Genomic DNA, 72,089 nt, shown 5'->3' on the forward strand with positions numbered 1-72,089 from the left:
GTGTATATGTCTGTACGCTGTGTATATACTGTGTGTGTGTATATGTCTGTCTGTACGCTGTGTATATACTGTGTATATATATGTCTGTACGCTGTGTATATGCTGTGTGTGTATATATATGTCTGTACGTTGTGTATATACTGTGTGTATATATGTCTGTACGCTGTGTATATACTGTGTGTGTATATATGTATGTACGCTGTGTATATACTGTGTGTGTATATATGTCTGTACGCTGTGTATATACTGTGTGTGTATATATGTCTGTACGCTGTGTATATACTGTGTGTGTGTATATGTCTGTACGCTGTGTATATACTGTGTGTGTGTATATGTCTGTCTGTACGCTGTGTATATACTGTGTATATATATGTCTGTACGCTGTGTATATACTGTGTGTGTATATATGTCTGTACGCTGTGTATATACTGTGTGTGTATATATGTATGTACGCTGTGTATATACTGTGTGTGTATATATGTCTGTACGCTGTGTATATACTGTGTGTGTATATATGTCTGTACGCTGTGTATATACTGTGTGTGTATATATGTCTGTACGCTGTGTATATACTGTGTGTGTGTATATATGTCTGTACGCTGTGTATATACTGTGTGTGTATATATGTCTGTACGCTGTGTATATACTGTGTGTGTATATGTCTGTACGCTGTGTATATACTGTGTGTGTATATATGTCTGTACGCTGTGTATATACTGTGTGTATATATGTCTGTACGCTGTGTATATACTGTGTGTGTGTATATATGTCTGTACGCTGTGTATATACTGTGTGTGTATATATGTCTGTACGCTGTGTATATACTGTGTGTGTATATATGTCTGTACGCTGTGTATATACTGTGTGTGTATATATGTCTGTACGCTGTGTATATACTGTGTGTGTATATATGTCTGTACGCTGTGTATATACTGTGTGTGTATATATGTCTGTACGCTGTGTATATACTGTGTGTGTATATATGTCTGTACGCTGTGTATATACTGTGTGTGTGTATATGTCTGTACGCTGTGTATATACTGTGTGTGTGTATATGTCTGTACGCTGTGTATATACTGTGTGTGTATATATGTCTGTACGCTGTGTATATACTGTGTGTGTATATATATATGTCTGTACGCTGTGTATATACTGTGTGTGTATATGTCTGTACGTTGTGTATATACTGTGTGTATATATGTCTGTACGCTGTGTATATACTGTGTGTGTGTATATGTCTGTACGCTGTGTATATACTGTGTGTGTATATATGTCTGTACGCTGTGTATATACTGTGTGTGTATATGTCTGTACGCTGTGTATATACTGTGTGTGTATATATGTCTGTACGCTGTGTATATACTGTGTGTGTATATATGTCTGTACGCTGTGTATATACTGTGTGTGTATATATGTCTGTACGCTGTGTATATACTGTGTGTGTATATATGTCTGTACGCTGTGTATATACTGTGTGTGTATATATGTCTGTACGCTGTGTATATACTGTGTGTGTATATATGTCTGTACGCTGTGTATATACTGTGTGTGTATATATGTCTGTACGCTGTGTATATACTCTGTGTGTATATATGTCTGTACGCTGTGTATATACTGTGTGTGTGTATATGTCTGTACGCTGTGTATATACTGTGTGTGTGTATATGTCTGTACGCTGTGTATATACTGTGTGTGTATATATGTATGTACGCTGTGTATATACTGTGTGTATATATGTCTGTACGCTGTGTATATACTGTGTGTGTATATATGTCTGTACGCTGTGTATATACTGTGTGTGTATATATGTCTGTACGCTGTGTATATACTGTGTGTGTATATATGTCTGTATGCTGTGTATATACTGTGTGTGTATATATGTCTGTACGCTGTGTATATACTGTGTGTGTATATATGTCTGTACGCTGTGTATATACTGTGTGTGTGTATATGTCTGTACGCTGTGTATATACTGTGTGTGTGTATATGTCTGTACGCTGTGTATATACTGTGTGTGTGTATATGTCTGTACGCTGTGTATATACTGTGTGTGTGTATATGTCTGTACGCTGTGTATATACTGTGTGTGTATATATGTCTGTACGCTGTGTATATACTGTGTGTGTATATATGTCTGTACGCTGTGTATATACTGTGTGTATATATATATATGTCTGTACGCTGTGTATATACTGTGTGTGTATATATGTCTGTACGCTGTGTATATACTGTGTGTATATATGTCTGTACGCTGTGTATATACTGTGTGTGTGTATATATGTCTGTACGCTGTGTATATACTGTGTGTGTGTATATATGTCTGTACGCTGTGTATATACTGTGTGTGTATATATGTCTGTACGCTGTGTATATACTGTGTGTGTATATATGTCTGTACGCTGTGTATATACTGTGTGTGTATATATGTCTGTACGCTGTGTATATACTGTGTGTGTATATATGTCTGTACGCTGTGTATATACTGTGTGTGTATATGTCTGTACGCTGTGTATATACTGTGTGTATATATGTCTGTACGCTGTGTATATACTGTGTATATATATGTCTGTACGCTGTGTATATACTGTGTGTGTATATTGTAGATCTCTCAGAATTTTGCAATATTTTTGTTGCTTCTAATTATTATTATAGACTGAGTATAAGTTACTTCTGGTTTTCTGATACTTTGGGTTTCTATATAGACACAATAATAATAATAATAATATATGTGACTCTAGGAGTAATAACGTAACATTTTGTTTCTTTTCTCTCTTGTGTTTGCACTCGGAGATTTCTTCTCATATTCTTTATTTATTTAGATTTGGTTTTACATAATAATAATAATAATAATAATAATAATAATAATAATAATAATAATAATAATGTATTTTATATCTTAACTTTATTTTTTTCATGTATCTGAACTATGAAGCAGTAATATAATAACCTGGTCATATACATCAGATAATACATCCCCCTGTACCCTGTCTAAGAGTAAGAACGTCCTTAGTTGAAAGCTGAGCTGTAATTGGTTGCCAGGGGCAACTAAGCACATTCTTACTCTTAGACAGTTTGATAAATCTGCCCCAGTGTCCACACCTGTAAAGCCTGTAGATGCTGGGAGCCCCTCTGGGCATTGCCTCCAGAACATCTGCTGTGCTAGAGGCGGTCTCACTGGCTGATGCTCAATCACTCCGGGGCTTGTGATTATCTCAATAAGGGGGCACTTAGTAATTCTCATATCTTTATACAGAGGGGAATGTGGCACAGGCCAGCAACAATAACAATCAAGCACCTTATAACGTAGTGTGTACACTGGTCAAGTTCGCGGGCTCTCAACACCGCGATAAGGCAATCGATATAAACAATATTCGAACCAACTGTGCAATCCAACTTAATTCTTTATGTAACTCTTGGATGACAAATGGACACAAAGGCATATGTATACATCACCAATTAGTGGCTCAATATGCTGAAGTTTGTATTTAAAAGTCCACGCTATGAAGATCTGGCTCCACAGAGACGCTGAACGCCCGGTGTGTCCTGTGACGTTTCGGAGGTAGCCCCTCCTTCCTCAGACATGCGCAGTGCCGGTTAGGTAAGGATTTAAATACATACGGAGCAAAAGTATCAAGAAATGCTGCATTTACAAAACCCTAAAAAACCCTAAAAAACAACAATAATACAGCAATAATACGTTTTTAGCAATTACATCTATCATAGAAAACCAGGAAAATGCACGAAAAGACTATTACAAAAATGCACTGAAACAGCATTGTGCATTCATCCCGCGGGGGGGCAATGGATTTAATTTGCTGATCCAAAATGCCTCCCGTTGTAGGAGCTTTTTACTTAACACCCATTCGTTATCTTGTGTGACCTCCTCTAATACTAACCACCGCAACTCACTAACTTGATGTTTATTTTCTCGAAAGTGCCTAGCAACGCCCGTTTCCTGCTTGACCCTTTCGCTGCCAGCTCTTAATTCCTCTTCTGTTTTATTGAGGAATTGCCTGATGAGAGATTTATGTTCACTCAATCTTACGCCAACGGCTCTACTAGTTTGAGCCACATACGCACGGCCACACGGGCATCTAACATGTATATGAGCGCTTTAGTGTTCCACGTAGAGAAGCCTTTCAATGGGATTTTGTGCCCTTTCCTAGGGGGACACACAACATCACCTTTAATGATACTAGAACAAGTGGCACATGCGAGGCGCGGAAATGTGCCATTCTTTTTAGCTGCTAGAAACGTTTGGCGTGGCTTCTTCTTAACAATAATGTCAGATCTTACTAATTCATTGGCCACTGACCGGCCCTTTTTGTAAATACATTTAGGGTAATCTTTAAACAATGATCCATATTTAGGGTCATGAGTGAGAATATTCCAATTTTTTAGGATAGTTTTTTTAATTCAATTCGCATGTCTGTCATATTGGGAGAGGTAAGTAATTTGATCGCTCACTTTCTTAGGTTTAGCTGTCCTAGCAATTGCTCTAGGTAGCTCAGACACATCGCGTCCTACTTTTTCAACTTCTTTTTTGGGGTACCCACGGTCCACAAATTTCTCTATCAGTTTATCTCTCTGAAAGCCATATTCTTGATCATTGCTGCAGATCCTTCTAGCACGTACAAACTGACTTTTGGGGATCCCTTTAAATGTTTGGGGCGCATGATAACTATCGTATTTTAATGCGTTATTGATCCTACAGCCTCTTTCTATTTATCTGGATTCCTTCCTACAGAAGATCGTCACCAAACTAGCGAACTGTCTCAAAGACACTGATATGTTCTTGACAAGATTGGATGTAGTGGATTGGTCTGAAGTTACGTGGCTTTGTACATTGGATATAAAGAGCCTTTACACCAATATTCCTTATGAGGAGGGTACGACTGCCGTACTCAAAGCGCTCAAACAAGATGCGTCTTTAAACAACCGAGATATTAAGTTTATCATGATATTGTTAGAAGTTATCCTTAAGAAAAACTACTTCAGATTTGGCGATGAATACTACTTGCAGTTACAGGGATCCTCTATGGGGGCCCCTGTGGCTCCAAGTTACGCCAATATTTTTATGGCGTTTTTTGAAAACGAATTTGTACATACTAGCCATTGGTCAGATTCCATTGTATTATGGAGCAGATATGTGGATGATGTCTGCTTATTGTGGAAGGGTTCTGAACAAGACGAATTTATTAGTTATCTGAATCAATGTCACACGCTCATTAAGTTTTCTGCAGAGAAAAACACTCAAGTTTTACACTATTTAGATGTTGAAATAAGGAAAACTCAAGACCATGTAGTGACCACTCTGTACACCAAGGAAACCGATCGCAATAACGCATTAAAATACGATAGTTATCATGCACCCCAAACATTTAAAGGGATCCCCAAAAGTCAGTTTGTACGTGCTAGAAGGATCTGCAGCAATGATCAAGAATATGGCTTTCAGAGAGATAAACTGATAGAGAAATTTGTAGACCGTGGGTATCCCAAAAAAGAAGTTGAAAAAGTAGGACGCGATGTGTCTGAGCTACCTAGAGCAATTGCTAGGACATCTGAACCTAAGAAAGTGAGCGATCAAATTACTTACCTCTCCCAATATGACAGACATGCGAATTGAATTAAAAAAACTATCCTAAAAAATTGGAATATTCTCACTCATGACCCTAAATATGGATCATTGTTTAAAGATTACCCTAAATGTATTTACAAAAAGGGCCGGTCAGTGGCCAATGAATTAGTAAGATCTGACATTATTGTTAAGAAGAAGCCACGCCAAACGTTTCTAGCAGCTAAAAAGAATGGCACATTTCCGCGCCTCGCATGTGCCACTTGTTCTAGTATCATTAAAGGTGATGTTGTGTGTCCCCCTAGGAAAGGGCACAAAATCCCATTGAAAGGCTTCTCTACGTGGAACACTAAAGCGCTCATATACATGTTAGATGCCCGTGTGGCCGTGCGTATGTGGCTCAAACTAGTAGAGCCGTTGGCGTAAGATTGAGTGAACATAAATCTCTCATCAGGCAATTCCTCAATAAAACAGAAGAGGAATTAAGAGCTGGCAGCGAAAGGGTCAAGCAGGAAACGGGCGTTGCTAGGCACTTTCGAGAAAATAAACATCAAGTTAGTGAGTTGCGGTGGTTAGTATTAGAGGAGGTCACACAAGATAACGAATGGGTGTTAAGTAAAAAGCTCCTACAACGGGAGGCATTTTGGATCAGCAAATTAAATCCATTGCCCCCCCGCGGGATGAATGCACAATGCTGTTTCAGTGCATTTTTGTAATAGTCTTTTCGTGCATTTTCCTGGTTTTCTATGATAGATGTAATTGCTAAAAACGTATTATTGCTGTATTATTGTTGTTTTTTAGGGTTTTTTAGGGTTTTGTAAATGCAGCATTTCTTGATACTTTTGCTCCGTATGTATTTAAATCCTTACCTAACCGGCACTGCGCATGTCTGAGGAAGGAGGGGCTACCTCCGAAACGTCACAGGACACACCGGGCGTTCAGCGTCTCTGTGGAGCCAGATCTTCATAGCGTGGACTTTTAAATACAAACTTCAGCATATTGAGCCACTAATTGGTGATGTATACATATGCCTTTGTGTCCATTTGTCATCCAAGAGTTACATAAAGAATTAAGTTGGATTGCACAGTTGGTTCGAATATTGTTTATATAGAATGTGGCACAGGATCATTACAGCTCCTCACCCAGCTTTCCCTGTTCTCCTCCCTGACAAATTACCAATAATTGTCTACAAAACTTACTGTATGTCCAAAGTCTAATGAGAGATACAAAAACTCCCGGAAAACCCAATCCCATTATCAGCAAATGGAATAAAAAACCCCGGAAAAATCCATCCAAATACAGATAGGAAAGTACCAGAAACCTGCAACACATCATAATATCATATAATGTAACAGCCAGGACCCCCACCGACATTACACACCCCGAGACCAACTGCTGCACATTATATCCCTGTACATAGGGGCAGTATTATAGTAGTTATATTCCTGTACATAGGGGGCAGTATTATAGTAGTTATATTCCTGTACATAGGGGGCAGTATTATAGTAGTTATATTCTTGTACATAGGGGGCAGTATTATAGTAGTTATATTCTTGTACATAGGGGGCAGTATTATAGTAGTTATATCCCTGTACATAGGGGGCAGTATTATAGTAGTTATATTCCTGTACATAGGGGGCAGTATTATAGTAGTTATATTCTTGTACATAGGGGCAGTATTATAGTAGTTATATTCTTGTACATAGGGGGCAGTATTATAGTAGTTATATTCTTGTACATAGGGGGCAGTATTATAGTAGTTATATTCCTGTACATAGGGGGCAGTATTATAGTAGTTATATCCCTGTACATAGGGGGCAGTATTATAGTAGTTATATTCTTGTACATAGGGGGCAGTATTATAGTAGTTATATTCTTGTACATAGGGGGCAGTATTATAGTAGTTATATTCTTGTACATAGGGGCAGTATTATAGTAGTTATATTCTTGTACATAGGGGGCAGTATTATAGTAGTTATATCCCTGTACATAGGGGGCAGTATTATAGTAGTTATATTCTTGTACATAGGGGGCAGTATTATAGTAGTTATATTCCTGTACATAGGGGGCAGTATTATAGTAGTTATATTCCTGTACATAGGGGGCAGTATTATAGTAGTTATATTCCTGTACATAGGGAGCAGTATTATAGTAGTTATATTCTTGTACATAGGGGGCAGTATTATAGTAGTTATATTCCTGTACATAGGGGGCAGTATTATAGCAGTTATATTCCTGTACATAGGGGGCAGTATTATAGCAGTTATATTCCTGTACATAGGGGGCAGTATTATAGTAGTTATATTCCTGTACATAGGGGGCAGTATTATAGTAGTTATATCCCTGTACATAGGGGGCAGTATTATAGTAGTTATATTCTTGTACATAGGGGGCAGTATTATAGTAGTTATATTCCTGTACATAGGGGGCAGTATTATAGCAGTTATATTCCTGTACATAGGGGGCAGTATTATAGTAGTTATATTCCTGTACATAGGGGGCAGTATTATAGCAGTTATATTCCTGTACATAGGGGGCAGTATTATAGCAGTTATATTCCTGTACATAGGGGGCAGTATTATAGTAGTTATATTCCTGTACATAGGGGGCAGTATTATAGTAGTTATATTCTTGTACATAGGGGGCAGTATTATAGTAGTTATATTCTTGTACATAGGGGGCAGTATTATAGTAGTTATATTCCTGTACATAGGGAGCAGTATTATAGTAGTTATATTCCTGTACATAGGGGGCAGTATTAAAGTAGTTATATTCTTGTACATAGGGGGCAGTATTATAGTAGTTATATTCTTGTACATAGGGGGCAGTATTATAGTAGTTATATTCCTGTACATAGAGGACAGTATTATAGTAGTTATATTCCTGTACATAGGGGGCAGTATTATAGTAGTTATATTCCTGTACATAGGGGGCAGTATTATAGTAGTTATATTCTTGTACATAGGGGGCAGTATTATAGTAGTTATATTCTTGTACATAGGGGGCAGTATTATAGTAGTTATATTCCTGTACATAGGGGGCAGTATTATAGTAGTTATATTCCTGTACATAGGGAGCAGTATTATAGTAGTTATATTCTTGTACATAGGGGGCAGTATTATAGTAGTTATATTCCTGTACATAGGGGGCAGTATTATAGCAGTTATATTCCTGTACATAGGGGGCAGTATTATAGCAGTTATATTCCTGTACATAGGGGGCAGTATTATAGTAGTTATATTCCTGTACATAGGGGGCAGTATTATAGTAGTTATATCCCTGTACATAGGGGGCAGTATTATAGTAGTTATATTCTTGTACATAGGGGGCAGTATTATAGTAGTTATATTCCTGTACATAGGGGGCAGTATTATAGCAGTTATATTCCTGTACATAGGGGGCAGTATTATAGTAGTTATATTCCTGTACATAGGGGGCAGTATTATAGCAGTTATATTCCTGTACATAGGGGGCAGTATTATAGCAGTTATATTCCTGTACATAGGGGGCAGTATTATAGTAGTTATATTCCTGTACATAGGGGGCAGTATTATAGTAGTTATATTCTTGTACATAGAGGGCAGTATTATAGTAGTTATATTCTTGTACATAGGGAGCAGTATTATAGTAGTTATATTCCTGTACATAGGGGGCAGTATTATAGTAGTTATATTCTTGTACATAGGGGGCAGTATTATAGTAGTTATATTCTTGTACATAGGGGGCAGTATTATAGTAGTTATATTCCTGTACATAGAGGACAGTATTATAGCAGTTATATTCCTGTACATAGGGGGCAGTATTATAGTAGTTATATTCCTGTACATAGGGGGCAGTATTATAGTAGTTATATTCTTGTACATAGGGGGCAGTATTATAGTAGTTATATTCTTGTACATAGGGGGCAGTATTATAGTAGTTATATTCCTGTACATAGGGGGCAGTATTATAGTAGTTATATTCCTGTACATAGGGAGCAGTATTATAGTAGTTATATTCTTGTACATAGGGGGCAGTATTATAGTAGTTATATTCCTGTACATAGGGGGCAGTATTATAGTAGTTATATTCTTGTACATAGGGGGCAGTATTATAGTAGTTATATTCTTGTACATAGGGGCAGTATTATAGTAGTTATATTCCTGTACATAGGGGGCAGTATTATAGTAGTATATTCTTGTACATAGGGGGCAGTATTATAGTAGTTATATTCTTGTACATAGGGGGCAGTATTATAGTAGTTATATTCCTGTACATAGGGGGCAGTATTATAGTAGTTATATTCTTGTACATAGGGGGCAGTATTATAGTAGTTATATTCTTGTACATAGGGGGCAGTATTATAGTAGTTATATTCCTGTACATAGGGGGCAGTATTATAGTAGTTATATTCTTGTACATAGGGGGCAGTATTATAGTAGTTATATTCTTGTACATAGGGGGCAGTATTATAGTAGTTATATTCCTGTACATAGGGGGCAGTATTATAGTAGTTATATTCCTGTACATAGGGGGCAGTATTATAGTAGTTATATTCCTGTACATAGGGGGCAGTATTATAGTAGTTATATCCTTGTACATAGGGGCAGTATTATAGTAGTTATATTCCTGTACATAGGGGGCAGTATTATAGCAGTTATATTCCTGTACATAGGGGGCAGTATTATAGTAGTTATATTCCTGTACATAGGGGGCAGTATTATAGTAGTTATATCCCTGTACACAGGGGGCAGTATTATAGTAGTTATATTCCTGTACATAGGGGGCAGTATTATAGTAGTTATATTCCTGTACATAGGGGGCAGTATTATAGTAGTTATATTCTTGTACATAGGGGGCAGTATTATAGTAGTTATATTCCTGTACATAGGGGGCAGTATTATAGTAGTTATATTCCTGTACATAGGGGGCAGTATTATAGTAGTTATATTCCTGTACATAGGGGGCAGTATTATAGTAGTTATATTCCTGTACATAGGGGCAGTATTATAGTAGTTATATTCTTGTACATAGGGGGCGGTATTATAGTAGTTATATTCTTGTACATAGGGGGCAGTATTATAGTAGTTATATTCTTGTACATAGGGGGCAGTATTATAGTAGTTATATTCCTGTACATAGGGGGCAGTATTATAGTAGTAATATTCCTGTACATAGAGGTCAGTATTATAGTAGTTATATTCCTGTACATAGGGGGCAGTATTATAGTAGTTATATTCTTGTACATAGGAGGCAGTATTATAGTAGTTATATTCCTGTACATAGGAGGCAGTATTATAGTAGTTATATCCCTGTACATAGGGGCAGTATTATAGTAGTTATATTCCTGTATATAGGGGGCAGTATTATAGTAGTTATATTCCTGTACATAGGAGGCAGTATTATAGTAGTGATATTCCTGTACATAGAGGGCAGTATTATAGTAGTTATATTCCTGTATATCGGGGGCAGTATTATAGTAGTTATATTCCTGTACATAGGAGGCAGTATTATAGTAGTGATATTCCTGTACATAGGAGGCAGTATTATAGTAGTTATATTCTTGTACATAGGGGGCAGTATTATAGTAGTTATATTCCTGTACATAGGGGGCAGTATTATAGTAGTTATATTCCTGTACATAGGGGACAGTATTATAGTAGTTATATTCTTGTACATAGGGGCAGTATTCTAGTAGTTATATTCTTGTACATAGGGGGCAGTATTATAGTAGTTATATTCTTGTACATAGGGATAGTATTATAGTAGTTATATTCCTGTACATAGGGGGCAGTATTATAGTAGTTATATTCCTGTACATAGGGGGCAGTATTATAGTAGTTATATTCCTGTACATAGGGGGCAGTATTATAGTAGTTATATTCCTGTACATAGGGGGCAGTATTATAGTAGTTATATCCTGTACATAGGGGGCAGTATTATAGTAGTTATATTCCTGTACATAGGGGCAGTATTATAGTAGTTATATTCCTGTACATAGGGGGCAGTATTATAGTAGTTATATTCCTGTACATAGGGGGCAGTATTATAGTAGTTATATTCCTGTACATAGGGGGCAGTATTATAGTAGTTATATTCCTGTACATAGGGGGCAGTATTATAGTAGTTATATTCCTGTACATAGGGGGCAGTATTATAGTAGTTATATTCTTGTACATAGGGGGCAGTATTATAGTAGTTATATTCTTGTACATAGGAGGCAGTATTATAGTAGTTATATTCCAGTACATAGGGGGCAGTATTATAGTAGTTATATTCCTGTACATAGGGGCAGTATTATAGTAGTTATATTCCTGTACATAGGGGGCAGTATTATAGTAGTTATATTCCTGTACATAGGGGGCAGTATTATAGTAGTTATATTCCTGTACATAGGGGGCAGTATTATAGTAGTTATATTCCTGTACATAGGGGGCAGTATTATAGTAGTTATATTCCTGTACATAGGGGGCAGTATTATAGTAGTTATATTCCTGTACATAGGGGGCAGTATTATAGTAGTTATATTCTTGTACATAGGGGGCAGTATTATAGTAGTTATATTCTTGTACATAGGAGGCAGTATTATAGTAGTTATATTCCAGTACATAGGGGGCAGTATTATAGTAGTTATATTCTTGTACGTAGGGGGCAGTATTATAGTAGTTATATTCCTGTACGTAGGGGGCAGTATTATAGTAGTTATATTCCTGTACATAGGGGGCAGTATTATAGTAGTTATATTCTTGTACATAGGGGGCAGTATTATAGTAGTTATATTCCTGTACATAGGGGGCAGTATTATAGTAGTTATATTCCTGTACATAGGGGGCAGTATTATAGTAGTTATATTCCTGTACATAGGGGGCAGTATTATAGTAGTTATATCCCTGTACATAGGGGGCAGTATTATAGTAGTTATATTCCTGTACATAGGGGGCAGTATTATAGTAGTTATATTCCTGTACATAGGGGATAGTATTATAGTAGTTATATTCCTGTACATAGGGGGCAGTATTATAGTAGTTATATTCCTGTACATAGGGGCAGTATTATAGTAGTTATATTCCTGTACATAAGGGGCAGTATTATAGTAGTTATATTCCTGTACATAGGGGGCAGTATTATAGTAGTTATATTCCTGTACATAGGGGGCAGTATTATAGTAGTTATATTCCTGTACATAGGGGGCAGTATTATAGTAGTTATATTCCTGTACATAGGGGGCAGTATTATAGTAGTTATATTCCTGTACATAAGGGGCAGTATTATAGTAGTTATATTCCTGTACATAGGGGGCAGTATTATAGTAGTTATATTCCTGTACATAGGGGGCAGTATTATAGTAGTTATATTCCTGTACATAGGGGGCAGTATTATAGTAGTTATATTCCTGTACATAGGGGGCAGTATTATAGTAGTTATATTCCTGTACATAAGGGGCAGTATTATAGTAGTTATATTCCTGTACATAGGGGGCAGTATTATAGTAGTTATATTCCTGTACATAGGGGGCAGTATTATAGTAGTTATATTCCTGTACATAGGGGGCAGTATTATAGTAGTTATATTCTTGTACATAGGGGGCAGTATTATAGTAGTTATATTCCTGTACATAGGGGGCAGTATTATAGTAGTTATATTCTTGTACATAAGGGGCAGTATTATAGTAGTTATATTCCTGTACATAGGGGGCAGTATTATAGAAGTTATATTCCTGTACATAGGGGCAGTATTATAGTAGTTATATTCTTGTACATAGGGGGCAGTATTATAGCAGTTATATTCCTGTACATAGGGGGCAGTATTATAGTAGTTATATTCCTGTACATAGGGGGCAGTATTATAGTAGTTATATTCCTGTACATAGGGGGCAGTATTATAGTAGTTATATTCTTGTACATAGGGGGCAGTATTATAGCAGTTATATTCCTGTACATAGGGGGCAGTATTATAGTAGTTATATTCCTGTACATAGGGGGCAGTATTATAGCAGTTATATTCCTGTACATAGGGGGCAGTATTATAGTAGTTATATTCCTGTACATAGGGGGCAGTATTATAGTAGTTATATTCTTGTACATAGGGGGCAGTATTATAGTAGGTATATTCTTGTACATAGGGGGCAGTATTATAGTAGTTATATTCCTGTACATAGGGGGCAGTATTATAGTAGTTATATTCTTGTACATAGGGGGCAGTATTATAGCAGTTATATTCCTGTACATAGGGGGCAGTGTTACTTCTCGGCTCTGTGTTGCAGGCTGCTGTTACAATGACTGTGGGGCAGGATGTATGAGGATGGATATGTAGACCTCCAGCAGTTGGATGGAGAGGACGAGCAGTCTGATTCGGCTGATTCCCCTATTCGGTGTCTGTCTTACTCCTCTGGAAGGTATAGGAATGGTAAGTTGTTATGATGTGATGTACATTCCATATATGAAGCTTCTATAGTTCGGTGTCTCCTTTCTATTCTATCACGTTATCTCCCACAATGCATTGCTGCATAACTCTCATCATTGTCAGTGTAAGTTATGTGACAGGTAATGACGTTGTTCTTCTGTCACTCAGGAGCGGTCGGTCTCTGTAATATTGGGGGGATGTGCTGCCTGAACCCCCTGCTGCAGACCCTTTACATGTACAAAGAGTTTACTGATACCTTGTGCCGGTAAGTTTTATACCTTGTTTTATACCTTCAGAGCCGAAATCTCCCAGCATTCCCTGCTTGTTCCTTGTCTGTCCCGTCCCCCCACCCCCCAACCCCATAATATGTGAGGAGGATGTTTTGTGACGGTCATGTGCCCAAATGTATGTACATCCTAATGGATGACACATGGGGGGACAGGACAGGGACACGCTGACACTTGGGGGGACAGGACAGGGACACGCTGACACTTGGGGGGACAGGACAGGGACACGCTGATACTTGGGGGGGACAGGGACACGCTGACACTTGGGGGGACAGGACAGGGACACGCTGACACTTGGGGGGACAGGACAGGGACACGCTGACACTTGGGGGGACAGGACAGGGACACGCTGATACTTGGGGGGGACAGGGACACGCTGACACTTGGGGGGACAGGACAGGGACACGCTGACACTTGGGGGGGACAGGACAGGGACAAGTTGACACTTGGGGGGACAGGACAGGGACACGCTGACACTTGGGGGCAGGACAGGGACGCGCTGACACTTGGGGGGACAGGACAGGGACACGCTGACACTTGGGGGACAGGACAGGGACACGCTGACACTTGGGGACAGGACAGGGACACGCTGACACTTGGGGGGACAGGACAGGGACACGCTGACACTTGGGGGGACAGGACAGGGACACGCTGATACTTGGGGGGGACAGGGACACGCTGACACTTGGGGGGACAGGACAGGGACACGCTGACACTTGGGGGGGACAGGACAGGGACAAGTTGACACTTGGGGGGACAGGACAGGGACACGCTGACACTTGGGGGCAGGACAGGGACGCGCTGACACTTGGGGGGACAGGACAGGGACACGCTGACACTTGGGGGACAGGACAGGGACACGCTGACACTTGGGGGACAGGACACGCTGACACTTGAGGGACAGGACAGGGACACGCTGACACTTGGGGGACAGGACAGGGACACGCTGACACTTGGGGGACAGGACAGGGACACGCTGACACTTGGGGGCAGGACAGGGACACGCTGACACTTGGGGGGACAGGACAGGGACACGCTGACACTTGGGTGGGACAGGACAGGGACACGCTGACACTTGGGTGGGACAGGACAGGGACACGCTGACACTTGGGGGACAGGACAGGGACACGCTGACACTTGGGGACAGGACAGGGACACGCTGACACTTGGGGGACAGGACAGGGACACGCTGACACTTGGGGGGGGACAGGACAGGGACACGCTGACACTTGGGGGACAGGACAGGGACACGCTGACACTTGGGGGACAGGGACACGCTGACACTTGGGGGGACAGGACAGGGACACGCTGACACTTGGGGGGACAGGACAGGGACACGCTGACACTTGGGGGACAGGACAGGGACACGCTGACACTTGGGGGACAGGACAGGGACACGCTGACACTTGGGGGACAGGACAGGGACACGCTGACACTTGGGGGGACAGGACAGGGACACGCTGACACTTGGGGGACAGGACAGGGACACGCTGACACTTGGGGGGACAGGACGGGGACACGCTGACACTTGGGGGGACAGGACAGGGACACGCTGATACTTGGGGGGGACAGGGACACGCTGACACTTGGGGGGACAGGACAGGGACACGCTGACACTTGGGGGGGACAGGACAGGGACAAGTTGACACTTGGGGGGACAGGACAGGGACACGCTGACACTTGGGGGCAGGACAGGGACGCGCTGACACTTGGGGGGACAGGACAGGGACACGCTGACACTTGGGGGACAGGACAGGGACACGCTGACACTTGGGGGACAGGACACGCTGACACTTGAGGGACAGGACAGGGACACGCTGACACTTGGGGGACAGGACAGGGACACGCTGACACTTGGGGGACAGGACAGGGACACGCTGACACTTGGGGGCAGGACAGGGACACGCTGACACTTGGGGGGACAGGACAGGGACACGCTGACACTTGGGTGGGACAGGACAGGGACACGCTGACACTTGGGTGGGACAGGACAGGGACACGCTGACACTTGGGGGACAGGACAGGGACACGCTGACACTTGGGGACAGGACAGGGACACGCTGACACTTGGGGGACAGGACAGGGACACGCTGACACTTGGGGGGGACAGGACAGGGACACGCTGACACTTGGGGGACAGGACAGGGACACGCTGACACTTGGGGGACAGGGACACGCTGACACTTGGGGGGACAGGACAGGGACACGCTGACACTTGGGGGGACAGGACAGGGACACGCTGACACTTGGGGGACAGGACAGGGACACGCTGACACTTGGGGGACAGGACAGGGACACGCTGACACTTGGGGGACAGGACAGGGACATGCTGACACTTGGGGGACAGGACAGGGACACGCTGACACTTGAGGGGACAGGACAGGGACACGCTGACACTTGGGGGGACAGGACAGGGACACGCTGACACCTGGGGGACAGGACAGGGACACGCTGACACTTGGGGGACAGGACAGGGACACGCTGACACTTGGGGGACAGGACAGGGACACGCTGACACTTGGGGGACAGGACAGGGACACGCCGACACTTGGGGGGACAGGACAGGGACACGCCGACACTTGGGGGACAGGACAGGGACACGCCGACACTTGGGGGAAAGGACAGGGACACGCTGACACTTGGGGGGACAGGACAGGGACACGCTGACACTTGGGGGACAGGACAGGGACACGCTGACACTTGGGGGACAGGACAGGGACACGCTGACACTTGGGGGGACAGGATAGGGACACGCTGACACTTGGGGGACAGGACAGGGACACGCTGACACTTGGGTGGGACAGGACAGGGACACGCTGACACTTGGGGGGACAGGACAGGGACACGCTGACACTTGGGGGACAGGACAGGGACACGCTGACACTTGGGGACAGGACAGGGACACGCTGACACATGGGGGGACAGGACAGGGACACGCTGACACTTGGGGGACAGGACAGGGACATGCTGACACTTGGGGGGACAGGACAGGGACACGCTGACACTTGGGGGACAGGAGTGGGACGAGCTGACACTTGGGGGGACAGGACAGGGACGAGCTGACACTTGGGGGGACAGGACAGGGACACGCTGACACTTGGGGGGACAGGACAGGGACGAGCTGACACTTGGGGGGACAGGACAGGGACACGCTGACACTTGGGGGGACAGGACAGGGACACGCTGACACTTGGGGGGACAGGACAGGGACACGCTGACACTTGGAGGGACAGGACAGGGACACGCTGACACTTGGGGGGACAGGACAGGGACACGCTGACACTTGGGGGGACAGGACAGGGACACGCTGACACTTGGGGGGGACAGGACAGGGACACGCTGACACTTGGGGGACAGGACAGGGACGAGCTGACACTTGGGGGGACAGGACAGGGACACGCTGACACTTGGGGGGACAGGACAGGGACACGCTGACACTTGGGGGGACAGGACAGGGACACGCTGACACTTGGGGGGACAGGACAGGGACACGCTGACACTTGGGGGGACAGGACAGGGACACGCTGAAACTTGGGGGACAGGACAGGGACACGCTGACACTTGGGGGACAGGACAGGGACACGCTGACACTTGGGGGACAGGACAGGGACACGCTGAAACTTGGGGGGACAGGACAGGGACACGCTGACACTTGGGGGACAGGACAGGGACACGCTGACACTTGGCGGGACAGGACAGGGACACGCTGACACTTGGGGGGACAGGACAGGGACACGCTGACACTTGGGGGACAGGACAGGGACACGCTGACACTTGAGGGACAGGACAGGGACACGCTGACACTTGGGGGACAGGACAGGGACACGCTGACACTTGGGGGGACAGGACAGGGACACGCTGACACTTGGGGGGGACAGGACAGGGACAAGTTGACACTTGGGGGGACAGGACAGGGACACGCTGACACTTGGGGGCAGGACAGGGACGCGCTGACACTTGGGGGGACAGGACAGGGACACGCTGACACTTGGGGGACAGGACAGGGACACGCTGACACTTGGGGACAGGACAGGGACACGCTGACACTTGGGGGGACAGGACAGGGACACGCTGACACTTGGGGGGACAGGACAGGGACACGCTGATACTTGGGGGGGACAGGGACACGCTGACACTTGGGGGGACAGGACAGGGACACGCTGACACTTGGGGGGGACAGGACAGGGACAAGTTGACACTTGGGGGGACAGGACAGGGACACGCTGACACTTGGGGGCAGGACAGGGACGCGCTGACACTTGGGGGGACAGGACAGGGACACGCTGACACTTGGGGGACAGGACAGGGACACGCTGACACTTGGGGGACAGGACACGCTGACACTTGAGGGACAGGACAGGGACACGCTGACACTTGGGGGACAGGACAGGGACACGCTGACACTTGGGGGACAGGACAGGGACACGCTGACACTTGGGGGCAGGACAGGGACACGCTGACACTTGGGGGGACAGGACAGGGACACGCTGACACTTGGGTGGGACAGGACAGGGACACGCTGACACTTGGGTGGGACAGGACAGGGACACGCTGACACTTGGGGGACAGGACAGGGACACGCTGACACTTGGGGACAGGACAGGGACACGCTGACACTTGGGGGACAGGACAGGGACACGCTGACACTTGGGGGGGACAGGACAGGGACACGCTGACACTTGGGGGACAGGACAGGGACACGCTGACACTTGGGGGACAGGGACACGCTGACACTTGGGGGGACAGGACAGGGACACGCTGACACTTGGGGGGACAGGACAGGGACACGCTGACACTTGGGGGACAGGACAGGGACACGCTGACACTTGGGGGACAGGACAGGGACACGCTGACACTTGGGGGACAGGACAGGGACACGCTGACACTTGGGGGGACAGGACAGGGACACGCTGACACTTGGGGGACAGGACAGGGACACGCTGACACTTGGGGGGACAGGACAGGGACACGCTGACACTTGGGGGGACAGGACAGGGACACGCTGATACTTGGGGGGGACAGGGACACGCTGACACTTGGGGGGACAGGACAGGGACACGCTGACACTTGGGGGGGACAGGACAGGGACAAGTTGACACTTGGGGGGACAGGACAGGGACACGCTGACACTTGGGGGCAGGACAGGGACGCGCTGACACTTGGGGGGACAGGACAGGGACACGCTGACACTTGGGGGACAGGACAGGGACACGCTGACACTTGGGGGACAGGACACGCTGACACTTGAGGGACAGGACAGGGACACGCTGACACTTGGGGGACAGGACAGGGACACGCTGACACTTGGGGGACAGGACAGGGACACGCTGACACTTGGGGGCAGGACAGGGACACGCTGACACTTGGGGGACAGGACAGGGACACGCTGACACTTGGGGGGACAGGACAGGGACACGCTGACACTTGGGTGGGACAGGACAGGGACACGCTGACACTTGGGTGGGACAGGACAGGGACACGCTGACACTTGGGGGACAGGACAGGGACACGCTGACACTTGGGGACAGGACAGGGACACGCTGACACTTGGGGGACAGGACAGGGACACGCTGACACTTGGGGGGGACAGGACAGGGACACGCTGACACTTGGGGGACAGGACAGGGACACGCTGACACTTGGGGGACAGGGACACGCTGACACTTGGGGGGACAGGACAGGGACACGCTGACACTTGGGGGGACAGGACAGGGACACGCTGACACTTGGGGGACAGGACAGGGACACGCTGACACTTGGGGGACAGGACAGGGACACGCTGACACTTGGGGGACAGGACAGGGACATGCTGACACTTGGGGGACAGGACAGGGACACGCTGACACTTGAGGGGACAGGACAGGGACACGCTGACACTTGGGGGGACAGGACAGGGACACGCTGACACTTGGGGGACAGGACAGGGACACGCTGACACTTGGGGGACAGGACAGGGACACGCTGACACTTGGGGGACAGGACAGGGACACGCTGACACTTGGGGGACAGGACAGGGACACGCCGACACTTGGGGGGACAGGACAGGGACACGCCGACACTTGGGGGACAGGACAGGGACACGCCGACACTTGGGGGAAAGGACAGGGACACGCTGACACTTGGGGGGACAGGACAGGGACACGCTGACACTTGGGGGACAGGACAGGGACACGCTGACACTTGGGGGACAGGACAGGGACACGCTGACACTTGGGGGGACAGGATAGGGACACGCTGACACTTGGGGGACAGGACAGGGACACGCTGACACTTGGGTGGGACAGGACAGGGACACGCTGACACTTGGGGGGACAGGACAGGGACACGCTGACACTTGGGGACAGGACAGGGACACGCTGACACATGGGGGGACAGGACAGGGACACGCTGACACTTGGGGGACAGGACAGGGACACGCTGACACTTGGGTGGGACAGGACAGGGACACGCTGACACTTGGGGGACAGGACAGGGACACGCTGACACTTGGGGACAGGACAGGGACACGCTGACACATGGGGGGACAGGACAGGGACACGCTGACACTTGGGGGACAGGACAGGGACATGCTGACACTTGGGGGGACAGGACAGGGACACGCTGACACTTGGGGGACAGGACTGGGACGAGCTGACACTTGGGGGGACAGGACAGGGACGAGCTGACAGTTGGGGGGACAGGACAGGGACACGCTGACACTTGGGGGGACAGGACAGGGACGAGCTGACACTTGGGGGGACAGGACAGGGACACGCTGACACTTGGGGGGACAGGACAGGGACACGCTGACACTTGGGGGGACAGGACAGGGACACGCTGACACTTGGAGGGACAGGACAGGGACACGCTGACACTTGGGGGGACAGGACAGGGACACGCTGACACTTGGGGGGACAGGACAGGGACACGCTGACACTTGGGGGGGACAGGACAGGGACACGCTGACACTTGGGGGACAGGACAGGGACGAGCTGACACTTGGGGGGACAGGACAGGGACACGCTGACACTTGGGGGGACAGGACAGGGACACGCTGACACTTGGGGGGACAGGACAGGGACACGCTGACACTTGGGGGGACAGGACAGGGACACGCTGACACTTGGGGGGACAGGACAGGGACACGCTGAAACTTGGGGGACAGGACAGGGACACGCTGACACTTGGGGGACAGGACAGGGACACGCTGACACTTGGGGGACAGGACAGGGACACGCTGAAACTTGGGGGGACAGGACAGGGACACGCTGACACTTGGGGGACAGGACAGGGACACGCTGACACTTGGCGGGACAGGACAGGGACACGCTGACACTTGGGGGGACAGGACAGGGACACGCTGACACTTGGGGGACAGGACAGGGACACGCTGACACTTGGGGGGACAGGACAGGGACACGCTGACACTTGGGGGACAGGACAGGGACACGCTAACACTTGGGGTACAGGACAGGGACACGCTGACACTTGGGGGACAGGACAGGGACACGCTGACACTTGGGGGACAGGACAGGGACACGCTGACACTTGGGGGGACAGGACAGGGACACGCTGACACTTGGGGGGACAGGGACACGCTGACACTTGGGGGGGACAAGACAGGGACACGCTGACACTTGGGGGGACAGGACAGGGACACGCTAACACTTGGGGTACAGGACAGGGACACGCTGACACTTGGGGGGACAGGACAGGGACACGCTGACACTTGGGGGGACAGGACAGGGACACGCTAACACTTGGGGTACAGGACAGGGACACGCTGACACTTGGGGGACAGGACAGGGACACGCTGACACTTGGGGACAGGACAGGGACACGCTGACACTTGGGGGGACAGGACAGGGACACGCTGACACTTGGGGGACAGGGACACGCTGACACTTGGGGGGACAGGACAGGGACACGCTGACACTTGGGGGGACAGGACAGGGACACGCTGACACTTGGGGGGACAGGACAGGGACACGCTGACACTTGGGGGGACAGGACAGGGACACGCTGACACTTGGGGGACAGGACAAGGACACGCTGACACTTGGGGGGACAGGACAGGGACATGCTGACACTTGGAGGACAGGACAAGGACACGCTGACACTTGGGGGACAGGACAGGGACACGCTGACACTTGGGGGACAGGACAGGGACATGCTGACACTTGGGGGACAGGACAGGGACACGCTGACACTTGGGGGACAGGACAGGGACACGCTGACACTTGGGGGACAGGACAGGGACACGCTGACACTTGGGGGGGACAGGACAGGGACACGCTGACACTTGGGGGGACAGGACAGGGACACGCTGACACTTGGGGGGACAGGGACACGCTGACACTTGGGGGGACAGGACAGGGACACGCTGACACTTGAGGGACAGGACAGGGACACGCTGACACTTGGGGGGACAGGACAGGGACACGCTGACACTTGGGGGACAGGACAGGGACACGCTGACACTTGAGGGACAGGACAGGGACACGCTGACACTTGGGGGACAGGACAGGGACACGCTGACACTTGGGGGACAGGACAGGGACACGCTGACACTTGGGGGCAGGACAGGGACACGCTGACACTTGGGGGGACAGGACAGGGACACGCTGACACTTGGGTGGGACAGGACAGGGACACGCTGACACTTGGGTGGGACAGGACAGGGACACGCTGACACTTGGGGGACAGGACAGGGACACGCTGACACTTGGGGACAGGACAGGGACACGCTGACACTTGGGGGACAGGACAGGGACACGCTGACACTTCGGGGGGACAGGACAGGGACACGCTGACACTTGGGGGACAGGACAGGGACACGCTGACACTTGGGGGACAGGGACACGCTGACACTTGGGGGGACAGGACAGGGACACGCTGACACTTGAGGGGACAGGACAGGGACACGCTGACACTTGGGGGGACAGGACAGGGACACGCTGACACTTGGGGGACAGGACAGGGACACGCTGACACTTGGGGGACAGGACAGGGACACGCTGACACTTGGGGGACAGGACAGGGACACGCCGACACTTGGGGGGACAGGACAGGGACACGCCGACACTTGGGGGACAGGACAGGGACACGCCGACACTTGGGGGACAGGACAGGGACACGCTGACACTTGGGGGGACAGGACAGGGACACGCTGACACTTGGGGGGACAGGACAGGGACACGCTGACACTTGGGGGGACAGGACAGGGACACGCTGACACTTGGGTGGGACAGGACAGGGACACGCTGACACTTGGGGGACAGGACAGGGACACGCTGACACTTGGGGGACAGGACAGGGACACGCTGACACTTGGGGGACAGGACAGGGACACGTTGACACTTGGGGGACAGGACAGGGACACGCTGACACTTGGGGGGACAGGACAGGGACACGCTGACACTTGGGGGACAGGACAGGGACACGCTGACACTTGGGGGGACAGGACAGGGACACGCTGACACTTGGGGACAGGACAGGGACACGCTGACACTTGGGGACAGGACAGGGACACGCTGACACTTGGGGGACAGGACAGGGACACGCTGACACTTGGGGGACAGGACAGGGACACGCTGACACATGGGGGGACAGGACAGGGACACGCTGACACTTGGGGGACAGGACAGGGACATGCTGACACTTGGGGGGACAGGACAGGGACACGCTGACACTTGGGGGACAGGACTGGGACGAGCTGACACTTGGGGGGACAGGACAGGGACACGCTGACACTTGGGGGGACAGGACAGGGACACGCTGACACTTGGGGGGACAGGACAGGGACACGCTGACACTTGGGGGGACAGGACAGGGACACGCTGACACTTGGGGGGACAGGACAGGGACACGCTGACACTTGGGGGGACAGGACAGGGACACGCTGAAACTTGGGGGACAGGACAGGGACACGCTGACACTTGGGGGGAAAGGACAGGGACACGCTGACACTTGGGGGACAGGACAGGGACACGCTGACACTTGGGGGGACAGGACAGGGACACGCTGACACTTGGGGGACAGGACAGGGACACGCTGACACTTGGGGGGACAGGACAGGGACACGCTGACACTTGGGGACAGGACAGGGACACGCTGACACTTGGGGACAGGACAGGGACACGCTGACACTTGGGGGACAGGACAGGGACACGCTGACACTTGGGGGACAGGACAGGGACACGCTGACACATGGGGGGACAGGACAGGGACACGCTGACACTTGGGGGACAGGACAGGGACATGCTGACACTTGGGGGGACAGGACAGGGACACGCTGACACTTGGGGGACAGGACTGGGACGAGCTGACACTTGGGGGGACAGGACAGGGACACGCTGACACTTGGGGGGACAGGACAGGGACACGCTGACACTTGGGGGGACAGGACAGGGACACGCTGACACTTGGGGGGACAGGACAGGGACACGCTGACACTTGGGGGGACAGGACAGGGACACGCTGACACTTGGGGGGACAGGACAGGGACACGCTGACACTTGGGGGGACAGGACAGGGACACGCTGAAACTTGGGGGACAGGACAGGGACACGCTGACACTTGGGGGGAAAGGACAGGGACACGCTGACACTTGGGGGACAGGACAGGGACGAGCTGACACTTGGGGGGACAGGACAGGGACACGCTGACACTTGGGGGGACAGGACAGGGACCCGCTGACACTTGGGGGACAGGACAGGGACACGCTGACACTTGGGGGGACAGGACAGGGACACGCTGACACTTGGGGGGACAGGACAGGGACACGCTGAAACTTGGGGGACAGGACAGGGACACGCTGACACTTGGCGGGACAGGACAGGGACACGCTGACACTTGGGGGGACAGGACAGGGACACGCTGACACTTGGGGGACAGGACAGGGACACGCTGACACTTGGGGGGACAGGACAGGGACACGCTGACACTTGAGGGACAGGACAGGGACACGCTGACACTTGGGGGGACAGGACAGGGACACGCTGACACTTGGGGGACAGGACAGGGACACGCTGACACTTGGGGGCAGGACAGGGACACGCTGACACTTGGGGGCAGGACAGGGACACGCTGACACTTGGGGGGACAGGACAGGGACACGCTGACACTTGGGGGGGACAGGACAGGGACACGCTGACACCTGGGGGACAGGACAGGGACACGCTGACACTTGGGGACAGGACAGGGACACGCTGACACTTGGGGGACAGGACAGGGACACGCTGACACTTGGGGGGGACAGGACAGGGACACGCTGACACTTGGGGGACAGGACAGGGACACGCTGACACTTGGGGGACAGGGACACGCTGACACTTGGGGGGACAGGACAGGGACACGCTGACACTTGAGGGGACAGGACAGGGACACGCTGACACTTGGGGGGACAGGACAGGGACACGCTGACACTTGGGGGACAGGACAGGGACACGCTGACACTTGGGGGACAGGACAGGGACACGCTGACACTTGGGGGACAGGACAGGGACACGCTGACACTTGGGGGACAGGACAGGGACACGCCGACACTTGGGGGACAGGACAGGGACACGCCGACACTTGGGGGACAGGACAGGGACACGCTGACACTTGGGGGGACAGGACAGGGACACGCTGACACTTGGGGGGACAGGACAGGGACACGCTGACACTTGGGGGGACAGGACAGGGACACGCTGACACTTGGGTGGGACAGGACAGGGACACGCTGACACTTGGGGGACAGGACAGGGACACGCTGACACTTGGGGGACAGGACAGGGACACGCTGACACTTGGGGGACAGGACAGGGACATGTTGACACTTGGGGGACAGGACAGGGACACGCTGACACTTGGGGGACAGGACAGGGACACGCTGACACTTGGGGGGACAGGACAGGGACACGCTGACACTTGGGGGACAGGACAGGGACACGCTGACACTTGGGGACAGGACAGGGACACGCTGACACATGGGGGGACAGGACAGGGACACGCTGACACTTGGGGGACAGGACAGGGACATGCTGACACTTGGGGGGACAGGACAGGGACACGCTGACACTTGGGGGACAGGACTGGGACGAGCTGACACTTGGGGGGACAGGACAGGGACACGCTGACACTTGGGGGGACAGGACAGGGACACGCTGACACTTGGGGGGACAGGACAGGGACACGCTGACACTTGGGGGGACAGGACAGGGACACGCTGAAACTTGGGGGACAGGACAGGGACACGCTGACACTTGGGGGACAGGACAGGGACGAGCTGACACTTGGGGGGACAGGACAGGGACACGCTGACACTTGGGGGGACAGGACAGGGACCCGCTGACACTTGGGGGGACAGGACAGGGACACGCTGACACTTGGGGGGACAGGACAGGGACACGCTGACACTTGGGGGGACAGGACAGGGACACGCTGAAACTTGGGGGACAGGACAGGGACACGCTGACACTTGGGGGACAGGACAGGGACACGCTGACACTTGGGGGACAGGACAGGGACACGCTGAAACTTGGGGGGACAGGACAGGGACACGCTGACACTTGGGGGACAGGACAGGGACACGCTGACACTTGGGGAGACAGGACAGGGACACGCTGACACTTGGGGGACAGGACAGGACAGGGACACGCTGACACTTGGGGGACAGGACAGGGACACGCTGACACTTGGGGGACAGGATAGGGACACGCTGACACTTGGGGGACAGGACATGGACACGCTGACACTTGGCGGGACAGGACAGGGACACGCTGACACTTGGGGGACAGGACAGGGACACGCTGACACTTGGGGGACAGGACAGGGACACGCTGACACTTGGGGGACAGGACAGGGACACGCTGACACTTGGGGGGACAGGACAGGGACACGCTGACACTTGGGGGGACAGGACAGTGACACGCTGACACTTGGGGGGACAGGACAGGGACACGCTGACACTTGGGGGGACAGGACAGGGACACGCTGACACTTGGGGGGACAGGACAGGGACACGCTGACACTTGGGGGGACAGGACAGGGACACGCTGACACTTGGGGGAACAGGACAGGGACACGCTGAAACTTGGGGGACAGGACAGGGACACGCTGACACTTGGGGGACAGGACAGGGACGAGCTGACACTTGGGGGGACAGGACAGGGACACGCTGACACTTGGGGGGACAGGACAGGGACACGCTGACACTTGGGGGACAGGACAGGGACACTCTGACACTTGGGGGGACAGGACAGGGACACGCTGACACTTGGGGGGACAGGACAGGGACACGCTGACACTTGGGGGGACAGGACAGGGACACGCTGACACTTGGGGGGACAGGACAGGGACACGCTGAAACTTGGGGGACAGGACAGGGACACGCTGACACTTGGGGGACAGGACAGGGACACGCTGACACTTGGGGGACAGGACAGGGACACGCTGAAACTTGGGGGGACAGGACAGGGACACGCTGACACTTGGGGGACAGGACAGGGACACGCTGACACCTGGCGGGACAGGACAGGGACACGCTGACACTTGGGGGGACAGGACAGGGACACGCTGACACTTGGGGGGACAGGACAGGGACACGCTGACACTTGGGGGGACAGGACAGGGACACGCTGACACTTGGGGGACAGGACAGGGACACGCTGACACTTGGGGGACAGGATAGGGACTCGCGGACACTTGGGGGGACAGGACAGGGACACGCTGACACTTGGGGGACAGGACAGGGACACGCTGACACTTGGGGGACAGTACAGGGACACGCTGACACTTGGGGGGACAGGACAGTGACACGCTGACACTTGGGGGGACAGGACAGGGACACGCTGACACTTGGGGGGACGGGACAGGGACACGCTGACACTTGGGGGGACAGGACAGGGACACGCTGACACTTGGGGGGACAGGACAGGGACACGCTGACACTTGGGGGGACAGGACAGGGACACGCTGACACTTGGGGGGACAGGACAGGGACACGCTGACACTTGGGGGGACAGGACAGGGACACGCTGACACTTGGGGGGACAGGACAGGGACACGCCGACACTTGGGGGACAGGACAGTGACACGCTGACACTTGGGGGGACAGGACAGGGACACGCTGACACTTGGGGGGGACAGGACAGGGACACGCTGACACTTGAGGGGACAGGACAGGGACACGCTGACACTTGGGGGGACAGGACAGGGACACGCTGACACTTGGGGGGACAGGACAGGGACACGCTGACACTTGGGGGGACAGGGACACGCTGACACTTGGGGGGACAGGACAGGGACACGCTGACACTTGGGGGGACAGGGACATGCTAACACTTGGGGGGACAGGACAGGGACACGCTGACACTTGGGGGGACAGGACAGGGACACGCTGACACTTGGGGGGGACAGGACAGGGACACGCTGACACTTGGGGGGGACAGGACAGGGACACGCTGACACTTGGGGGACAGGACAGGGACACGCTGACACTTGGGGGACAGGACAGGGACACGCTGACACTTGGGGGGACAGGACAGGGACACGCTGACACTTGGGGGGGACAGGACAGGGACAAGTTGACACTTGGGGGGACAGGACAGGGACACGCTGACACTTGGGGGGACAGGACAGGGACACGCTGACACTTGGGGGGGACAGGACAGGGACAAGTTGACACTTGGGGGGACAGGACAGGGACACGCTGACACTTGGGGGACAGGACGGGGACACGCTGACACTTGGGGGGACAGGACAGGGACACGCTGACACTTGGGGGACAGGACAGGGACACGCTGACACTTGGGGGACAGGACAGGGACACGCTGACACTTGGGGGGGACAGGACAGGGACACGCTGACACTTGGGGGGGACAGGACAGGGACACGCTGACACTTGGGGGACAGGACAGGGACACACTGACACTTGGGGGGGACAGGACAGGGACACGCTGACACTTGGGGGACAGGATAGGGACACGCTGACACTTGGGGGACAGGGACACGCTGACACTTGGGGGGATAGGACAGGGACACGCTGACACTTGGGGGGACAGGACAGGGACACGCTGACACTTGGGGGGACAGGACAGGGACACGCTGACACTTGGGGGACAGGACAGGGACACGCTGACACTTGGGGGAAAGGACAGGGACACGCTGACACTTGAGGGGACAGGACAGGGACACGCTGACACTTGGGGGGACAGGACAGGGACACGCTGACACTTGGGGGACAGGACAGGGACACGCTGACACTTGGGGGACAGGACAGGGACACGCTGACACTTGGGGGACAGGACAGGGACACGCCGACACTTGGGGGGACAGGACAGGGACACGCCGACACTTGGGGGACAGGACAGGGACACGCCGACACTTGGGGGACAGGACAGGGACACGCTGACACTTGGGGGACAGGACAGGGACAGGCTGACACTTGGGGGGACAGGACAGGGACACGCTGACACTTGGGGGGACAGGACAGGGACACGCTGACACTTGGGTGGGACAGGACAGGGACACGCTGACACTTGGGGGACAGGACAGGGACACGCTGACACTTGGGGGACAGGACAGGGACACGCTGACACTTGGGGGACAGGACAGGGACACGTTGACACTTGGGGGACAGGACAGGGACACGCTGACACTTGGGGGGACAGGACAGGGACACGCTGACACTTGGGTGGGACAGGACAGGGACACGCTGACACTTGGGGGGACAGGACAGGGACACGCTGACACTTGGGGGACAGGGACACGCTGACACTTGGGGGACAGGACAGGGACGAGCTGACACTTGGGGGGACAGGACAGGGACACGCTGACACTTGGGGGGACAGGACAGGGACACGCTGACACTTGGGGGGACAGGACAGGGACACGCTGACACTTGGGGGGACAGGACAGGGACACGCTGACACTTGGGGGGACAGGACAGGGACACGCTGAAACTTGGGGGACAGGACAGGGACACGCTGACACTTGGGGGACAGGACAGGGACACGCTGACACTTGGGGGACAGGACAGGGACACGCTGAAACTTGGGACAGGACAGGGACACGCTGACACTTGGGGGGTAGGACAGGGACACGCTGACACTTGGGGGGGACAGGGCAGGGACACGCTGACACTTGGGGGACAGGACAGGGACACGCTGACACTTGGCGGGACAGGACAGGGACACGCTGACACTTGGGGGGACAGGACAGGGACACGCTGACACTTGGGGGGACAGGACAGGGACACGCTGACACTTGGGGGGACAGGACAGGGACACGCTGACACTTGGGGGACAGGACAGGGACACGCTGACACTTGGGGGACAGGACAGGGACACGCTGACACTTGGGGGGACAGGACAGGAACACGCTGACACTTGGGGGACAGGACAGGGACACGCTGACACTTGGGGGGACAGGACAGGGACACGCTGACACTTGGGGGGACAGGACAGGGACACGCTGACACTTGGGGGGACAGGACAGGGACACGCTGACACTTGGGGGACAGGACAGGGACACGCTGACACTTGGGGGACAGGATAGGGACTCGCGGACACTTGGGGGGACAGGACAGGGACACGCTGACACTTGGGGGACAGGACAGGGACACGCTGACACTTGGGGGACAGGACAGGGACACGCTGACACTTGGGGGGACAGGACAGTGACACGCTGACACTTGGGGGGACAGGACGGGGACACGCTGACACTTGGGGGGACAGGACAGGGACACGCTGACACTTGGGGGGGACAGGACAGGGACACGCTGACACTTGGGGGGACAGGACAGGGACACGCTGACACTTGGGGGGACAGGACAGGGACACGCTGACACTTGGGGGGACAGGACAGTGACACGCTGACACTTGGGGGGACAGGACGGGGACACGCTGACACTTGGGGGGACAGGACAGGGACACGCTGACACTTGGGGGGAAAGGATAGGGACACGCTGATACTTGGGGGGAAAGGACAGGGACACGCTGACACTTGGGGGGGACAGGACAGGGACACGCTGACACTTGGGGGGAAAGGATAGGGACACGCTGATACTTGGGGGGACAGGACAGGGACACGCTGACACTTGGGGGGGACAGGACAGGGACACGCTGACACTTGGGGGGGACAGGACAGGGACACGCTGACACTTGGGGGGGACAGGACAGGGACACGCTGACACTTGGGGGGGACAGGACAGGGACACGCTGACACTTGGGGGGGACAGGACAGGGACACGCTGACACTTGGGGGGGACAGGACAGGGACACGCTGACACTTGGGGGACAGGACAGGGACACGCTGACACTTGGGGTACAGGACAGGGACACGCTGACACTTGGGGGGTCAGGACAGGGACACGCTGACACTTGGGGGGACAGGACAGGGACACGCTGACACTTGGGGGGACAGGACAGGGACACGCTGACACTTGGGGGATAGGACAGGGACACGCTGACACTTGGGGGGGACAGGACAGGGACACGCTGACACTTGGGGGACAGGACGGGGACACGCTGACACTTGGGGGGGACAGGACAGGGACACGCTGACACTTGGGGGACAGGACAGGGACACGCTGACACTTGGGGGACAGGACAGGGACACGCTGACACTTGGGGGACAGGACAGGAACACGCTGACACTTGGGGGGACAGGACAGGGACACGCTGATACTTGGGGGGGACAGGGACACGCTGACACTTGGGGGGACAGGACAGGGACACGCTGACACTTGGGGGGGACAGGACAGGGACAAGTTGACACTTGGGGGGACAGGACAGGGACACGCTGACACTTGGGGGCAGGACAGGGACGCGCTGACACTTGGGGGGACAGGACAGGGACACGCTGACACTTGGGGGACAGGACAGGGACACGCTGACACTTGGGGGGACAGGACAGGGACACGCTGACACTTGGGGGGACAGGACAGGGACACGCTGATACTTGGGGGGGACAGGGACACGCTGACACTTGGGGGGACAGGACAGGGACACGCTGACACTTGGGGGGGACAGGACAGGGACAAGTTGACACTTGGGGGGACAGGACAGGGACACGCTGACACTTGGGGGCAGGACAGGGACGCGCTGACACTTGGGGGGACAGGACAGGGACACGCTGACACTTGGGGGACAGGACAGGGACACGCTGACACTTGGGGGACAGGACAGGGACACGCTGACACTTGGGGGACAGGACAGGGACACGCTGACACTTGGGGGCAGGACAGGGACACGCTGACACTTGGGGGGACAGGACAGGGACACGCTGACACTTGGGTGGGACAGGACAGGGACACGCTGACACTTGGGTGGGACAGGACAGGGACATGCTGACACTTGGGGGACAGGACAGGGACACGCTGACACTTGGGGACAGGACAGGGACACGCTGACACTTGGGGGACAGGACAGGGACACGCTGACACTTGGGGGGGACAGGACAGGGACACGCTGACACTTGGGGGACAGGACAGGGACACGCTGACACTTGGGGGACAGGGACACGCTGACACTTGGGGGGACAGGACAGGGACACGCTGACACTTGGGGGGACAGGACAGGGACACGCTGACACTTGGGGGACAGGACAGGGACACGCTGACACTTGGGGGACAGGACAGGGACACGCTGACACTTGGGGGACAGGACAGGGACATGCTGACACTTGGGGGACAGGACAGGGACACGCTGACACTTGAGGGGACAGGACAGGGACACGCTGACACTTGGGGGGACAGGACAGGGACACGCTGACACTTGGGGGACAGGACAGGGACACGCTGACACTTGGGGGACAGGACAGGGACACGCTGACACTTGGGGGACAGGACAGGGACACGCTGACACTTGGGGGACAGGACAGGGACACGCCGACACTTGGGGGGACAGGACAGGGACACGCCGACACTTGGGGGACAGGACAGGGACACGCCGACACTTGGGGGAAAGGACAGGGACACGCTGACACTTGGGGGGACAGGACAGGGACACGCTGACACTTGGGTGGGACAGGACAGGGACACGCTGACACTTGGGTGGGACAGGACAGGGACACGCTGACACTTGGGGGACAGGACAGGGACACGCTGACACTTGGGGGGACAGGACAGGGACACGCTGACACTTGGGGACAGGACAGGGACACGCTGACACATGGGGGGACAGGACAGTGACACGCTGACACTTGGGGGACAGGACTGGGACGAGCTGACACTTGGGGGGACAGGACAGGGACGAGCTGACACTTGGGGGGACAGGACAGGGACGAGCTGACACTTGGGGGGACAGGACAGGGACACGCTGACACTTGGGGGGACAGGACAGGGACACGCTGACACTTGGGGGGACAGGACAGGGACACGCTGACACTTGGAGGGACAGGACAGGGACACGCTGACACTTGGGGGGACAGGACAGGGACACGCTGACACTTGGGGGGACAGGACAGGGACACGCTGACACTTGGGGGGGACAGGACAGGGACACGCTGACACTTGGGGGACAGGACAGGGACGAGCTGACACTTGGGGGGACAGGACAGGGACACGCTGACACTTGGGGGGACAGGACAGGGACACGCTGACACTTGGGGGGACAGGACAGGGACACGCTGACACTTGGGGGGACAGGACAGGGACACGCTGACACTTGGGGGGACAGGACAGGGACACGCTGAAACTTGGGGGACAGGACAGGGACACGCTGACACTTGGGGGACAGGACAGGGACACGCTGACACTTGGGGGACAGGACAGGGACACGCTGAAACTTGGGGGGACAGGACAGGGACACGCTGACACTTGGGGGACAGGACAGGGACACGCTGACACTTGGCGGGACAGGACAGGGACACGCTGACACTTGGGGTACAGGACAGGGACACGCTGACACTTGGGGGGACAGGACAGGGACACGCTGACACTTGGGGGACAGGACAGGGACACGCTGACACTTGGGGGACAGGACAGGGACACGCTGACACTTGAGGGACAGGACAGGGACACGCTGACACTTGGGGGACAGGACAGGGACACGCTGACACTTGGGGGACAGGACAGGGACACGCTGACACTTGGGGGCAGGACAGGGACACGCTGACACTTGGGGGGACAGGACAGGGACACGCTGACACTTGGGTGGGACAGGACAGGGACACGCTGACACTTGGGTGGGACAGGACAGGGACACGCTGACACTTGGGGGACAGGACAGGGACACGCTGACACTTGGGGACAGGACAGGGACACGCTGACACTTGGGGGACAGGACAGGGACACGCTGACACTTGGGGGGGACAGGACAGGGACACGCTGACACTTGGGGGGGACAGGACAGGGACACGCTGACACTTGGGGGACAGGACAGGGACACGCTGACACTTGGGGGACAGGGACACGCTGACACTTGGGGGGACAGGACAGGGACACGCTGACACTTGAGGGGACAGGACAGGGACACGCTGACACTTGGGGGGACAGGACAGGGACACGCTGACACTTGGGGGACAGGACAGGGACACGCTGACACTTGGGGGACAGGACAGGGACACGCTGACACTTGGGGGACAGGACAGGGACACGCTGACACTCGGGGGACAGGACAGGGACACGCCGACACTTGGGGGGACAGGACAGGGACACGCCGACACTTGGGGGACAGGACAGGGACACGCCGACACTTGGGGGACAGGACAGGGACACGCTGACACTTGGGGGGACAGGACAGGGACACGCTGACACTTGGGGGGACAGGACAGGGACACGCTGACACTTGGGGGGACAGGACAGGGACACGCTGACACTTGGGTGGGACAGGACAGGGACACGCTGACACTTGGGGGACAGGACAGGGACACGCTGACACTTGGGGGACAGGACAGGGACACGTTGACACTTGGGGGACAGGACAGGGACACGCTGACACTTGGGGGGACAGGACAGGGACACGCTGACACTTGGGGGACAGGACAGGGACACGCTGACACTTGGGGGGACAGGACAGGGACACGCTGACACTTGGGGACAGGACAGGGACACGCTGACACTTGGGGACAGGACAGGGACACGCTGACACTTGGGGGACAGGACAGGGACACGCTGACACTTGGGGGACAGGACAGGGACACGCTGACACATGGGGGGACAGGACAGGGACACGCTGACACTTGGGGGACAGGACAGGGACACGCTGACACTTGGGGGGACAGGACAGGGACACGCTGACACTTGGGGGACAGGACTGGGACGAGCTGACACTTGGGGGGACAGGACAGGGACACGCTGACACTTGGGGGGACAGGACAGGGACACGCTGACACTTGGGGGGACAGGACAGGGACACGGTGACACTTGGGGGACAGGACAGGGACACGCTGATACTTGGGGGACAGGGACACGCTGACACTTGGGGGGGACAGGACAGGGACATGCTGACACTTGGGGGGACAGGACAGGGACACGCTGACACTTGGGGGGACAGGACAGGGACACGCTGACACTTGGGGGGACAGGACAGGGACACGCTGACACTTGGGGGGACAGGACAGGGACACGCTGAAACTTGGGGGACAGGACAGGGACACGCTGACACTTGGGGGACAGGACAGGGACGAGCTGACACTTGGGGGGACAGGACAGGGACACGCTGACACTTGGGGGGACAGGACAGGGACCCGCTGACACTTGGGGGACAGGACAGGGACACGCTGACACTTGGGGGGACAGGACAGGGACACGCTGACACTTGGGGGGACAGGACAGGGACACGCTGAAACTTGGGGGACAGGACAGGGACACGCTGACACTTGGCGGGACAGGACAGGGACACGCTGACACTTGGGGGGACAGGACAGGGACACGCTGACACTTGGGGGACAGGACAGGGACACGCTGACACTTGGGGGGACAGGGACATGCTAACACTTGGGGGGACAGGACAGGGACACGCTGACACTTGGGGGGACAGGACAGGGACACGCTGACACTTGGGGGGGACAGGACAGGGACACGCTGACACTTGGGGGGACAGGACAGGGACACGCTGACACTTGGGGGGACAGGACAGGGACACGCTGACACTTGGGGGGGACAGGACAGGGACACGCTGACACTTGGGGGGGACAGGACAGGGACACGCTGACACTTGGGGGACAGGACAGGGACACGCTGACACTTGGGGGACAGGGACACGCTGACACTTGGGGGACAGGGACACGCTGACACTTGGGGGGACAGGACAGGGACACGCTGACACTTGGGGGACAGGACAGGGACACGCTGACACTTGGGGGACAGGACAGGGACACGCTGACACTTGGGGGACAGGACAGGGACACGCTGACACTTGAGGGACAGGACAGGGACACGCTGACACTTGGGGGACAGGACAGGGACACGCTGACACTTGGGGGGACAGGACAGGGACACGCTGACACTTGGGGGGACAGGACAGGGACACGCTGACACTTGGGGGGACAGGACAGGGACACGCTGACACTTGGGGGACAGGACAGGGACACGCTGACACTTGGGGGACAGGATAGGGACTCGCGGACACTTGGGGGGACAGGACAGGGACACGCTGACACTTGGGGGACAGGACAGGGACACGCTGACACTTGGGGGGGACAGGACAGGGACACGCTGACACTTGGGGGGGACAGGACAGGGACACGCTGACACTTGGGGGACAGGACAGGGACACGCTGACACTTGGGGGGGACAGGACAGGAACACGCTGACACTTGGGGGACAGGACAGGGACACGCTGACACTTGGGGGGACAGGACAGTGACACGCTGACACTTGGGGGGACAGGACAGGGACACGCTGACACTTGGGGGGACAGGACAGGGACACGCTGACACTTGGGGGACAGGACAGGGACACGCCGACACTTGGGGGGGACAGGACAGGGACACACTGACACTTGGGGGGACAGGACAGGGACACGCTGACACTTGGGGGGACAGGACAGGGACACGCTGACACTTGGGGGGACAGGACGGGGACACGCTGACACTTGGGGGGACAGGACAGGGACACGCTGACACTTGGGGGGGACAGGACAGGGACACGCTGACACTTGGGGGGGACAGGACAGGGACACGCTGACACTTGGGGGGACAGGACAGGGACACGCTGACACTTGGGGGGACAGGACAGGGACACGCTGACACTTGGGGGGACAGGACAGTGACACGCTGACACTTGGGGGGACAGGACAGGGACACGCCGACACTTGGGGGGGACAGGACAGGGACACGCTGACACTTGGGGGGAAAGGATAGGGACACGTTGACACTTGGGGGGGACAGGACAGGGACACGCTGACACTTGGGGGGACAGGACAGGGACACGCTGACACTTGGGGGGGACAGGACAGGGACACGCTGACACTTGGGGGGACAGGACAGGGACACGCTGATACTTGGGGGGACAGGACAGGGACACGCTGACACTTGGGGGGGACAGGACAGGGACACGCTGACACTTGGGGGGGACAGGACAGGGACACGCTGACACTTGGGGGGGACAGGACAGGGACACGCTGACACTTGGGGGGGACAGGACAGGGACACGCTGACACTTGGGGGGGACAGGACAGGGACACGCTGACACTTGGGGGGGACAGGACAGGGACACGCTGACACTTGGGGGGGACAGGACAGGGACACGCTGACACTTGGGGGGGACAGGACAGGGACACGCTGACACTTGGGGGGACAGGACAGGGACACGCTGACACTTGGGGTACAGGACAGGGACACGCTGACACTTGGGGGGACAGGACAGGGACACGCTGATACTTGGGGGGGACAGGGACACGCTGACACTTGGGGGGACAGGACAGGGACACGCTGACACTTGGGGGGGACAGGACAGGGACACGCTGACACTTGGGGGGACAGGACAGGGACACGCTGACACTTGGGGGCAGGACAGGGACGCGCTGACACTTGGGGGGACAGGACAGGGACACGCTGACACTTGGGGGACAGGACAGGGACACGCTGACACTTGGGGGACAGGACAGGGACACGCTGACACTTGGGGGACAGGACAGGGACACGCTGACACTTGGGGGACAGGACAGGGACACGCTGACACTTGAGGGACAGGACAGGGACACGCTGACACTTGGGGGACAGGACAGGGACACGCTGACACTTGAGGGACAGGACAGGGACACGCTGACACTTGGGGGACAGGACAGGGACACGCTGACACTTGGGGGACAGGACAGGGACACGCTGACACTTGGGGGCAGGACAGGGACACGCTGACACTTGGGGGGACAGGACAGGGACACGCTGACACTTGGGTGGGACAGGACAGGGACACGCTGACACTTGGGTGGGACAGGACAGGGACACGCTGACACTTGGGGGACAGGACAGGGACACGCTGACACTTGGGGACAGGACAGGGACACGCTGACACTTGGGGGACAGGACAGGGACACGCTGACACTTGGGGGGGACAGGACAGGGACACGCTGACACTTGGGGGACAGGACAGGGACACGCTGACACTTGGGGGACAGGGACACGCTGACACTTGGGGGGACAGGACAGGGACACGCTGACACTTGGGGGGACAGGACAGGGACACGCTGACACTTGGGGGACAGGACAGGGACACGCTGACACTTGGGGGACAGGACAGGGACACGCTGACACTTGGGGGACAGGACAGGGACACGCTGACACTTGGGGGACAGGACAGGGACACGCTGACACTTGGGGGACAGGACAGGGACACGCTGACACTTGGGGGACAGGACAGGGACACGCTGACACTTGGGGGACAGGACAGGGACACGCTGACACTTGGGGGACAGGACAGGGACACGCCGACACTTGGGGGGACAGGACAGGGACACGCCGACACTTGGGGGACAGGACAGGGACACGCCGACACTTGGGGGACAGGACAGGGACACGCTGACACTTGGGGGGACAGGACAGGGACACGCTGACACTTGGGGGGACAGGACAGGGACACGCTGACACTTGGGTGGGACAGGACAGGGACACGCTGACACTTGGGGGGACAGAACAGGGACACGCTGACACTTGGGGGACAGGACAGGGACACGCTGACACTTGGGGACAGGACAGGGACACGCTGACACATGGGGGGACAGGACAGGGACACGCTGACACTTGGGGGACAGGACAGGGACATGCTGACACTTGGGGGGACAGGACAGGGACACGCTGACACTTGGGGGACAGGACTGGGACGAGCTGACACTTGGGGGGACAGGACAGGGACACGCTGACACTTGGGGGGACAGGACAGGGACACGCTGACACTTGGGGGGACAGGACAGGGACACGCTGACACTTGGGGGGACAGGACAGGGACACGCTGACACTTGGGGGGACAGGACAGGGACACGCTGACACTTGGGGGACAGGACAGGGACGAGCTGACACTTGGGGGGACAGGACAGGGACACGCTGACACTTGGGGGGACAGGACAGGGACACGCTGACACTTGGGGGGACAGGACAGGGACACGCTGACACTTGGGGGGACAGGACAGGGACACGCTGACACTTGGGGGGACAGGACAGGGACACGCTGAAACTTGGGGGACAGGACAGGGACACGCTGACACTTGGGGGACAGGACAGGGACACGCTGACACTTGGGGGACAGGACAGGGACACGCTGAAACTTGGGGGGACAGGACAGGGACACGCTGACACTTGGGGGACAGGACAGGGACACGCTGACACTTGGCGGGACAGGACAGGGACACGCTGACACTTGGGGGGACAGGACAGGGACACGCTGACACTTGGGGGACAGGACAGGGACACGCTGACACTTGGGGGACAGGACAGGGACACGCTGACACTTGGGGGACAGGACAGGGACACGCTGACACTTGGGGGACAGGACAGGGACACGCTGACACTTGGGGGCAGGACAGGGACACGCTGACACTTGGGGGGACAGGACAGGGACACGCTGACACTTGGGGGACAGGACAGGGACACGCTGACACTTGGGTGGGACAGGACAGGGACACGCTGACACTTGGGGGACAGGACAGGGACACGCTGACACTTGGGTGGGACAGGACAGGGACACGCTGACACTTGGGGGACAGGACAGGGACACGCTGACACTTGGGGGACAGGACAGGGACACGCTGACACTTGGGGGACAGGACAGGGACACGCTGACACTTGGGGACAGGACAGGGACATGCTGACACTTGGGGGACAGGACAGGGACACGCTGACACTTGGGGGGGACAGGACAGGGACACGCTGACACTTGGGGGACAGGACAGGGACACGCTGACACTTGGGGGACAGGACAGGGACACGCTGACACTTGAGGGGACAGGACAGGGACACGCTGACACTTGAGGGGACAGGACAGGGACACGCTGACACTTGGGGGGACAGGACAGGGACACGCTGACACTTGGGGGACAGGACAGGGACACGCTGACACTTGGGGGGACAGGACAGGGACACGCTGACACTTGGGGGGACAGGACAGGGACACGCTGACACTTGAGGGGACAGGACAGGGACACGCTGACACTTGGGGGGACAGGACAGGGACACGCTGACACTTGGGGGACAGGACAGGGACACGCTGACACTTGGGGGGACAGGACAGGGACACGCTGACACTTGGGGGGACAGGGACATGCTAACACTTGGGGGGACAGGACAGGGACACGCTGACACTTGGGGGGACAGGGACACGCTGACACTTGGGGGGACAGGACAGGGACACGCTGACACTTGGGGGGACAGGGACATGCTAACACTTGGGGGGACAGGACAGGGACACGCTGACACTTGGGGGGACAGGGACACGCTGACACTTGGGGGGACAGGACAGGGACACGCTGACACTTGGGGGGACAGGGACACGCTGACACTTGGGGGGACAGGACGGGGACACGCTAACACTTGGGGGGACAGGACAGGGACACGCTGACACTTGGGGGGACAGGGACACGCTGACACTTGGGGGGGACAGGACAGGGACACGCTGACACTTGGGGGGGACAGGACAGGGACACGCTGACACTTGGGGGACAGGACAGGGACACGCTGACACTTGGGGGGACAGGACAGTGACACGCTGACACTTGGGGGGACAGGACAGGGACACGCTGACACTTGGGGGGACAGGACAGGGACACGCTGACACTTGGGGGGACAGGACAGGGACACGCTGACACTTGGGGGGACAGGACAGGTACACGCTGACACTTGGGGGACAGGACAGGGACACGCTGACACTTGGGGGACAGGACGGGGACACGCTGACACTTGGGGGGACAGGACAGGGACACGCTGACACTATGGGGGACAGGACAGGGACACGCTGACACTTGGGGGGGACAGGACAGGGACACGCTGACACTGGGGGGGACAGGACAGGGACACGCTGACACTTGGGGGGACAGGACAGGGACACGCTGACACTTGGGGGGACAGGACAGGGACACGCTGACACTTGGGGGACTGGACAGGGACACGCTGACACTTGGGGGGACAGGACAGGGACACGCTGACACTTGGGGGGACAGGACAGGGACACGCTGACACTTGGGGGGACAGGACAGGGACACGCTGACACTTGGGGGGGACAGGACAGGGACACGCTGACACTTGGGGGACAGGACAGGGACACGCTGACACTTGGGGGACAGGACAGGGACACACTGACACTTGGGGGGACAGGACAGGGACACACTGACACTTGGGGGGACAGGACAGGGACACGCTGACACTTGGGGGGACAGGACAGGGACACGCTGACACTTGGGGGGACAGGACAGGGACACGCTGACACTTGGGGGGACAGGACAGGGACACGCTGACACTTGGGGGGACAGGACAGGGACACGCTGACACTTGGGGGGACAGGACAGGGACACGCTGACACTTGGGGGACAGGACAGGGACACGCTGACACTTGGGGGGACAGGACAGGACACGCTGACACTTGGGGTACAGGACAGGGACACGCTGACACTTGGGGGGACAGGACAGGGACACGCTGACACTTGGGGGGACAGGATAGGGACACGCTGACACTTGGGGGACAGGACAGGGACACGCTGACACTTGGGGGGACAGGACAGGGACACGCTGACACTTGGGGCACAGGACAGGGACATGCTGACACTTGGGGGACAGGACACGCTGACACTGGGGGGGACAGGACAGGGACACGCTGACACTTGGGGGGACAGGACAGGGACACGCTGACACTTGGGGGGACAGGACAGTGACACGCTGACACTTGGGGCACAGGACGGGGACACGCTGACACTTGGGGGGACAGGACACGCTGACACTGGGGGGGACAGGACAGGGACACGCTGACACTTGGGGGGACAGGACAGGGACACGCTGACACTTGGGGGGACAGGACACGCTGACACTGGGGGGGACAGGACAGGGACACGCTGACACTTGGGGGGACAGGACAGGGACACGCTGACACTTGGGGGGACAGGACAGGGACACGCTGACACTTGGGGGGACAGGACAGGGACACGCTGACACTTGGGGGGACAGGACAGGGACAAGCTGACACTTGGGGGACAGGACAGGGACACGCTGACACTTGGGGGGACAGGACGGGGACACGCTGACACTTGGGGGGACAGGACAGGGACACGCTGACACTTGGGGGGACAGGACAGGGACAAGCTGACACTTGGGGGACAGGACAGGGACACGCTGACACTTGGGGGGACAGGACAGGGACACGCTGACACTTGGGGGGACAGGACAGGGACACGCTGACACTTGGGGGGGACAGGACAGGGTCACGTTGACACTTGCGGTTGACAGGACAGGGACACGCTGACACTTGGGGGGGACAGGACAGGGACACGCTGACACTTGGGGGGGACAGGACAGGGACACGCTGACACTTGGGGGGGACAGGACAGGGACACGCTGACACTTGGGGGGGACAGGACAGGGACACGCTGACACTTGGGGGGGACAGGACAGGGACACGCTGACACTTGGGGGGGACAGGACAGGGACACGCTGACACTTGGGGGGGACAGGACAGGGACACGCTGACACTTGGGGGGGACAGGACAGGGACACGCTGACACTTGGGGGGACAGGACAGGGACACGCTGACACTTGGGGGGACAGGGACACGCTGACACTTGGGGGGACAGGGACACGCTGACACTTGGGGGGACAGGGACATGCTAACACTTGGGGGGACAGGACAGGGACACCCTGACACTTGGGGGGACAGGGACACGCTGACACTTGGGGGGACAGGACAGGGACACGCTGACACTTGGGGGGGACAGGACAGGGACACGCTGACACTTGGGGGGGACAGGACAGGGACACGCTGACACTTGGGGGACAGGACAGGGACACGCTGACACTTGGGGGGGCAGGACAGGGACACGCTGACACTTGGGGGACAGGACAGGGACACGCTGACACTTGGGGGGACAGGACAGGGACACGCTGACACTTGGGGGGACAGGACAGGGACACGCTGACACTTGGGGGACAGGACAGGGACACACTGACACTTGGGGGGACAGGACAGGGACACGCTGACACTTGGGGGACAGGACAGGGACACGCTGACACTTGGGGGGACAGGACAAGGACACGCTGACACTTGGGGGGACAGGACAGGGACACGCTGACACTTGGGGGGACAAGACAGGGACACGCTGACACTTGGGGGGACAGGACAGGGACACGCTGACACTTGGGGGGACAGGACAGGGACACGCTGACACTTGGGGGGACAGGACAGGGACACGCTGACACTTGGGGGGACAGGACAGGGACACGCTGACACTTGGGGGGACAGGACAGGGACACGCTGACACTTGGGGGGACAGGACAGGGACACGCTGACACTTGGGGGGACAGGACAGGGACACGCTGACACTTGGGGGGGACAGGACAGGGACACGCTGACACTCGGGGGAACAGGACAGGGACACGCTGACACTTGGGGGATAGGACAGGGACACGCTGACACTTGGGGAACTGGACTGGGACACGCTGACACTTGGGGGGACAGGACAGGGACACACTGACACTTGGGGGACAGGACAGGGACACGCTGACACTTGGGGGGACAGGACAGGGACACGCTGACACTTGGGGGGATAGGACAGGGACACGCTGACACTTGGGGGGACAGGACAGGGACACGCTGACACTTGGGGGGACAGGACAGGGACACGCTGACACTTGGGGGACAGGACAGGGACACGCTGACACTTGGGGGACAGGACAGGGACACGCTGACACTTGGGGGGACAGGACAGGGACACGCTGACACTTGGGGGGACAGGACAGGGACACGCTGACACTTGGGGGGACAGGACAGGGACACGCTGACACTTGGGGGGACAGGATAGGGACACGCTGACACTTGGGGGGACAGGATAGGGACACGCTGACACTTGGGGGGACAGGACAGGGACACGCTGACACTTGGGGGGACAGGATAGGGACACGCTGACACTTGGGGGACAGGACGGGGACACGCTGACACTTGGGGGGACAGGACAGGGACACGCTGACACTTGGGGGACAGGACAGGGACACGCTGACACTTGGGGGGACAGGACAGGGACACGCTGACACTTGGGGGACAGGACAGGGACACGCTGACACTTGGGGGACAGGACAGGGACACGCTGACACTTGCGGGGACAGGACAGGGACACGCTGACACTTGGGGGACAGGACAGGGACACGCTGACACTTGGGGGACAGGACAGGGACACGCTGACACTTGGGGGGACACGACAGGGACACGCTGACACTTGGGGGGACAGGACAGGGACACGCTGACACTTGGGGGACAGGACAGGGACACGCTGACACTTCGGGGTACAGGACAGGGACACGCTGACACTTGGGGGTACAGGACAGGGACACGCTGACACTTGGGGGAGAGGACAGGGACACGCTGACACTTGGGGGGACAGGACAGGAACACGCTGACACTTGGGGGACAGGACAGGGACACGCTGACACTTGGGGGACAGGACAGGGACACGCTGACACTTGGGGGTACAGGACAGGGACACGCTGACACTTGGGGGGACAGGACAGGGACACGCTGACACTTGGGGGGACAGGACAGGAACACGCTGACACTTGGGGGGACAGGACAGGGACACGCTGACACTTGGGGGGACAGGATAGGGACACGCTGACACTTGGGCGGACAGGACAGGGACACGCTGACACTTGGGCGGACAGGACAGGGACACGCTGACACTTGGGGGGACAGGATAGGGACACGCTGACACTTGGGCGGACAGGACAGGGACACGCTGACACTTGGGGGGACAGGACAGGGACACGCTGACACTTGGGGGACAGGACAGGGACACGCTGACACTTGGGGGGACAGGACAGGGACACGCTGACACTTGGTGGACAGGACAGGGACACGCTGACACTTGGGGGGACAGGACAGGGACACGCTGACACTTGGGGGGACAGGACAGGGACACGTTGACACTTGGGGGGACAGGACAGGGACACGCTGACACTTGGGGGACAGGACAGGAACACGCTGACACTTGGGGGGACAGGATAGGGACACGCTGACACTTGGGGGGACAGGACAGGGACACGCTGACACTTGGGGGGACAGGATAGGGACACGCTGACACTTGGGGGGACAGGATAGGGACACGCTGACACTTGGGGGGACAGGATAGGGACACGCTGACACTTGGGGGGACAGGACAGGGACACGCTGACACTTGGGGGACAGGACAGGGACACGCTGACACTTGGGGGGACAGGACAGGGACACGCTGACACTTGGGGGGACAGGACAGGGACACGCTGACACTTGGGGGGACAGGACAGGGACACGCTGACACTTGGGGGGACAGGATAGGGACACGCTGACACTTGGGGGGCAGGACAGGGACACGCTGACACTTGGGGGGACAGGGACACGCTGACACTTGGGGGACAGGACAGGGACACGCTGACACTTGGGGGGGACAGGACAGGGACACGCTGACACTTGGGGGGACAGGATAGGGACACGCTGACACTTGGGGGGACAGGATAGGGACATGCTGACCCTGTATTTCCTGCAGTATTGGGGTTCCCGGTGACGATGTACCCCCGGAGAAGAGACTTCCTTACGAGCTCCTTTCCCTGTTTGAGGAGATGCAGGACAGTCAGGAGGACGCTGTACCCCCATACCGGCTCCTGCGCTGCCTCCAGATGCTGAAAGTGACGTGTGAGTTTTCGGGAAGGGTATAGGGGGGCAGCCGCACACCATAGTGGGTACAGATCAGGACGTGTCTCTTGTGTCATTCCCAGTGGTCGCTCGGATCGATGTGGTCGAAGTCTTCTCCTCCTTCTGGGATCATCTCATCCGGGATGTGCCAAATCCTGACCTGGTAATGGTGTCAGTCTAGGGGTGCAGGCTCTAGCATCGGGCTCGGGGCTCTGGCATCGGGCTCGGGGCTCTGGCATCGGGCTGGGGGCTCTAGCATCGGGCTGGGGTCTCTGGCATCGGGCTGGGGTCTCTGGCATCGGGCTGGGGTCTCTGGCATCGGGCTGGGGGCTCTAATATCAGGCTGGGGTCTCTGGCATCGGGCTGGGGGCTCTAGCATCGGGCTGGGGGCTCTAGCATCGGGCTGGGGGCTCTGGCATCGGGCTCTGGCATCGGGCTGGGGGCTCTAATATCAGGCTGGGGTCTCTGGCATCGGGCTGGGGTCTCTGGCATCGGGCTGGGGGCTCTAATATCAGGCTGGGGTCTCTGGCATCGGGCTGGGGGCTCTAGCATCGGGCTGGGGGCTCTAGCATCGGGCTGGGGGCTCTGGCATCGGGCTGGGGTCTCTGGCATCGGGCTTGGGGCTCTGGCATCGTGCTGGGGGCTCTGGCATCGGGGGGCTCTGGCATCGGGCTGGGGGCTCTGGCATCGGGCTGGGGGCTCTGGCATCGGGCTGGGGGCTCTGGCATCGGGCTGGGGGCTCTGGCATCGGGCTTGGGGCTCTGGCATCGGGCTTGGGGCTCTGGCATCGGGCTGGGGGCTCTGGCATCGGGCTGGGGGCTCTAATATCAGGCTGGGGTCTCTGGCATCGGGCTGGGGGCTCTAGCATCGGGCTGGGGGCTCTAGCATCGGGCTGGGGGCTCTGGCATCGGGCTGGGGTCTCTGGCATCGGGCTTGGGGCTCTGGCATCGTGCTGGGGGCTCTGGCATCGGGGGGCTCTGGCATCGGGCTGGGGGCTCTGGCATCGGGCTGGGGGCTCTGGCATCGGGCTGGGGGCTCTGGCATCGGGCTGGGGGCTCTGGCATCGGGCTTGGGGCTCTGGCATCGGGCTTGGGGCTCTGGCATCGGGCTGGGGGCTCTGGCATCGGGCTGGGGGCTCTGGTATCGGGCTGGGGGCTCTGGCATCGGGCTTGGGGCTCTGGCATCGGGCTTGGGGCTCTGGCATCGGGCTTGGGGCTCTGGCATCGGGCTGGGGGCTCTGGCATCGGGCTCGGGGCTCTGGCATCGGGCTGGGGGCTCTGGCATCGGGCTGGGGGCTCTGGCATCGGGCTTGGGGCTCTGGCATCGGGCTTGGGGCTCTGGCATCGGGCTGGGGGCTCTAGTATGGGGCTGGGGGCTCTGGCATCGGGCTGGGGGCTCTGGCATCGGGCTGGGGGCTCTGGCATCGGGCTAGGGGCTCTAGCATCGGGGGGGCTCTGGCCTGGGGGGGCCTGATAACAGTGTCTTTCCCTCCATGCAGGAGGAGGAGCTGAGGTCTCTGTATAACATCTCGCTGGAGGAACACGTCACGTGCCAGAGGTGCCGCCACCAGAGCTCCGCCCACCGTGACCTCTTGTCCCTCCCACTCAGAGTTTCGCGCTACAAATATCACAAGACGTCGTCCCTGGTGAGTGACAGACAGATAGTGGGGGAGACGTCCTGAGGGCGCGCCCTCTGACCCCTGTGACCCCTCTGTGACCCCTGGTCTCCATGTTTGCCAGGAGCGGGCGCTCTCCAGATATTTCCTCTGCCAGGATTTGGATGAAGAGGAGAATTTCTGCTCCAAGTGCGGAAACAACACGCGGGCGAGTAAGGTAATCACTGACAGCAAGCAGAGGTCCTGAGCTCTCCTGTTATAACATGTAGGACCCGACTCTCCCCTCCCCAGGTCACTAACCTCCGCTCCCTGCCCCGAACCCTGACCTTTCACCTCAGACGTCTCTGCAAGAAGAAGAGGGAGAAGATCAACAGCACCGTGACCTTCCCCCCCGAACTGGACCTCCAGGAGGTACTGAGCCCCCGACACCTGCCCCCGGACCAGCAGCCAGAGGTGCGTATCTAATCCTGGCATGTGTGATACTGAGACGTGTATCTAATCCTGCCATGTGTGATACTGAGACGTGTATCTAATCCTGCCATGTGTGATACTGAGACGTGTATCTAATCCTGCCATGTGTGATACTGAGACGTGTATCTAATCCTGCCATGTGTGATACTGAGACGTGTATCTAATCCTGCCATGTGTGATACTGAGACGTGTATCTAATCCTGCCATGTGCGATACTGAGACGTGTATCTAATCCTGCCATGTGCGATACTGAGACGTGTATCTAATCCCAGCATGTGCGATACTGAGCCGTGTATCTAATCCTACCCTGTGCGATACTGAGACGTGTATCTAATCCTGCCTTGTGCGATACTGAGACGTGTATCTAATCCTGCCATGTGCGATACTGAGACGTGTATCTAATCCTGCCATGTGCGATACTGAGACGTGTATCTAATCCTGTCATGTGCGATACTGAGCCGTGTATCTAATCCTGTCATGTGCGATACTGAGACGTGTATCTAATCCTACCCTGTGCGATACTGAGACGTGTATCTAATCCTACCCTGTGCGATACTGAGACGTGTATCTAATCCTGCCATGTGTGATACTGAGACGTGTATCTAATCCTGCCATGTGCGATACTGAGACGTGTATCTAATCCTGCCATGTGCGATACTGAGACGTGTATCTAATCCTACCCTGTGTGATACTGAGACGTGTATCTAATCCTACCCTGTGCGATACTGAGACGTGTATCTAATCCTACCCTGTGCGATACTGAGACGTGTATCTAATCCTGCCCTGTGCGATACTGAGACGTGTATCTAATCCTGCCCTGTGTGATACTGAGACGTGTATCTAATCCTACCCTGTGTGATACTGAGACGTGTATCTAATCCTACCCTGTGTGAGACTGAGACGTGTATCTAATCCTGCCATGTGTGAGACTGAGACGTGTATCTAATCCTGCCATGCGTGAGACTGAGACGTGTATCTAATCCTGCCATGTGTGAGACTGAGACGTGTATCTAATCCTACCCTGTGTGATACTGAGACGTGTATCTAATCCTGCCATGTGTGATACTGAGACGTGTATCTAATCCTGCCATGTGCGATACTGAGACGTGTATCTAATCCTGCCATGTGCGATACTGAGACGTGTATCTAATCCCAGCATGTGCGATACTGAGCCGTGTATCGTATCCTACCCTGTGCGATACTGAGACGTGTATCTAATCCTGCCTTGTGCGATACTGAGACGTGTATCTAATCCTGCCATGTGCGATACTGAGACGTGTATCTAATCCTGCCATGTGCGATACTGAGACGTGTATCTAATCCTGTCATGTGCGATACTGAGCCGTGTATCTAATCCTGTCATGTGCGATACTGAGACGTGTATCTAATCCTACCCTGTGCGATACTGAGACGTGTATCTAATCCTGCCGTGTGCGATACTGAGACGTGTATCTAATCCTGCCATGTGCGATACTGAGACGTGTATCTAATCCTACCCTGTGTGATACTGAGACGTGTATCTAATCCTACCCTGTGCGATACTGAGACATGTATCTAATCCTACCCTGTGCGATACTGAGACGTGTATCTAATCCTGCCCTGTGCGATACTGAGACGTGTATCTAATCCTGCCCTGTGTGATACTGAGACGTGTATCTAATCCTACCCTGTGTGATACTGAGACGTGTATCTAATCCTACCCTGTGTGAGACTGAGACGTGTATCTAATCCTGCCATGTGTGAGACTGAGACGTGTATCTAATCCTGCCATGTGTGAGACTGAGACGTGTATCTAATCCTGCCATGTGTGAGACTGAGACGTGTATCTAATCCAAGCATGTGTGATACTGAGCTGAGTATCTAATCCCGCCCTGTGTGATACAGCCTGCTGAGCTGTGTATCTAATCCCGCCCTGTGTGATACGTGTGGTCTCTTGCAGGCTCGGTCTAGTTATCGCCTCTTTGCGGTAATCGCACACTCGGGGACGGCGACGTTCGGTCACTTCTGCGCTTATATCAGGAGCGGGAGGGACGGGCGCTGGTTTCTCTTCAATGACTCCTGTGTGTGTAAGGTGAGGGCGGTCATCAAATTGTATGCTACATGTGCACCATGTGGCGGTATACTGGCTGTGCACCATGTGGCGTATAATGTATGTGCACCATGTGGCGGTATACTGTATGTGCACCATGTGGCGTATAATGTATGTGCACCATGTGGCGGTATACTGTATGTGCACCATGTGGCGGTATACTGTATGTGCACCTTGTGGCAATACACTGTTGGCAAACCATATGATAGTAAACTGTACCACGTGGCGGTATCCCGGCTGTGCCCCACGTGGCGGTATCCCGGCTGTGCCCCACGTGGCGGTATCCCGGCTGTGCCCCACGTGGCGGTATCCCGGCTGTGCCCCACGTGGCGGTATCCCGGCTGTGCCCCACGTGGCGGTATCCCGGCTGTGCCCCACGTGGCGGTATCCCGGCTGTGCCCCACGTGGCGGTATCCCGGCTGTGCCCCACGTGGCGGTATCCCGGCTGTGCCCCACGTGGCGGTATCCCGGCTGTGCCCCACGTGGCGGTATCCCGGCTGTGCCCCACGTGGCGGTATCCCGGCTGTGCCCCACGTGGCGGTATCCCGGCTGTGCCCCACGTGGCGGTATCCCGGCTGTGCCCCACGTGGCGGTATCCCGGCTGTGCCCCACGTGGCGGTATACAGTGTTCTACATGTTCTCTGTTTTGCTTTAGGTCTCCTGGGATGACGTGAAATGTACGTATGGAAACACGGCCTTCCACTGGTGAGTACTGGGGGCAGTGGTGGAAGAGGTTCTGCAGCAGCTGAGTCTTATTTGGTTTCCTGTATGTATAACGGATCCCCCTGTTGTTTTAGGGGGGCTACGGCCGTCCTGCTCATCTACGTCCCCAGCGCCAGGTCATGTGACTGACGTCGGACACCCGGACGCCTGTGGATCGCGGAACATCCGGATCATCGCATCCCACTGCCTTCTCTCCCATCACACAGCCGACAAGATGCATCCTGGGAGCTTTCCCACAGGCTCCAGCAGGGGGCAGCCGTGACTGCGCTCGCAGCTCTGGCAGTGACTGGAGTAGAAGACTGCGATGGGGGGGGGTCAGGTTTATTTTTGCACAATTCTCTGTAGCCAATCAGGTTCTCTTCTGGTGCCGTTACACTTTATGACCAGCGGGGGGCGCCATTGCCTGCCTGCTGGTGCGGCTGTGTTCACACTGATGGAGGTCGCAGCAGAATCTGCGTCTGAGGCTCCAGCACAGGTGTGAACACGGCCCTACACTCATACTTGAAGCTCATCTATAGCATCTGTATCATGGACCCCCCTCCATATCCGGATCTGAGGGTCCTAACTACCTGACGTATCCATTAAAGGGGTGGTCCAGGGCTAAGATACAATGTCAGATCTGTGGCAGCAGTATAGCGCCGCACATCATGTAGTGGCCATCCTGTGGTACTGCGCTCCGGCTTTCATAGTAGTAGTAGTACCTCCGGGCAGCCACTACACAGTGTATGGCGCTGTCTGCTTCCTGATCACTGCTGGTGAAGACAATCGGACCCCATTGATCCAGTATTTGATGTCCTAATTCCGGACCACCCCTTTAAGGACTCACATGACTTGATATTATTACAGTGTATTATTATAACTATTATTATTATATTATTGTTATATTATTGTTATATTGTAACGTATCTAAAGCAGCGCCGCAGCAGCATGACCTGAGTCCAATGCCACTGTATCAACGCGAGTACTCGGCCGGGAGGAAGCGAATTCTAGGAATAAAGGGCAGCGCGAGAGGAGACCTGAATAATAATGTCACATGACCCAGTGACATCACAGCATAGGAAACGGGACGCATGATGTCACAGCACAGATCTATGACAGATCGGCCCCGTAGCTGCTATTACCAGAAAGTGCCCTGATACATGGTAACAAACCCTCAGCTGTGTGAGGTATTATACTGTATGGGGGGGCTTGTATATGTGACCTCAAATGACACCAGTGGGTCAACTCATCTACATACGTCTATACACGAAATCCCTGGATTACCATTAACAATAGCGGGCGACTAGTGAATGACCCCCAATAATAACAGCCAATGAATGTGCTGCACAGGACGCGACCCATGTAGTAGTTAAAACCCAGGGTACACCGAAAAAACTCCACCGCGTGGCCATATACATGAGGTGTGGGGTCCCCGCAGAGGGCGGAGCATACATTATGTGACTTGTATTTATATTCTCTGTTATAATGTGAATAAACTCTTCTCCGTGTCTTGTAATAATCGGGATCTCATCTAGTAAGATACGATCCTGCTCTGTACTGATGAGGGGCAAGAACCCCCCAACAGCCGTCTACAGATGGGTCTCTCTTGCTGATCCAAAATGAACCATTGCCAAATCCCCTGTGCTATGTGTATGGCATCCTATCTAGTAAGATACTATCCTGCTCTGCACTGATGAGGGGCAAGAACTCCCTTACAGCCATCTATAGATGGGGGTCTGTCTTTTTTCATTGAGAACCAGTTACTTACTTTTTCTAGCTACGTCTATGTCATCTTCTGCAACCAAGTTCCCTGCTCTGTACTGATGAGGGACGAGGACCACTAAACAGCCAATTATAAATGAGTCATTTCATTAGCCAACCCAAGATCTGTCTATGGCATCTTATCTAGGAAGACAGTATCCTGCTCTGTACTGATGAGGGGCAAGAACTCCCCAAACAGTTGTCTACAGGTGAAGCTATGTCTATGGGGTCTCATCTAGTAAGATGATATCTGGTTCTGTACTGATGAGAAGAAAGACCACAAAAAAGCATCTCCAGATAGGACTGACACCCAACACCAATAAAAGCGATGAATGAATCACAACGTTCAGGTTTTTGAGAGTTTTTTATTCTAGTGACCAGCAGTGGTCAGAGGTCAGCATGGGTGCTCTGACCTCTCTGTGACTACACCCCCCATACACAGCGAGCTGCCATGTCCTGTGTGTCCTGACACCTTTCTATCATAGCCAGCAGTGGTCAGGGGTCAGCATGGGCGCTCTGACCCCTCTGTGACTACACCCCCCATACACAGCGAGCTGCCATGTCCTGTGTGTCCTGACACCTTTCTATCATAGCCAGCAGTGGTCAGGGGTCAGCATGGGCGCTCTGACCCCTCTGTGACTACACCCCCCATACACAGCGAGCTGCCATATCCTGTGTGTCCTGACACCTTTCTATCATAGCCAGCAGTGGTCAGGGGTCAGCATGGGCGCTCTGACCCCTCTGTGACTACACCCCCCATACACAGCAAGCTGCCATGTCCTGTGTCCTGACACCTTTCTATCATAGCCAGCAGTGGTCAGGGGTCAGCATGGGCGCTCTGACCCCTCTGTGACTACACCCCCCATACACAGCGAGCTGCCATGTCCTGTGTGTCCTGACACCTTCCTATCATAGCCAGCAGTGGTCAGGGGTCAGCATGGGTGCTCTGACCCCTCTGTGACTACACCCCCCATACACAGCGAGCTGCCATATCCTGTGTGTCCTGACACCTTTCTATCATAGCCAGCAGTGGTCAGGGGTCAGCATGGGCGCTCTGACCCCTCTGTGACTACACCCCCCATACACAGCGAGCTGCCATGTCCTGTGTGTCCTGACACCTTTCTATCATAGCCAGCAGTGGTCAGGGGTCAGCATGGGTGCTCTGACCCCTCTGTGACTACACCCCCCATACACAGGGAGCTGCCATGTCCTGTGTGTCCTGACACCTTTCTATCATAGCCAGCAGTGGTCAGGGGTCAGCATGGGCGATCTGACCCCTCTGTGACTACACCCCCCATACACAGCGAGCTGCCATGTCCTGTGTCCTGACACCTTTCTATCATAGCCAGCAGTGGTCAGGGGTCAGCATGGGTGCTCTGACCCCTCTGTGACTACACCCCACATACACAGGGAGCTGCCATGTCCTGTGTGTCCTGACACCTTTCTATCATAGCCAGCAGTGGTCAGGGGTCAGCATGGGTGCTCTGACCCCTCTGTGACTACACCCCCCATACACAGCGAGCTGCCATGTCCTGTGTCCTGACACCTTTCTATCATAAACAGCAGTGGTCAGGGGTCAGCATGGGTGCTCTGACCTCTCTGTGACTACACCCCCCATACACAGCGAGCTGCCATGTCCTGTGTGTCCTGACACCTTTCTATCATAGCCAGCAGTGGTCAGGGGTCAGCATGGGTGCTCTGACCCCTCTGTGACTACACCCCCCATACACAGCGAGCTGCCATGTCCTGTGTGTCCTGACACCTTTCTATCATAGCCAGCAGTGGTCAGGGGTCAGCATGGGCGCTCTGACCCCTCTGTGACTACACCCCCCATACACAGCGAGCTGCCATGTCCTGTGTCCTGACACCTTTCTATCATAGCCAGCAGTGGTCAGGGGTCAGCATGGGCGCTCTAACCCCTCTGTGACTACACCCCCCATACACAGCGAGCTGTCATGTCCTGTGTCCTGACACCTTTCTATCATAGCCAGCAGTGGTCAGGGGTCAGCATGGGCGCTCTGACCCCTCTGTGACTACACCCCCCATACACAGCAAGCTGCCATGTCCTGTGTCCTGACACCTTTCTATCATAGCCAGCAGTGGTCAGGGGTCAGCATGGGCGCTCTGACCTCTCTGTGACTACACCCCCCATACACAGCGAGCTGCCATATCCTGTGTGTCCTGACACCTTTCTATCATAGCCAGCAGTGGTCAGGGGTCAGCATGGGTGCTCTGACCCCTCTGTTACTACACCCCCCATACACAGGGAGCTGCCATGTCCTGTGTCCTGACACCTTTCTATCATAGCCAGCAGTGGTCAGGGGTCAGCATGGGCTCTCTAACCCCTCTGTGACTACACCCCCCATACACAGCGAGCTGCCATGTCCTGTGTCCTGACACCTTTCTATCATAACCAGCAGTGGTCAGGGGTCAGCATGGGCACTCTGACCCCTCTGTGACTACACCCCCATACACAGCGAGCTGCCATGTCCTGTGTCCTGACACCTTTCTATCATAGCCAGCAGTGGTCAGGGGTCAGCATGGGTGCTCTGACCCCTCTGTGACTACACCCCCCATACACAGGGAGCTGCCATGTCCTGTGTGTCCTGACACCTTTCTATCATAGCCAGCAGTGGTCAGAGGTCAGCATGGGCGATCTGACCCCTCTGTGACTACACCCCCCTTACACAGTAAGCTGCCATGTCCTGTGTCCTGACACCTTTCTATCATAGCCAGCAGTGGTCAGGGGTCAGCATGGGTGCTCTGACCCCTCTGTGACTACACCCCACATACACAGGGAGCTGCCATGTCCTGTGTGTCCTGACACCTTTCTATCATAGCCAGCAGTGGTCAGGGGTCAGCATGGGTGCTCTGACCCCTCTGTGACTACACCCCCCATACACAGGGAGCTGCCATGTCCTGTGTGTCCTGACAACTTTCTATCATAGCCAGCAGTGGTCAGGGGTCAGCATGGGTGCTTTGACCCCTCTGTGACTACACCCCCCATACACAGCGAGCTGCCATATCCTGTGTGTCCTGACACCTTTCTATCATAGCCAGCAGTGGTCAGGGGTCAGCATGGGTGCTCTGACCTCTCTGTGACTACACCCTCCATACACAGCAAGCTGCCATGTCCTGTGTCCTGACACCTTTCTATCATAGCCAGCAGTGGTCAGGGGTCAGCATGGGCGCTCTGACCCCTCTGTGACTACACCCCCCATACACAGCGAGCTGCCATGTCCTGTGTGTCCTGACACCTTTCTATCATAGCCAGCAGTGGTCAGGGGTCAGCATGGGTGCTCTGACCCCTCTGTGACTACACCCCCCATACACAACGAGCTGCCATGTCCTGTGTGTCCTGACACCTTTCTATCATAACCAGCAGTGGTCAGGGGTCAGCATGGGCGCTCTGACCCCTCTGTGACTACACCCCCCCCATACACAGCGAACTGCCATATCCTGTGTCCTGACACCTTTCTATCATAACCAGCAGTGGTCAGGGGTCAGCATGGGTGCTCTGACCTCTCTGTGACTACACCCCCCATACACAGCGAGCTGCCATGTCCTGTGTGTCCTGACACCTTTCTATCATAGCCAGCAGTGGTCAGGGTTCAGCATGGGTGCTCTGACCCCTCTGTGACTACACCCCCCATACACAGCGAGCTGCCATGTCCTGTGTGTCCTGACACCTTTCTATCATAGCCAGCAGTGGTCAGGGGTCAGCATGGGCGCTCTGACCCCTCTGTGACTACACCCCCCATACACAGCGAGCTGCCATATCCTGTGTGTCCTGACACCTTTCTATCATAGCCAGCAGTGGTCAGGGGTCAGCATGGGCGCTCTGACCCCTCTGTGACTACACCCCCCATACACAGCAAGCTGCCATGTCCTGTGTCCTGACACCTTTCTATCATAGCCAGCAGTGGTCAGGGGTCAGCATGGGCGCTCTGACCTCTCTGTGACTACACCCCCCATACACAGCGAGCTGCCATATCCTGTGTGTCCTGACACCTTTCTATCATAGCCAGCAGTGGTCAGGGGTCAGCATGGGCGCTCTGACCCCTTTGTGACTACACCCCCCATACACAGCGAGCTGCCATGTCCTGTGTGTCCTGACACCTTTCTATCATAGCCAGCAGTGGTCAGGGGTCAGCATGGGCGCTCTGACCCCTCTGTGACTACACCTCCCATACACAGCGAGCTGCCATGTCCTGTGTGTCCTGACACCTTTCTATCATAGCCAGCAGTGGTCAGGGGTCAGCATGGGTGCTCTGACCCCTCTGTGACTACACCCCCCCATACACAGCGAGCTGCCATGTCCGGTGTCCTTACACCTTTCTATCATAGCCAGCAGTGGTCAGGGGTCAGCATGGGTGCTCTGACCCCTCTGTGACTACACCCCCCATACACAGCGAGCTGCCATGTCCTGTGTGTCCTGACACCTTTCTATCATAGCCAGCAGTGGTCAGGGGTCAGCATGGGTGCTCTGACCCCTCTGTGACTACACCACCCATACACAGGGAGCTGCCATGTCCTGTGTGTCCTGACACCTTTCTATCATAGCCAGCAGTGGTCAGGGGTCAGCATGGGTGCTCTGACCCCTCTGTGACTACACCACCCATACACAGGGAGCTGCCATGTCCTGTGTGTCCTGACACCTTTCTATCATAGCCAGCAGTGGTCAGGGGTCAGCATGGGTGCTCTGACCCCTCTGTGACTACACCCCCCATACACAGTGAGCTGCCATGTCCTGTGTGTCCTGACACCTTTCTATCATAGCCAGCAGTGGTCAGGGGTCAGCATGGGCGCTCTGACCCCTCTGTGACTACACCCCCCATACACAGCGAGCTGCCATGTCCTGTGTGTCCTGACACCTTTCTATCATAGCCACAGTGGTCAGGGGTTCAGCATGGGCGCTCTGACCCCTCTGTGACTACACCCCCCATACACAGCGAGCTGCCATATCCTGTGTGTCCTGACACCTTTCTATCATAGCCAGCAGTGGTCAGGGGTCAGCATGGGCGCTCTGACCCCTCTGTGACTACACCCCCCATACACAGCGAGCTGCCATGTCCTGTGTGTCCTGACACCTTTCTATCATAGCCAGCAGTGGTCAGGGGTCAGCATGGGCACTCTGACCCCTCTGTGACTACACCCCCCATACACAGTGAGCTGCCATGTCCTGTGTGTCCTGACACCTTTCTATCATAGCCAGCAGTGGTCAGCATGGGCGCTCTGACACCTCTGTGACTACACCCCCCATACACAGCGAGCTGCCATGTCCTGTGTGTCCTGACACCTTTCTATCATAGCCAGCAGTGGTCAGGGGTCAGCATGGGCGCTCTGACCCCTCTGTGACTACACCCCCCATACACAGTGAGCTGCCATATCCTGTGTGTCCTGACACCTTTCTATCATAGCCAACAGTGGTCAGGGGTCAGCATGGGCGCTCTGACCCCTCTGTGACTACACCCCCCATACACAGCGAGCTGCCATGTCCTGTGTGTCCTGACACCTTTCTATCATAGCCAGCAGTGGTCAGGGGTCAGCATGGGCGCTCTGACCCCTCTGTGACTACACCTCCCATACACAGCGAGTTGCCATGTCCTGTGTGTCCTGACACCTTTCTATCATAGCCAGCAGTGGTCAGGGGTCAGCATGGGCGCTCTGACCTCTCTGTGACTACACCCCCCATACACAGCGAGCTGCCATGTCCTGTGTGTCCTGATACCTTTCTATCATAGCCAGCAGTGGTCAGGGGTCAGCATGGGTGCTCTGACCCCTCTGTGACTACACCCCCCATACACAGCGAGCTGCCATGTCCTGTGTGTCCTGACATCTTTCTATCATAGCCAGCAGTGGTCAGGGGTCAGCATGGGTGCTCTGACCCCTCTGTGACTACACCCCCCATACACAGCGAGCTGCCATGTCCTGTGTGTCCTGACACCTTTCTATCATAGCCAGCAGTGGTCAGGGGTCAGCATGGGCGCTCTGACCCCTCTGTGACTACACCCCCCATACACAGTGAGCTGCCATGTCCTGTGTCCTGACACCATTCTATCATAGCCAGCAGTGGTCAGGGGTCAGCATGGGCGGTCTGACCCCTCTGTGACTACACCCCCCATACACTGCGAGCTGCCATGTCCTGTGTGTCCTGACACCTTTCTATCATAGCCAGCAGTGGTCAGGGGTCAGCATGGGCGGTCTGACCCCTCTGTGACTACACCCCCCATACACAGCGAGCTGCCATGTCCTGTGTCCTGACACCTTTCTATCATAGCCAGCAGTGGTCAGGGGTCAGCATGGGCGCTCTGACCCCTCTGTGACTACACCCCCCCCCATACACAGCGAGCTGCCATGTCCTGTGTGTCCTGACACCTTTCTATCATAGCCAGCAGTGGTCAGGGGTCAGCATGGGCACTCTGACCCCTCTGTGACTACACTCCTCATACACAGCGAGCTGCCATGTCCTGTGTCCTGACACCTTTCTATCATAGCCAGTAGTGGTCTGGGGTCAGCATGGGTGCTCTAACCTCTCTGTGACTACACCCCATACACAGCGAGCTGCCATGTCCTGTGTGTCCTGACACCTTTCTATCATAGCCAACAGTGGTCAGGGGTCAGCATGGGCGCTCTGACCCCTCTGTGACTACACCCCCCCCCATACACAGCGAGCTGCCATGTCCTGTGTGTCCTGACACCTTTCTATCATAGCCAGCAGTGGTCAGGGGTCAGCATGGGTGCTCTGACCCCTCTGTGACTACACCCCCCATACACAGGGAGCTGCCATGTCCTGTGTGTCCTGACACCTTTCTATCATAACCAGCAGTGGTCAGGGGTCAGCATGGGCGCTCTGACCCCTCTGTGACTACACCTCCCATACACAGCGAGCTGCCATGTCCTGTGTGTCCTGACACCTTTCTATCATAGCCAGCAGTGGTCAGGGGTCAGCATGGGTGCTCTGACCCCTCTGTGACTACACCCCTCATACACAGCGAGCTGCCATGTCCTGTGTGTCCTGACACCTTTCTATCATAGCCAGCAGTGGTCAGGGGTCAGCATGGGTGCTCTGACCCCTCTGTGACTACACCCCACATACACAGGGAGCTGCCATGTCCTGTGTGTCCTGACACCTTTCTATCATAGCCAGCAGTGGTCAGGGGTCAGCATGGGTGCTCTGACCCCTCTGTGACTACACCCCCCATACACAGCGAGCTGCCATGTCCTGTGTCCTGACACCTTTCTATCATAACCAGCAGTGGTCAGGGGTCAGCATGGGTGCTCTGACCTCTCTGTGACTACACCCCCCATACACAGCGAGCTGCCATGTCCTGTGTGTCCTGACACCTTTCTATCATAGCCAGCAGTGGTCAGGGGTCAGCATGGGTGCTCTGACCCCTCTGTGACTACACCCCCCATACACAGCGAGCTGCCATGTCCTGTGTCCTGACACCTTTCTATCATAGCCAGCAGTGGTCAGGGGTCAGCATGGGCGCTCTAACCCCTCTGTGACTACACCCCCCATACACAGCGAGCTGCCATGTCCTGTGTCCTGACACCTTTCTATCATAACCAGCAGTGGTCAGGGGTCAGCATGGGCACTCTGACCCCTCTGTGACTACACCCCCATACACAGCGAGCTGCCATGTCCTGTGTCCTGACACCTTTCTATCATAGCCAGCAGTGGTCAGGGGTCAGCATGGGTGCTCTGACCCCTCTGTGACTACACCCCCCATACACAGGGAGCTGCCATGTCCTGTGTGTCCTGACACCTTTCTATCATTGCCAGCAGTGGTCAGGGGTCAGCATGGGCGATCTGACCCCTCTGTGACTACACCCCCCTTACACAGTAAGCTGCCATGTCCTGTGTCCTGACACCTTTCTATCATAGCCAGCAGTGGTCAGGGGTCAGCATGGGTGCTCTGACCCCTCTGTGACTACACCCCACATACACAGGGAGCTGCCATGTCCTGTGTGTCCTGACACCTTTCTATCATAGCCAGCAGTGGTCAGGGGTCAGCATGGGTGCTCTGACCCCTCTGTGACTACACCCCCCATACACAGGGAGCTGCCATGTCCTGTGTGTCCTGACAACTTTCTATCATAGCCAGCAGTGGTCAGGGGTCAGCATGGGTGCTTTGACCCCTCTGTGACTACACCCCCCATACACAGGGAGCTGCCATATCCTGTGTGTCCTGACACCTTTCTATCATAGCCAGCAGTGGTCAGGGGTCAGCATGGGTGCTCTGACCTCTCTGTGACTACACCCTCCATACACAGCGAGCTGCCATGTCCTGTGTCCTGACACCTTTCTATCATAGCCAGCAGTGGTCAGGGGTCAGCATGGGCGCTCTGACCCCTCTGTGACTACACCCCCCATACACAGCGAGCTGCCATGTCCTGTGTCCTGACACCTTTCTATCATAACCAGCAGTGGTCAGGGGTCAGCATGGGTGCTCTGACCTCTCTGTGACTACACCCCCCATACACAGCGAGCTGCCATGTCCTGTGTCCTGACACCTTTCTATCATAGCCAGCAGTGGTCAGGGGTCAGCATGGGCGCTCTGACCCCTTTGTGACTACACCCCCCATACACAGCGAGCTGCCATGTCCTGTGTGTCCTGACACCTTTCTATCATAGCCAGCAGTGGTCAGGGGTCAGCATGGGCGCTCTGACCCCTCTGTGACTACACCTCCCATACACAGCGAGCTGCCATGTCCTGTGTGTCCTGACACCTTTCTATCATAGCCAGCAGTGGTCAGGGGTCAGCATGGGTGCTCTGACCCCTCTGTGACTACACCCCCCCATACACAGCGAGCTGCCATGTCCTGTGTCCTGACACCTTTCTATCATAGCCAGCAGTGGTCAGGGGTCAGCATGGGTGCTCTGACCCCTCTGTGACTACACCCCCCATACACAGCGAGCTGCCATGTCCTGTGTCCTGACACCTTTCTATCATAGCCAGCAGTGGTCAGGGGTCAGCATGGGCGCTCTAACCCCTCTGTGACTACACCCCCCATACACAGCGAGCTGCCATGTCCTGTGTCCTGACACCTTTCTATCATAACCAGCAGTGGTCAGGGGTCAGCATGGGCACTCTGACCCCTCTGTGACTACACCCCCATACACAGCGAGCTGCCATGTCCTGTGTCCTGACACCTTTCTATCATAGCCAGCAGTGGTCAGGGGTCAGCATGGGCGCTCTGACCCCTCTGTGACTACACCCCCCATACACAGGGAGCTGCCATGTCCTGTGTGTCCTGACACCTTTCTATCATTGCCAGCAGTGGTCAGGGGTCAGCATGGGCGATCTGACCCCTCTGTGACTACACCCCCCTTACACAGTAAGCTGCCATGTCCTGTGTCCTGACACCTTTCTATCATAGCCAGCAGTGGTCAGGGGTCAGCATGGGTGCTCTGACCCCTCTGTGACTACACCCCACATACACAGGGAGCTGCCATGTCCTGTGTGTCCTGACACCTTTCTATCATAGCCAGCAGTGGTCAGGGGTCAGCATGGGTGCTCTGACCCCTCTGTGACTACACCCCCCATACACAGGGAGCTGCCATGTCCTGTGTGTCCTGACAACTTTCTATCATAGCCAGCAGTGGTCAGGGGTCAGCATGGGTGCTCTGACCCCTCTGTGACTACACCCCCCATACACAGCGAGCTGCCATGTCCTGTGTGTCCTGACACCTTTCTATCATAGCCAGCAGTGGTCAGGGGTCAGCATGGGTGCTCTGACCCCTCTGTGACTACACCACCCATACACAGGGAGCTGCCATGTCCTGTGTGTCCTGACACCTTTCTATCATAGCCAGCAGTGGTCAGGGGTCAGCATGGGTGCTCTGACCCCTCTGTGACTACACCACCCATACACAGGGAGCTGCCATGTCCTGTGTGTCCTGACACCTTTCTATCATAGCCAGCAGTGGTCAGGGGTCAGCATGGGTGCTCTGACCCCTCTGTGACTACACCCCCCATACACAGTGAGCTGCCATGTCCTGTGTGTCCTGACACCTTTCTATCATAGCCAGCAGTGGTCAGGGGTCAGCATGGGCGCTCTGACCCCTCTGTGACTACACCCCCCATACACAGCGAGCTGCCATATCCTGTGTGTCCTGACACCTTTCTATCATAGCCAGCAGTGGTCAGGGGTCAGCATGGGTGCTCTGACCCCTCTCTGACTACACCCCCCATACACAGCAAGCTGCCATGTCCTGTGTCCTGACACCTTTCTATCATAGCCAGCAGTGGTCAGGGGTCAGCATGGGCGCTCTGACCTCTCTGTGACTACACCCACCATACACAGCGAGCTGCCATATCCTGTGTGTCCTGACACCTTTCTATCATAGCCAGCAGTGGTCAGGGGTCAGCATGGGCGCTCTGACCCCTTTGTGACTACACCCCCCATACACAGCGAGCTGCCATGTCCTGTGTGTCCTGACACCTTTCTATCATAGCCAGCAGTGGTCAGGGGTCAGCATGGGTGCTCTGACCCCTCTGTGACTACACCTCCCATACACAGCGAGCTGCCATGTCCTGTGTGTCCTGACACCTTTCTATCATAGCCAGCAGTGGTCAGGGGTCAGCATGGGTGCTCTGACCCCTCTGTGACTACACCCCCCCATACACAGCGAGCTGCCATGTCCTGTGTCCTTACACCTTTCTATCATAGCCAGCAGTGGTCAGGGGTCAGCATGGGTGCTCTGACCCCTCTGTGACTACACCCCCCATACACAGCGAGCTGCCATGTCCTGTGTGTCCTGACACCTTTCTATCATAGCCAGCAGTGGTCAGGGGTCAGCATGGGTGCTCTGACCCCTCTGTGACTACACCACCCATACACAGGGAGCTGCCATGTCCTGTGTGTCCTGACACCTTTCTATCATAGCCAGCAGTGGTCAGGGGTCAGCATGGGTGCTCTGACCCCAATGTGACTACACCACCCATACACAGGGAGCTGCCATGTCCTGTGTGTCCTGACACCTTTCTATCATAGCCAGCAGTGGTCAGGGGTCAGCATGGGTGCTCTGACCCCTCTGTGACTACACCCCCCATACACAGTGAGCTGCCATGTCCTGTGTGTCCTGACACCTTTCTATCATAGCCAGCAGTGGTCAGGGGTCAGCATGGGCGCTCTGACCCCTCTGTTACTACACCCCCCATACACAGCGAGCTGCCATGTCCTGTGTGTCCTGACACCTATCATAGCCACAGTGGTCAGGGGGTCAGCATGGGCGCTCTGACCCCTCTGTGACTACACCCCCCATACACAGCGAGCTGCCATATCCTGTGTGTCCTGACACCTTTCTATCATAGCCAGCAGTGGTCAGGGGTCAGCATGGGCGCTCTGACCCCTCTGTGACTACACCCCCCATACACAGCGAGCTGCCATGTCCTGTGTGTCCTGACACCTTTCTATCATAGCCAGCAGTGGTCAGGGGTCAGCATGGGCACTCTGACCCCTCTGTGACTACACCCCCCATACACAGTGAGCTGCCATGTCCTGTGTGTCCTGACACCTTTCTATCATAGCCAGCAGTGGTCAGCATGGGCGCTCTGACACCTCTGTGACTACACCCCCCATACACAGCGAGCTGCCATGTCCTGTGTGTCCTGACACCTTTCTATCATAGCCAGCAGTGGTCAGGGGTCAGCATGGGCGCTCTGACCCCTCTGTGACTACACCCCCCATACACAGTGAGCTGCCATATCCTGTGTGTCCTGACACCTTTCCATCATAGCCAACAGTGGTCAGGGGTCAGCATGGGCGCTCTGACCCCTCTGTGACTACACCCCCCATACACAGCGAGCTGCCATGTCCTGTGTGTCCTGACACCTTTCTATCATAGCCAGCAGTGGTCAGGGGTCAGCATGGGCGCTCTGACCCCTCTGTGACTACACCTCCCATACACAGCGAGTTGCCATGTCCTGTGTGTCCTGACACCTTTCTATCATAGCCAGCAGTGGTCAGGGGTCAGCATGGGCGCTCTGACCTCTCTGTGACTACACCCCCCATACACAGCGAGCTGCCATGTCCTGTGTGTCCTGACATCTTTCTATCATAGCCAGCAGTGGTCAGGGGTCAGCATGGGTGCTCTGACCCCTCTGTGACTACACCCCCCATACACAGCGAGCTGCCATGTCCTGTGTGTCCTGACACCTTTCTATCATAGCCAGCAGTGGTCAGGGGTCAGCATGGGCGCTCTGACCCCTCTGTGACTACACCCCCCATACACAGTGAGCTGCCATGTCCTGTGTCCTGACACCATTCTATCATAGCCAGCAGTGGTCAGGGGTCAGCATGGGCGCTCTGACCCCTCTGTGACTACACCCCCCATACACTGCGAGCTGCCATGTCCTGTGTGTCCTGACACCTTTCTATCATAGCCAGCAGTGGTCAGGGGTCAGCATGGGCACTCTGACCCCTCTGTGACTACACTCCTCATACACAGCGAGCTGCCATGTCCTGTGTCCTGACACCTTTCTATCATAGCCAGCAGTGGTCAGGGGTCAGCATGGGCGCTCTGACCCCTCTGTGACTACACCCCCCCCCCCATACACAGCGAGCTGCCATGTCCTGTGTGTCCTGACACCTTTCTATCATAGCCAGCAGTGGTCAGGGGTCAGCATGGGCACTCTGACCCCTCTGTGACTACACTCCTCATACACAGCGAGCTGCCATGTCCTGTGTCCTGACACCTTTCTATCATAGCCAGTAGTGGTCTGGGGTCAGCATGGGTGCTCTGACCTCTCTGTGACTACACCCCCCATACACAGCGAGCTGCCATGTCCTGTGTTCTGACACCTTTCTATCATAGCCAGCAGTGGTCAGGGGTCAGCATGGGCGCTCTGACCCCTCTGTGACTACACCCCCCCCATACAAAGCGAGCTGCCATGTCCTGTGTGTCCTGACACCTTTCTATTATAGCCAACAGTGGTCAGGGGTCAGCATGGGCGCTCTGACCCCTCTGTGACTACACCCCCCCCCCATACACAGCGAGCTGCCATGTCCTGTGTGTCCTGACACCTTTCTATCATAGCCAGCAGTGGTCAGGGGTCAGCATGGGTGCTCTGACCCCTCTGTGACTAAACCCCTCATACACAGGGAGCTGCCATGTCCTGTGTGTCCTGACACCTTTCTATCATAGTCAGCAGTGGTCAGGGGTCAGCATGGGCGCTCTGACCCCTCTGTGACTACACCTCCCATACACAGCGAGCTGCCATGTCCTGTGTGTCCTGACACCTTTCTATCATAGCCAGCAGTGGTCAGGGGTCAGCATGGGCGCTCTGACCTCTCTGTGACTACACCTCCCATACACAGCGAGCTGCCATGTCCTGTGTGTCCTGACACCTTTCTATCATAGCCAGCAGTGGTCAGAGGTCAGCATGGGTGCTCTGACCCCTCTGTGACTACACCCCTCATACACAGCGAGCTGCCATGTCCTGTGTGTCCTGACACCTTTCTATCATAGCCAGCAGTGGTCAGGGGTCAGCATGGGTGCTCTGACCCCTCTGTGACTACACCCCCCATACACAGCGAGCTGCCATGTCCTGTGTGTCCTGACACCTTTCTATCATAGCCAGCAGTGGTCAGGGGTCAGCATGGGCGCTCTGACCTCTCTGTGACTACACCCCCCATACACAGCGAGCTGCCATGTCCTGTGTGTCCTGACATCTTTCTATCATAGCCAGCAGTGGTCAGGGGTCAGCATGGGCGCTCTGACCCCTCTGTGACTACACCCCCCATACACAGCGAGCTGCCATGTCCTGTGTGTCCTGACACCTTTCTATCATAGCCAGCAGTGGTCAGGGGTCAGCATGGGCGCTCTGACCCCTCTGTGACTACACCCCCATACACAGCAAGCTGCCATGTCCTGTGTGTCCTGACACCTTTCTATCATAGCCAGCAGTGGTCAGGGGTCAGCATGGGCACTCTGACCCCTCTGTGACTACACTCACCATACACAGCGAGCTACCATGTCCTGTGTCCTGACACCTTTCTATCATAGCCAGCAGTGGTCAGGGGTCAGCATGGGCGCTCTGACCCCTCTGTGACTACACCCCCCCCCCATACACAGCGAGCTGCCATGTCCTGTGTGTCCTGACACCTTTCTATCATAGCCAGCAGTGGTCAGGGGTCAGCATGGGCGCTCTGACCCCTCTGTGACTACACCCCCATACACAGTAAGCTGCCATGTCCTGTGTGTCCTGACACCTTTCTATCATAGCCAGCAGTGGTCAGGGGTCAGCATGGGCGCTCTGACCCCTCTGTGACTACACCCCCCATACACAGCGAGCTGCCATGTCCTGTGTGTCCTGACACCTTTCTATCATAGCCAGCAGTGGTCAGGGGTCAGCATGGGCACTCTGACCCCTCTGTGACTACACCTCCCATACACAGCGAGCTGCCATGTCCTGTGTGTCCTGACACCTTTCTATCATAGCCAGCAGTGGTCAGGGGTCAGCATGGGTGCTCTGACCCCTCTGTGACTACACCCCTCATACACAGCGAGCTGCCATGTCCTGTGTGTCCTGACACCTTTCTATCATAGCCAGCAGAGGTCAGGGGTCAGCATGGGTGCTCTGACCCCTCTGTGACTACACCTCCCATACACAGCGAGCTGCCATGTCCTATGTGTCCTGACACCTTTCTATTATAGCCAGCAGTGGTCAGGGGTCAGCATGGGTGCTCTGACCCCTCTGTGACTACACCCCCCATACACAGTGAGCTGCCATGTCCTGTGTGTCCTGACACCTTTCTATCATAGCCAGCAGTGGTCAGGGGTCAGGATGGGCGCTCTGACCTCTCTGTGACTACACCCCCCATACACAGCGAGCTGCCATGTCCTGTGTGTCCTGACACCTTTCTATCATAGCCAGCAGTGGTCAGGGGTCAGCATGGGCGCTCTGACCCCTCTGTGACTACACCCCCATACACAGCAAGCTGCCATGTCCTGTGTGTCCTGACACCTTTCTATCATAGCCAGCAGTGGTCAGGGGTCAGCATGGGCGCTCTGACCTCTCTGTGACTACACCCCCCATACACAGCGAGCTGCCATGTCCTGTGTGTCCTGACACCTTTCTATCATAGCCAGCAGTGGTCAGGGGTCAGCATGGGTGCTCTGACCCCTCTGTGACTACACCCCCCTATACACAGCGAGCTGCCATGTCCTGTGTGTCCTGACACCTATCTATCATAGCCAGCAGTGGTCAGGGGTCAGCATGGGTGCTCTGACCCCTCTGGGACTACACCCCCCATACACAGCGAGCTGCCATGTCCTGTGTGTCCTGACACCTTTCTATCATAGCCAGCAGTGGTCAGGGATCAGCATGGGTGCTCTGACCCCTCTGTGACTACACCCCCCATACACAGGGAGCTGCCATGTCCTGTGTGTCCTGACACCTTTCTATCATAGCCAGCAGTGGTCAGGGGTCAGCATGGGTGCTCTGACCCCTCTGTGACTACACCCCCCATACACAGCGAGCTGCCATGTCCTGTGTCCTGACACCTTTCTATCATAGCCAGCAGTGGTCAGGGGTCAGCATGGGCGCTCTGACCCCTCTGTGACTACACCCCCCCCCCATACACAGCGAGCTGCCATGTCCTGTGTGTCCTGACACCTTTCTATCATAGCCAGCAGTGGTCAGGGGTCAGCATGGGCGCTCTGACCCCTCTGTGACTACACTCCCATACACAGTAAGCTGCCATGTCCTGTGTGTCCTGACACCTTTCTATCATAGCCAGCAGTGGTCAGGGGTCAGCATGGGCGCTCTGACCCCTCTGTGACTACACCCCCATACACAGTAAGCTGCCATGTCCTGTGTGTCCTGACACCTTTCTATCATAGCCAGCAGAGATCAGGGGTCAGCATGGGTGCTCTGACCCCTCTGTGACTACACCTCCCATACACAGCGAGCTGCCATGTCCTATGTGTCCTGACACCTTTCTATCATAGCCAGCAGTGGTCAGGGGTCAGCATGGGTGCTCTGACCTCTCTGTGACTACACCCCCATACACAGCGAGCTGCCATGTCCTGTGTGTCCTGACACCTTTCTATCATAGCCAGCACTGGTCAGGGGTCAGCATGGGCGCTCTGACCCCTCTGTGACTACATCCCCCATACACAGCGAGCTGCCATGTCCTGTGTGTCCTGACACCTTTCTATCATAGCCAGCAGTGGTCAGGGGTCAGCATGGGTGCTCTGACCTCTCTGTGACTACACCCCCCATACACAGCGAGCTGCCATGTCCTGTGTGTCCTGACACCTTTCTATCATAGCCAGCAGTGGTCAGGGGTCAGCATGGGCACTCTGACCCCTCTGTGACTACACCTCCCATACACAGCGAGCTGCCATGTCCTGTGTGTCCTGACACCTTTCTATCATAGCCAGCAGTGGTCAGGGGTCAGCATGGGTGCTCTGACCTCTCTGTGACTACACCCCCCATACACAGCGAGCTGCCATGTCCTGTGTCCTGACACCTTTCTATCATAACCAGCAGTGGTCAGGGGTCAGCATGGGCACTCTGACCCCTCTGTGACTACACCCACCATACACAGCGAGCTGCCATGTCCTGTGTGTCCTGACACCTTTCTATCATAGCCAGCAGTGGTCAGGGGTCAGCATGGACGCTCTCACCCCTCTGTGACTTCACACCCCATACACAGCGAGCTGCCATGTCCTGTGTGTCCTGACACCTATCTATCATAGCCAGCAGTGGTCAGGGGTCAGCATGGACGCTCTGACCCCTCTGTGACTACACCCCCCATACACAGCGAGCTGCCATGTCCTGTGTGTCCTGACACCTTTCTATCATAGCCAGCAGTGGTCAGGGTTCAGCATGGGTGCTCTGACCCCTCTCTGACTACATCCCCCATACACAGCGAGCTGCCATGTCCTGTGTGTCCTGACACCTTTCTATCATAGCCAGCAGTGGTCAGGGGTCAGCATGGGCGCTCTGACCCCTCTGTGACTACACCCCCCATACACAGCGAGCTGCCATGTCCTGTGTGTCCTGACACCTTTCTATCATAGCCAGCAGTGGTCAGGGGTCAGCATGGGTGCTCTGACCCCTCTGTGACTACACCCCTCATACACAGCGAGCTGCCATGTCCTGTGTCCTGACACCTTTCTATCATAGCCAGCAGTGTTCAGTGGTCAGCATGGGCGCTCTGACCCCTCTGTGACTACACACCCCCCCCATACACAGCGAGCTGCCATGTCCTGTGTGTCCTGACACCTTTCTATCATAGCCAGCAGTGGTCAGGGGTCAGCATGGACGCTCTGACCCCTCTGTGACTACACCCCCCATACACAGGGAGCTGCCATGTCCTGTGTGTCCTGACACCTTTCTATCATAGCCAGCAGTGGTCAGGGGTCAGCATGGGCACTCTGACCCCTCTGTGACTACACCTCCCATACACAGCGAGCTGCCATGTCCTGTGTGTCCTGACACCTTTCTATCATAGCCAGCAGTGGTCAGGGGTCAGCATGGGTGCTCTGACCCCTCTGTGACTACACCCCTCATACACAGCGAGCTGCCATGTCCTGTGTCCTGACACCTTTCTATCATAGCCAGCAGTGGTCAGGGGTCAGCATGGGCGCTCTGACCCCTCTGTGACTACACCCCCCATACACAGCGAGTTTCCATGTCCTGTGTATCCTGACACCTTTCTATCATAGCCAGCAGTGGTCAGGGGTCAGCATGGGCGCTCTGACCCCTCTGTGACTACACCCCCCATACACAGCGAGCTGCCATGTCCTGTGTGTCCTGACACCTTTCTATCATAGCCAGCAGTGGTCAGGGGTCAGCATGGGCGCTCTGACCCCTCTGTGACTACACTCCCCATACACAGCGAGCTGCCATGTCCTGTGTGTCCTGACACCTTTCTATCATAGCCAGCAGTGGTCAGGGGTCAGCATGGGCGCTCTGACCTCTCTGTAACTACACCCCCCATACACAGCGAGCTGCCATGTCCTGTGTGTCCTGACACCTTTCTATCATAGCCAGCAGTGGTCAGGGGTCAGCATGGACGCTCTGACCCCTCTGTGACTACACCCCCCATACACAGGGAGCTGCCATGTCCTGTGTGTCCTGACACCTTTCTATCATAGCCAGCAGTGGTCAGGGGTCAGCATGGGCACTCTGACCCCTCTGTGACTACACCTCCCATACACAGCGAGCTGCCATGTCCTGTGTGTCCTGACACCTTTCTATCATAGCCAGCAGTGGTCAGGGGTCAGCATGGGTGCTCTGACCCCTCTGTGACTACACCCCTCATACACAGCGAGCTGCCATGTCCTGTGTCCTGACACCTTTCTATCATAGCCAGCAGTGGTCAGGGGTCAGCATGGGCGCTCTGACCCCTCTGTGACTACACCCCCCATACACAGCGAGTTTCCATGTCCTGTGTATCCTGACACCTTTCTATCATAGCCAGCAGTGGTCAGGGGTCAGCATGGGCGCTCTGACCCCTCTGTGACTACACCCCCCATACACAGCGAGCTGCCATGTCCTGTGTGTCCTGACACCTTTCTATCATAGCCAGCAGTGGTCAGGGGTCAGCATGGGCGCTCTGACCCCTCTGTGACTACACTCCCCATACACAGCGAGCTGCCATGTCCTGTGTGTCCTGACACCTTTCTATCATAGCCAGCAGTGGTCAGGGGTCAGCATGGGCGCTCTGACCTCTCTGTAACTACACCCCCCATACACAGCGAGCTGCCATGTCCTGTGTGTCCTGACACCTTTCTATCATAGCCAGCAGTGGTCAGGGGTCAGCATGGGCGCTCTGACCCCTCTGTGACTACACCCCCCATACACAGGGAGCTGCCATGTCCTGTGTGTCCTGACACCTTTCTATCATAGCCAGCAGTGGTCAGGGGTCAGCATGGGCACTCTGACCCCTCTGTGACTACACCTCCCATACACAGCGAGCTG

At 55.8% G+C, this 72,089-nt stretch overlaps 1 protein-coding gene across 2 annotated transcripts; it reads left to right on the top strand.

The window, feature by feature from the left end:
* The first annotated feature begins 13,744 nt into the window (after positions 1–13,744).
* USP18 (ubiquitin specific peptidase 18) lies at positions 13,745–53,485 on the top strand. Of its 2 annotated transcripts, XM_072144874.1 has the most exons (10): positions 13,754–13,960; positions 14,126–14,222; positions 46,359–46,504; positions 46,588–46,667; positions 48,003–48,149; positions 48,244–48,336; positions 48,411–48,572; positions 50,530–50,661; positions 51,335–51,384; positions 51,477–53,485. In XM_072144874.1, exons 1-10 carry the CDS (start codon positions 13,846–13,848, stop codon positions 51,529–51,531), a joined length of 1,077 nt encoding a protein of 358 aa, XP_072000975.1. In that variant the 5' UTR covers positions 13,754–13,845; the 3' UTR covers positions 51,532–53,485. The 2 variants fall into 2 exon arrangements, with proteins under 2 accessions (XP_072000976.1, XP_072000975.1); XM_072144875.1 differs by lacking the exon at positions 50,530–50,661 and having other exon boundaries at positions 13,745–13,960.
* The last annotated feature ends 18,604 nt before the right edge of the window (positions 53,486–72,089 follow it).

This window comes from Engystomops pustulosus, chromosome 4 (assembly GCF_040894005.1).
Source record: "Engystomops pustulosus chromosome 4, aEngPut4.maternal, whole genome shotgun sequence".
Taxonomy (NCBI): domain Eukaryota; kingdom Metazoa; phylum Chordata; class Amphibia; order Anura; family Leptodactylidae; genus Engystomops; species Engystomops pustulosus.

What these genes read in the sequence shown, in the direction of transcription:
- USP18 (XM_072144874.1), top strand. Translation starts at nt 13,846, where the DNA reads ATGTATGAGGATGGATATGTAGACCTCCAGCAGTTGGATGGAGAGGAC. An exon ending in ATGTGCCAAATCCTGACCTG is followed by an intron (nt 46,668 to 48,002) that starts GTAATGGTGTCA and finishes CCCTCCATGCAG; the next exon opens with GAGGAGGAGCTGAGGTCTCT. An exon ending in ACAACACGCGGGCGAGTAAG is followed by an intron (nt 48,337 to 48,410) that starts GTAATCACTGAC and finishes TCCCCTCCCCAG; the next exon opens with GTCACTAACCTCCGCTCCCT.